At 44.8% G+C, this 71,597-nt stretch overlaps 1 protein-coding gene across 1 annotated transcript; it reads left to right on the forward strand.

Annotated features, from left to right (window-relative positions):
• The first annotated feature begins 1,863 nt into the window (after window positions 1-1,863).
• LOC111161095 (sulfide quinone oxidoreductase) lies at window positions 1,864-51,901 on the forward strand. Its single transcript, XM_022524581.1, has 10 exons — window positions 1,864-2,221; window positions 22,073-22,323; window positions 26,004-26,174; window positions 32,779-32,832; window positions 34,904-35,098; window positions 37,778-37,987; window positions 43,856-44,039; window positions 49,747-49,814; window positions 50,108-50,286; window positions 51,586-51,901. The coding sequence occupies exons 2-10, from the start codon at window positions 22,090-22,092 to the stop codon at window positions 51,641-51,643; spliced, it is 1,353 nt and encodes a 450-aa protein (XP_022380289.1). The 5' UTR covers window positions 1,864-2,221; window positions 22,073-22,089; the 3' UTR covers window positions 51,644-51,901.
• Window positions 51,902-71,597: the final 19,696 nt, after the last annotated feature.

Consider the following 71,597-nt stretch of genomic DNA (forward strand, 5'->3'; position numbering starts at 1 on the left):
TTGAGATCAGAGGAGAGACTTTATAGACCAGGAAATTTGGCCCCCCCCCAAAAAAAAATTTACCTCAAATTGAGTTTGGAACTATGTTTCTGAGAAACACTTGATTGCAGACCCAGTGTTTTTCTTATATTCCAGGAGATTCCTGTGGATGGAGAGTCTGAGCTGCCCTGAGCCACACCCCCACTCTACAGCATTCTAACAGTGAAAGGTTTGGCAGAACCCCTGGTTGCTTTAGGACTGAGTTTTCACTTTCATACCACCTTGCTTATGTGTGTAGAAAACGATCTATACTAATAAGATCTTATATTTGTGGAGCCTATGGTAGACAGCGTCTTTCTTTTTTTTTTCCTGTTTTCCTGCCCAGTATCCCACCCCTTTCCCCACTTGGGGGCACATCCATCATAAGAACACTGGTGGAAGAGGGACGGAACGTGCTCTCACTCTGCTTCAATAGCTGTGGGCTGGTTTTTGACATAGAGTCGTCCAGTGGACACTCCCACTGAGGACTTGAATTCTCATTTCCTTTCTATCTGGGTCACGCGAGTGCAGTGGAAAATTCTTGGTGCCACCAGATGGTATTGTGCTTTCTGGGTTTTGATGCTGCAGAGCTGTCTTGATTCCTGTCCACTTCTCCTGCCACCATTACCGCATCATTTTGGTGCTTCCGTGAACCCCTGTCTTTAATAACCGTTTTCTACATACGGTATCCAGAGCTTGTTTCCTGCTCACAACCAAGAATGCTGATTGAGATAGAGCCCTCTGTAGTTGGTGAAGTCCCTCCATTTACATTAGTTCTTCTGCTCTGAAAAACAGCTTCATCTTCCCACCCTTCAGTGATGTTTGTGCTAGACCCCCATCAAGGCAAGCACACTTTACTACTTTGCAATGCCCACGTGGGTAGGAACCAAGTCTGCTTTGTCCACTGTACAACCAGGGTGCAGGCACAGCACTTGCTGGACACCTAGCAGGCAGGGGACTGGGGAGTATACATCATATGAAAGAATGATTGCAGGAGCGAGTGCACAAACTCTTAGCCCCCTTCCTGGCTGTGTGATGTTACAGTCACTGGTCTTGGAAGAAGAAGGAGGGGTCTTAGGTGAGGCATGACGCCTCCAGCTTTGTTCTTTTTGCTCAAGATTGCTTTAGATACTCTGGGTCTTGTGGTTCCATACACATTTTAGGAGGGTTTGTTTTAGTTCTGTGGGGAAAAATGTCATTGAAATGTTTGGAAAGATTACATTGAACCTACACATTGCTTCGGGTAGTGTGGACATTTTAACATTAATTCTTTCAATCCACAAGCACGAACTGTCTTTCCGTTTGTGTGTTCTTCAACTTCTTTCATCAGTATCTTACAGTTTTCAAGGTCTCAGGCAGTTTAAATTGTAGTAAGACTTTTGGGACACCCTCTATTATAAAGAGGTGCTGCTTGATCTGTTTTGGTGGAGACCCGCTCATCCACACTTTGCAGCCCCCCCTTGAAGAGAGCAGCCAATTGAAAATGTCCAGTCATGAAAGGATGGAAGATGGTGTGAAGGCCAGTGCCGAAGCCAGCTGGCCCCAGCCTGCTCCCAGAGCTAAGAGAGAGGCTCCAGTCTTTACCAAAGCGAGTCGTTGGGCCGCTCTGGGCCAGGGTGGCCTTATCTGTTAAGTGTGCGCAGGGGTCACTGTTTTCCTGGGACGCGCTGGGAACCGGGCAGAAGCACGCCCAGGAGGACCTAATCCAAACTGCCCGACCTTTATCCAGAGCCCGGCCTCCCCTTCGCCCCTCCCAGTTACGCGGCGCCTGCCGGGAGAGGGGGTGGGGCAGGAGGGCGCAGGGGGAAGGGGCGGTGGGAGTAACAGGTGGCCTCCGTGCCCTTCGCTGACTCGCGTGAGGACGCCGGCAGCCCTCCGGAGTGCGCGAGGGGTAGGGGGCAGCGTGCCCGCAGCGTTCCAGGCCGGCTGGACCCGCGTCCCTAGCTCTGTCCTCTGGGCGCACTCAAAACCCGGTGCCGTTTGCACTTGGCCTCGGTCTCGGGCTGGGGCGCCAGGCGGGGCAGCGACAGGACCTTTCCGGACCTTTCCTGCGGGAAGCCCCGCTCTCCCCGCCCCTAGCATCCGCCCGGGGGCCGGGCAGGCAGGCGGGCGGGCGGAGCCCCAGCGGAGGCCGTGAGCCCGGGCAGGGAGCAGCCCCTCTTGCTGCGCCAACACTGTGGCCGGAAGCTCCGCTCGCCCCTGGGTAAGAGGCCATCTCGGGCCGTGGGCCAGGGGAGGGGACCAGGCGGGGACAGATCACCCCGGAGGCTGGTTGGTGGCCCCGCTCTGCCCACGCAGCCTGGACTGTGCGCGGACCGTCGCTTCACGCTCCTTCCCCACCCGCGACGCCCGCAGCTCTTGCTGCCCTTGTCTGGAACTTGGCTGTGGGGACTCGTGCTTCCTTCCCGGAGTGTCGGGTTTCGGGGGCGCGGTGACGCCAACCTGCGAGCGGCGGTTGGAAACCCAAGGATCTGTGGTCTTGGTGCGTGGGAATTTCTTGGCGGCTTGGTATGCGGGAATTGGTGACGCCCTCCACTTGTTGAATATGTCCCTTAGCGCCGTCGCGGCACACAGTGCCCAGTCTCAGGGATTCGAGGTTGACATCAGCCCGCCCCGGAGGCACACTTATCCACCGACGCCGAGCGTCTGACTGAGGCGGACACTCAAAGAATCAGCTTCGGCTGGAACGAGATAGCATTTAGGTCAAGTGCTGAACGGGAATTGGTGGAAAGGAGAGAATCCTCTGGCGGAATTGGGGCTCTTACCGTTTGCTCTTCATCTCGCGGTTAAATATGAAAATCCCAGCCTCGCTTCTTGCTCAAAGACGCAGTGAGAAGAGCTTCTGCACCTGCCTGGGCTTCTTTGCTGTAATGCGGGGTTCTGACCCATTTCTGTACCGTGTAGCCCTTCGGCAGGCCGTTCTGGGGAGAGTAAGGATGCCTTCCCCAAACAATAGTTTTAAAGCTATAAAATAAAAGTATTGTAAAGGGAACTATTTCCAAAGCACTTATCAAATATTAAAAGAATCTATAATGTAGTAATATATGTGCTTTAAAGAAAACCTAATGCATTAAAGATCTAGCAGCAGATCTAGCTACCATAATTTTGGAATAGTAATGAGCATAAACAATATTTCAAGATATAGGCAACACCTGTGATATAAGAAAACACCTGTGGTTTTTATTTTTTTATTTTATTTATTTATTTGACAGACAGAGATCACAAGTAGGCAGAGAGGCAGGCAGAGAGAGAGGGGAAGCAGGTTCCCCACTGAGCAGAGAGCCCGATGCGGGGCTCAATCCCAGGACCCTGGGATCATGACCCCAGCCGAAGGCAGAGGCTTTAACCCACTGAGCCACCCAGGTGCCCCTTGACCTTGGCTTTTGAACTTCTTTCCGCCTTAGCTTTTTCATTGCATGGTGGAGATAATTGTGTCTTCCCATCTGTTTAAGTACTTAGCACCACACCTGGCACAGAGATGTGAAATAAATACCCTTTATTAGTCCCTCACGCTTATGGCCATCATGGTTGGTATGCCCAGCCCTGGTATATGGAAGGTACTCAGTAAACATTTATTGAATGAATGAATAAGCAGGTTGGAGAGGGTTGCTTATGATTACATCTAAAAAACTGAAAATTCACTGAGGAGACAGCTGGTGGTTTGAGATATGACTATTTAAAATTTGGGTGGCTTTTTTTTTTTTTTTTTTTTTTTACAGGCTAAACAAATATATAAACACATCTGGAGCTGAGTGCTTGGGATGTCAGTCAGGGCTGATAGATCGTGTGAGTGGGTCTGTGCAGCTGGTGTTCTGCCCAAGAAAATGATTTTGAGTGTTGTTGGGAAACCCGCATTCCTCTGCAGAACAGTTCTTTTGCATCTTTACTGTGTCTAAACTTGTTAATCCGTATGTTGTAACACAGGAAATGTCTAATAGGAAATGGAGACAGACCCATGATGAGGCACTTCTGGGCATAGATACACATTTCTTTTTCCTCTTTTCTTCTTACCTTTCCCCGCCCTACCACCCACTACATAAGTCTGCCCCTGAAGACTTGGTAAATAGCAGTAGTGGTGGGAAGAATTTGCTATAAGCTGCCCAGACTAGGCCTGAAGCCAACTAATTGCTTCTTTTTCTTGTCTTTTTTTTTATTTAAGATCTTATTTATTTAAGAGAGAGCCCACGAGCAGGGGAAGGTAGAGGGAAAAGATAAGCAGATTCCTAATGCAGTGGGGAGCCCAAGGTGGGGGGCTCCATCCCAGGACCCCAAGATCATGACCTGAGCCAAAGTCTCAAAGCTTAATCGAGCGAGCCACCCCGCTGCTTCCTAACTAGTTGCTTCTTAATTCCCAGCCTTTAAAGTCTATGTAATCCAGTAAATGTGGATGGTAACAGGAAGAAGAAAAGTCAGTCTAGCCAGCCAGCCTTGAGGTTTACTTTGTAAAAGTGCTAAATTGGGGACTGGAAGATTGGGAGAGAACTTTGAAAGGAATAGGAAATTTAGAACGCACTGGGGCTAACTCTGGTGTTATGGACTGAATGTGTCTGCTCAAAATTCCTATGTTGAAGCCCTAACCCCCAGGGCCTTGGCATATGACAGTATTTGGAGATAGAGCCCTTAAAAAAGAAATTAAGATTAAATGAGATCATAGGGTGGGACCTAATCCAATATGACTGATGTTCTTACAAAAGGAAGAGATACCAGGGGCTAGCCTGGTTATACCTTTGGGATTCTGTGCTGCAGTAATTCACAGCTGGGATCAATCTCAGGAGTTAGGAGAATAAGTATTCCCATTTGAGTCCTGCTTGTGAACCTCCCTTTCCCTTTCCCCCCTTCATTTGGAAGATCACATTGTTTCGAAAAGGAAGAGACTTTTGGAGACTCCCAGTCCAATCCTTTATCCAGTGCTGGCACTGCCTGGAATGTGGACCCAGTCTTCTGACTCCCTGACTCCTGACACACCCTCAAACAGAGCTTCACCAGGATGGGGAACTGCGTCATTGGGTTAGACATAGGACAGACACCAGCTTATGCGACTTGGCACACCTGTTACCTAGCCTACCCCTCGTTCTGTTCTAACCATTAAAGGATTTAGTTCGGCGTCTCTTCAGTCATGTTCAAACAACATATATAACTTGTAATTGAAGAGTCTTTTCTCATTGTGTTAAGACCTCACACACTGGATTCCAGGGACTAATATGCCTGATTAATTGGCCAGTCCTTGTTCATAATGAAATTCTACGCTTCAGAGCCTTCTTGTATGGGAGACTGAGCAGGAGGCCCAGCACTCCCGAGCCTGATGAGTAATTTTACTGTGACCATTTATCAGATTCAGCCTAAGCTGACCCTGCTGTGTGACTGGGAGCAAATTAATCCCACATCAGGCCTCCATCTCCAGTGTGTCCTGTTCTACAGTCTGGGGATGGACACACACACATAGGCATATGCAGACGTTGAAAGGAAGCCTGCAGTATACTTGACTAGAGGCCAACTGTGAATGATGGACTTGAAGGGGAGCTAAAGGGTGATTACTCATAAACCAGAACATGTGCGGCCACATTCCCATTGGCTAACTCAAGCAGGGAAGCAAGGCATTCCCCCACCTGCCAACAGCTCAGTCAAAACCTCTAACTTTCCGTTGAAATAAACCAGTTGACAGACTTATTTCTTCCTTGTCTGAAGTCAGAGTGCAAGCATTTTCCTTTTGTAAGTGTAATTTTTATTTTCTGCAAATATATGGCTTGAAATATATTGAAGTTGTCAATTCCTCATTATAAGGCTTTCTTGATTATAAAATGAGTATAGGCAAGGGGAACTGGTCGGAAATTCCTTAGCAGCCAAGGGGACTGCTGTTTTGTGGCCAACTCCTCACTGATGACTCTGTCAGTCACTCTTTAAAGACATTTCTTAACACTTTGTTCTTAAAGAGTTAGGGAACTAATGAGCCCCAGTGTGGCTCTGACCCCTGAGTCATGAGGGAGCAGTACATGATATTTGTTTCCTGGATGACTTTCTCTTGGTCCACAACCAGAGCATTTGCTGCACGGCTTAATACTTAATGTTAAAATATTTAAATATTTGATTTTTATAGCAACTCTGGAGAGTTGTGCTGTGGCCCTGCAGGCCTAAACGAAGATTGCTCCATTTTGTTTATTTGCTAGCAATATAGTAATCCAGTTCCCGAACACACAGGTGGTGACAGCGCTGCCATTACTCAAGGGGACGTGTGCCAAGAGGAAGGGCGCAGCTGACATTGGTCTTCACAGAGCACTGCTCCCTGCCCTTTTCGAGGTGTGGCTTCCTTCTCTCGCACCCTGCTTTGGACCTTGACTCTGCGCTGAGTAATCCAGCACTGTTACGTACAGCCTCTCTTCATTAGAGCCACCCGAGCAAGGTCGTCGCTCATATTCTTCTTCCTCGGTCCCCTATAGCCCGTGTGTCACACACAGTCCGCCCAGCCTGTGTTTCGTATCTGCGCCTTCAGCTCTGTTCGCATTGTCTGTTCCTGGCCCTCTCTGGTGCCTAAGTTTCTGAAGCAGCCACTTAGTGAGGGCTTGTATTCCCGGTCTCTTCTAGTAAAACAGACAGATCATACTATTTCGTGGCGGTCCCCATAGCATCTAGCCTGACGCTCGGCACAGAGCACACACTCGGAAATGCTGAACTCAACCGAATTGCTCCAGTTCATCCTCTGTGCTTCCTGCAGGGGATCTCGGGCATTGAGAACTTCCAAGGGCTCTCACTGCCGTTTGAGGGGGGGGCCATGAATTCAAATGCCGGCCAGGGCGGGGCGGGTGACGCAGAGGAGGAACCAAGACTGGGGGGAGCTGGGGTGAACTGGAACCGGTGACTGCTCAGCTCCAGGCGAGGGTCAGCACGTGAGAATGTGGGCCTGGTGCTCTCAGGCCATGACTCTGGAGTTTTGGGGGGAGGTTAGCTCCGGTCTGTGTGTGGCCTGCAGACTGTTGCTCTGTGACCTGTGACCCCTAGATGGGATTGCAGTCATCTGGGGTTAAGCTCCCAGCCTGAACTTCAGTGCCATATGCTTCTCCAATCTTATTTCTTCCCAGGGGACACCTATCAGCCGCAGGCTGCCCTCCTCCTGTACACAGTTCCATAATGCTCGTTCTAGGTGGTTTTCCCTCGCCTGCCCGATTGCCCTGTTTACTGTTTCATATACTTCCTCTCTCCTCTGCTTCTTGGGTGTCAACTTTGACTTTTCCCCCAGGGTACCCTTCCCACCTCTCACTCAATTCATTCCCTTTCCTCCACGTCATTCTTATCTGAATCTTTATTTGCATTTCTAATATGAGTACCTGATCAGGCCCTTAATCACTCACACCTAGACCACTGCACTCGTCTCCAAAACCGACTTCGGGGACTGGTTTGATTCTCCCCCTATTTAAATTGCTCCCTGAGGGGCGCCTGGGTCGTTTGTCAGTTAGGCATCCAACTCTTGATTTCCGCTCAGGTCGTGATCCCAGGGTTGTGGGACTGAGCCCTGCGGCAGTTTCTGTGATGAGCACGAGTCTGCTTGTCCCCCCCCCCCCCCCCTTCCTCTGCTCCTCCCCCTGCTTGCACGCTCTCAAATAAATAAGTAAATAAATAAAATCTTAAAAAAAAAAATTGCCCCCTGATACCAGGTTCATTTTCTCAAAACTATTCCCTCAATTCTGTTACTTCTCAAAGGTGATTTTTCGGTGGAAAGCCTCAGTTCTCTAGTGTGACCCTTCAGAATTGGGCTATAATATTTCTTCCTTGTTTACTCTTCTACTCCTCTGAACAGCAGCCAAATATGGTTGGTCTTCCATTGCCCAGACAGGTTCTGGGCCTTTCTGCCTTATCAGCCAGGGTCTCTGGGAAACAGTCGGCACATTCAAACATGTTATTAAGAAGGGTTTAATACAATAACTGTTTACAAAGGTGTGGGCAAGGTTAAGAGAAACCAGTGGGAGTGGTGAAGTGATTGTATTGATTCGAGGCCTGAAAAAGCAGAGGGTGTGATTACCAGAACCCTGAGAGGGGCACCTGGGTGGCTCAGTCGGTTTTCAGGCCGTGATCTCAGGGTCCTGGGGTTGAGCCCCACGTAGGGGGTTCCTGCTCAGTGGGGCATCTGCTTCTCCCTCTCCCCCTGCTCATGCTCGCTCTCTCCCTCTTTCTCAAATACATAAAATCTTTTTTTTTTAAATTAATTTCTTTTCAGCATAACAGAATTCATTGTTTATGCACCACACCCAGTGCTCCATGTCATACGTGCCCTCCATAATACCCACCACCTGGCTCCCCCAACCTCCCACCCCCCGCCCCTTCAAAACCCTCAGATTATTTTTCAGAGTCCATAGTCTCTCATGGTTCATCTCCCCTTCCAATTCCCCCCAACTCCCTTCTCCTCTCCCTATGTTCTCCATATTATTTGTTATGCTCCACAAATAAGTGAGACCATATAATAATTGACTCTCTCTGCTTGACTTATTTCACTCAGCATAATCTCTTCCAGTCCCGTCCATGTTGATACAAAAGTTGCGTATTCATCCTTTCTGATGGAGGCATAGTACTCCATCCTTATCCATTCGTCCGTTGAAGGGCATCTTGGTTCTTTCCACAGTTTGGCGACCATGGCCATGGCTGCTATGAACATTGGGGTACAGATGGCCCTTCCTTTCACTACATCTGTATCTTTGGGGTAAATACCCAGTAGTGCAATTGTAGGGTCATAGGATCTTAAAAAAAACAACAAAAAGCCCTGAGGAAAGAGCTGAGCTGTAGCTGAGGGCCTCCCCATAAGAATTAAGGCTTTCGGTGGAGCAGGCCAGTTGATACCAACCTCCCAGGTCAGCTCTCAGGGCTCAGCGCAGGGCAGAGAAGGCTGGAGTGAGATGCGCTCTTTGACTTATTGATTTGTGCTCTTCCCTTCCCTAGCATGCCCACTTGTCAACTCCTGCCTGCTCCTGCTCAGATTCTGTCTGTTTCACCATGTTTTCATAGATTACTTTTTCATCAAAACTCCTAAGGTGTTCTGCCCCTTTTGACTACACTGCACTTTGTTCTGTCCCCAGAGGGTGAGGTGGGAATTGCGCACAGCATTCTCTTACTAGCTCAAGAAGGGACCCATCCTAGAACTTTGTGTTTTTCTCCACACTCGGTAGATTTTTTTGGAATGAATTAACTCCCATCAATCTGTTCATCGTTTAATTCATGTTTCAAAGCAAATATGACTGCTGTGGTCTGAGTGTTTGTGCTCCCTCCAAAATTCATCTTTGAACTCCTATGCCCCAAAAGTTATGGTATTATTTGGTGGGATCTTTGGGAGGTGATGAAGTTACCGGCCTTCATGAATGGGATTATTGCCTATACGAATGAGGGTCCAGGGAGATCCAGAGCCAATTCTAACAGGTGAGGACACGGGAAGGGGGTGGGGGAAGGCCCTCAAACTGATGAGGGAGCAGAAGGCTGGCTGAGGACAAAGCAAAAGTCTGACACCTCGCAATCTCCCCCTCACCCCCACCACTTCTGGGTGGGACACATGTGACTTTATTTAGGAATCTCCCAACTATCTTGATGTTAATGGCTTGCTAAAAGGGAAAGACAACCTTGATCAACTCTGCAAGATCTCCATATACCGGTACCTTGTAGGCCCTCTTTAGCATATGAAAGTTCTGTTGAAACCTCCCTTTCCCATACTTTCTCCCAACCGCACGGTATAGAACCTGCCATCCCTCACAACCCGGGGCAGCAGCTCTTCCTGCCCACGGGTCCTGTCCCTGTGCTTTAATAAACCACCATTTTGCACCAAAGATGTCTCAAGAATTCTTTCTTGATCATTGGCTCTGGATCTCATCCCACCGAACCTCACCTATGTTCTCGAACTTCATCAACATGACTATGCTGGTGCCTTGATCCTGGACTTCCCAGCCTCCAGAACTGTGAGGAATAAATTCCTGTTTATAGGCTACCGTGTTTATGGTATTTTCTAGTAGGCTAGATGGGCTTCGACAATTGCTGAGAACCCTCATTGTGGCAGGCACTGTGCTAGGTGCTGAGACTAACACAGTGAGCATGTCACATGGGGTCCTTGCACAGATAGAACTTACTTTCCAGGGGGAATGGAGTACATGGTGCTCCCTTGTCCCCCTTCCATGATTATACCCCCCTGAAATACCCTGATCTCAGCCATGGCCCAACGTCCAGTCTGGCTCACACTGCTCTAGTCCCTCCAGCTCAAGCCAATTCTATACAATGTGTTTACCTTCCTTGCCTTTCTTGGAACTTTCTTGTGGCCACTCAGTTATTTGCTGGCATTTTGATGCATCTCTTTTCCCAGAGAGATTGAAACCTCTTGGTGCTTTTGGACTCTGGTTCTAGACTCTGGTCATGTCTATCCCCACTGGACTGTTCTGGTCATCCCCTGGGATGGTCAGGATAGCGGGTAGTAGCAGGCAGAAAACTTCTGTAGTCTGCCAAGAGCATAGTACCAAACTTTCTGGCTGTCTCTGAAGGAACAGCTGCCCAAAAATGGGCTACCTTGATTTTCTACACTTCCACCGTCTCTGGGTTAGTGCAAGGAGTGTTAGGGTTGACTTTCAAAAATCTGGGTTTAGGGATGCCTGGGTGGCTCAGTTGGTTAAGCAGCTGCCTTCGGCTCAGGTCATGATCCCAGCGTCCTGGGATCGAGTCCCACATCGGGCTCCTTGCTTGGCAGGGAGCCTGCTTCTCCCTCTGCCTCTGCCTGCCACTCTGTCTGCCTGTGTTCGCTCTCGCTTCTCTATGACAAATAAATAAATAAAATCTTAAAAAAAAAAAACAAAAAACAAAAATCTGGGTTTAGGGGGTGGCTGGGTGGCTAAGTGGGTTAAGCCACTGCCTTCTGCTTAGGTCATGATCTCAGGGTCTTGGGATGGAGCTCTCTGCTCAGCAGGGAGCCTGCTTCCCCCCACCTCTCTGCCTGCTGCTCTGCCTGCTTGTGATCTGTCTCTTTGTCAAATAAATAAATAAAATCTTTTTTAAAAAATTGGGGTTTATATCCAAGCTATTAGATTTAACTAGAATGTACTTAACATCCCTGAACCTCAGTTTCAGCAACAGTAGATTGGAATAACAATACCTAACTAATGCGATTGTTGTGAAGCTTGAGTAAGGTGATGCATCGGTTTCCGACTGCTGCTCTAACAGATTACCATGGACTTAGTGACTTAAAGGATACAGATTTCCGATCCTACAGTACAGTAGTTCAGAAGTCCAGCATGCGTCTCACTAGAAAATCAAAGCACCAGCAGAGCCACGTTCTTTTCAGAAGCTCCAAGGGAAAATCTAGTTTTGTTTTTGTTTTTCCCTTTTTCTTTTCCAGCTTCTAGATGCTGCCCACATCTTTGGCTCATGGACCCCTTCCTCCATCTTCATAGCCAGCAGCTTGATACCTCTCTCACCTTTCTTCCAGAGTCACGCCTGCCCTCTGACCACAGCTGGGAAAGGTTCTTCACTTTCGAGGATCCATCCCATTCATACGAGGGCCCACCTGAATTATGCAGGCTACTTTGCCCATCTCAAGGTCCTTAACTTAATCACACCAGCAAAGTCCCCTTAGCTTGCAATGTAACATACTCATAGGTTCCTGGGAGGGGGATGTCTTCGGGCAGGGGCATTATTCTGCCCGCCACACCGTTCATACTCTGGCTCCCAAAGATTCCTTCTTATCCCATATACAAAAGATCTTCACTCTAAGGTCCCCGAAGAGGTCTCCTATCAGAGTACTGACTAAGGTACAAAATCAAATTTGAGTCTCATCAGCTCCAAAGTCTCTGTTTCATCTTCTGGATAACCTAAATTATGTATAAGCGAGGCCACAGTTGCTGTTGATCCCCTCCTCTCCCCTCCATCTCTCCCCTTTACCCCTCCCTTTCCCTCTTCCCCTTTCCTGGTGTGCTCTCTCTTCCAAATAAATAAAAAATCTTTAAAAAAGAAGTTTTGAAAAATGTTTAAATATTCAAACCATTGACCTGATTTTTGTTATGCTAAGGTGTTGTGTTAAGAACTTTTTTTTTAATCTTACCCACTGATGATGTAAATGTCCACTTAAATTTTCTCCTAGCTTTTTTATGGCTTATTTTAAACACTCCAATATTCAAATTGGATCTTATAATATTTAAAAAAGAATTTCCCCTGAAATTTGCCTCACCTTATTCTTGGCCTACATTAGCATTTGTTGGCAAATCTGCTCTTCTTCCCTTAGCACCTAAAGCTAATAGATCGAGAATGGGAGCAGGAACGGGTTGGGGAAATTTCTGTCCATCCGCACAGGTCCTTGTGTGTAGCAGAGACTCAGTGAATACTGGTAGAAATAGTCTTAGCAGCATGTGGACTTAATGTAACTCTGTTCTTTCCATAAAGATACACTTACACATTTAGCACAGCTAAATATAATTTAATTTGCAGATCTTTTGTGCAGATTTTGGGTTGTGCACATTTAGCCACAGTATGATTGTGACATGTTTAGCATAGGTATAAATATGCACATGTATTTATATCCTGTAGGAAACTCGTTCCTGAAACGCCTTTCTGAGCACCTCTGACTGCTGACACTTCCTATTTACCAAGGTTAAGTGGATAAAAAGGAGGTGAAAACACTTTCCTTGGTGGAGAAGATAGCTCATTTAGGTAGAGCAGGTAATAAGAGTATGACAAAGGAAAGGAAGGTCCAGCCCTCTAGTCTTCCGGAGTAATTATGAAATTAAGAAAATCACATTGTATCTGTTACTTAGTTGTAAAACTTTGGTCCAGTCACCCACATAATTCTAGCATTCCACAGTCTTGTGTAATTAGATTGCTTAAAAAAAATTTTTTTTTTAAGATTTTATTTATTTATTTGACAGACAGAGATCCCAGGTAGGTAGAGAGGAAGGCAGAGAGAAGGGAAGGGAATCAGGCTTCCTGCTGAGCAGAGAGCCCCATGCGGGGCTTGATCCCAGGACCCTGGGATCAGGACCTGAGCCAAAGGCAGAGGCTTTAACCCACTGAGCCACCCAGGTGCCCCTAGATTACTTTTTAAATGCCTGCCACGTGACTGTTGAGTGGAGATGTAAGGAGAAGGAGCAGAGGAAAAAACTGGCTAAATAGGGCGCCTGGGTGGCTCAGTGGGTTAAGCCGCTGCCTTCGGCTCAGGTCATGATCTCGGGGTCCTGGGATCGAGTCCTGCATCGGGCTCTCTGCTCAGCAGGGAGCCTGCTTCCCTCTCTCTCTCTCTCTGCCTGCCTCTGTCTACTGTGATCTCTCTCTGTCAAATAAATAAATAAAAATTAAAAAAAAATTGGCTAAATATACAGAATCTTCCATCATGTCCCGAGAGGACTACGAGGCAGCTTTTATTCAGGGACAGGAGCATGTTTTACCACATCGGGCCACATGGGGAAGCATGGTGGGGGAGGGGGGGAAACGGAGGGGACGACATGGGCAAAGCCTATACTGGAGTTACTGTGAGGCAAGGGGAAGGGGCTGACCAGGTTTGGGGTTGACTAATTTGAATAATTTTAGTGGGCGTTGGAGTATAGGGGCTACCCCATTTGTCTGATGTCTGGCCTGGGGATAATTAGGTCATGGGAATATTGCCTTTTGAAGTGTGAAAGCCAGATGGAGGAAGTGGTTGGAAGTATGGTGGACGGTTTGGTTTACATAACAGAGGTGTGCTCCCAGACAAGTTATTTACTCTCTCTAGGGGTTAGCTAGCCCTGGAGGGACAGTCTCACTAGGATTATCAAGGCTCCCATATGTCAAACAATCATAAAATACAATTAAAAACATTATGGATATAGTAGGACTCAGAACATCTCCAGGAAGGCTTCATGAAGTGTCTAGTCCAGTGCCATTGATAATTCCCACAGAAATCACTGCATCCTTCATTTGCATGTAGATTAAGATGTGATCATATTAAGGAGCCATAGGATTTATGAGACAATGTTTGGCATTTTCTTGAGATCCCAAAATGATACTAATCCAGTCATAGTAACGATTTCCACTTCCTGAGGTTTTTCCGGAGTTGGACTTGCCATTTTATAGGTTACTGTCAGACAGTCGACAGTTAATTCGTGCCCAGACATTTGGTCAGACGGTATCCTGGGGCGGTCTATGAAGATGTCTCTGGAGGAATCTGTAAGGCAGATGGCCCTTCCAGTGTGGGTGGCCTCATCCAATCAGTTGAGGGTCTGAAGAGAACAAAAAGGTTCACCCTCCCGCCAAGAGAGAATCCTTCCTGCCTGACTGCCTTGATCTGGGACGGTAGTTTTCTCCTGCCTACACACTCAAACTGCAACATGAGCTCTTCCTGGGTCTCGAGCCTGCTGACTTTTGGACGAAAACTGCACCATTGGCTCTCCTAGGTCTCCCCCTTGCTGACTGCCGCTCTCGGGACTTGTCAGCCTCTATAGCTGTGCGAGCAAATTCCCAGGAGTATTCTCCGTGTGCCAGGGAAAGTGACGATGTTTGCTTTCCTTTTCTACCTCCCTCTTTACCGTCTCTTCTGGTTGAATCCTGTTTTTATTTTTTAAAATTATTATTTATTTTATTATTTTCTTTCTTTCTTTCTTTCTTTCTTTCTCATTGTCTTTGTGTCCCTTGAGAATATAGCCAGTCTTTCTGCAGCCTTACTTTTTTCGGTTGTAAAGTGAAGATAATGTGTCTACCTCCAGTGCCCAGCACAGTGCCCAGCACATAAAAATCTGCCGTAGGACAGTGAGGAACCAGTTTCACAGGATCTAGGTTCCGATTGTCCAAACAAGCCATGTTATGTTGGGAAGGGGTGGGGCGGGGGGATTAACAAAACTCAGGACTGGTAGAAGGAGAGAGACGTGGGTGGGTGGGCAGAGTGCTTTAAAGGAGTGCTGTGGGCACTAGAGGTGAATTTCTCCAGAAGCACAAGCTTCAGGCCTGGTCTCTTGTCCAGGTCCTCGTGGGGGCAGGGAGTTCTAGCAGGGGTACGGCGCTGTGGGGGTGTGGGGGTGGGGTGGGGTGGGGCAGCCAAGTGGCAACCAGGAAGTATTTCTATGCTTGTATTTCCGGTAAATTGCCTGAGGGAGCTATCAGAAGAGTCATGAATCACCAAGAATCCAGACAGTTATTGTGATTTCTTTTCTCATTCAAAGTTAATAATAACTATGATATCTAATTTTGTGTTTGTAATTTCGGTCCCTACATGTTTAGGCTTTGATGACTGTAAAACCTGGATCTATCCTTGTGTAGAGTCCTGCCTCTCTGGGAGATGGTGGTGGGGCCCCTAGGGGTTGTAGGACTCTTCGTCCCTTCCAGGTCCAGCCCAGCCCAGAAGAGAGGCTGTCCCAGATCTCGAGCTGGGTAATGGTCCTCTGACTTACTAGTTCCTGTGAACGTCTGCATTGGTGCTCCAGGGGCCATTCAGAAAAAGTTGCTGTTCACATAAATGACTCATTGTGGCTCCAGTCTTGCTGCTGACACATTGTGTGACCTTTGGAAGATCACCTTGCCTCTCTGAGCCTTGGTTTGCCCATCTGTAAAGTGGCATCAGTACCTTCAGGGGGGCTCAGGTGTGGGCCCCGTGAGTGGCACAGCTCTGGGCACACAGGAGGGAAGTATGGTTGTAATGGTGTTGCTATTCCTCGCATGTCTGTTATCTTGCTATTACTTGAAATATGCCCACAACTGACCATTTCAGTGACTAAAGAGCTGCCCACTCTAACACATTGTTTTTTGTTATTTCATTTTTTTTTTTTTTTATTGTGGACACTTTCCTACCATGGAGAATGCCCTTATATATCCATAGTTGGCTTCAAATTATTATCAACTCATGGTCAGTCTTGTGTTTTCTAAGCTTCTACCTACTCCACTTGTAGTATTTTCAAGCAAGTTCCAAATCATTTCATTTTTAAGAATCTCAGTATGTATTTCTAAAAGATAAGGGCTCTTCAAAAATTATATTAGTGCTGTTATTGTATCTCACCCCTCCCCAAGAAATGTAATTTTTTTTTTCTTTCAATTTGTAGATTCCCTCCCACCCCTCTCCCAGGGGGCAGAAGTTACTTTAAATTTGAATATCAATACAATTTAGCCAGTAGGCATTTTCCTCCAATCATCTCTTAGGCCCAACACTGTGAGAACTCAGTTGAGGAGTCAGTTTGAATTAAACTCTCCTGGTTAAATTAGTGATGTAACCTCAGGAAAGCCCTCCAACCTTATACTAAATGTCATTTTTTTCATCTTAAAATGGGGATGCTACCATCCCTTTTACAAAGCTATTTTAAGGAGTCCCTGAGAGAAAATAAAGTAGAACTAGTAAATGCTCAGTAAATGTAGCTATTATCATTGTGACAGTTTCTCCCTACTTTTTCCTATCAAATACTATCTTCTGGAAGTAATTTGGTTGAGCTGTAACTAATGACAGCCACAGGGCCGATTTAAGTAAATAAGCCTAGAAAGCCCAATGGGGAGGAGCTAGTGGAGGAGGAGGAGCCTTTCTGGAGTCTCACCACAGGGGCATTAGGGGAAAGCCCCACCTGGGCTGAGGAGACAAGGCTCACTGGTGCCTCAGAGACTGGGACCCGCAGGGATCGAGACCTTCAGGATAGAGCAGCTCAGAGTAAGCCTGGCCCAGGGAAGACGAGGGCGGAGAGGCAGGGTGGGAGGAACAGAGGGGGTGGCCAGAGCTGGAGGCTATTCCTTATCTCTTTTCCGCTTTGATTTTGGAGGTGTTCTACGCAGCTGACAAGGTAAAAGTTGGCTTTGTGGTTACTGAAACCTGAGGCAAGGAGGGCCCTGCCCGGTGTAGTGTAGGCTTGAGGTAAAACAGCTGTGAACCGTACAGAGACCCACTGTTTTCTGCAAGAGCAGAAGTCGCTGAAAGGTTAACTGCAAGTCTGACTGGCCTGGTGGCGCTTTCAGTAAGAGGCCCTGAGTAGGAGCGCCTGGGTGGCTCAGTGGTTAAGCGTCTGCCTTCAGCTCAGGTCATGATCCCAGGGTCCTGGAGTCGAGCCCCGCATCCGGGCCGTGGGGCTCCCTGATCATGGGGATGTTTCCACACAGGCGCTGGGTGCTGCCTTTGCAGGAAGGGCCAGCAGTGGAAAGGTGAGGGGTCCCAAAGACTTGTCTGGCCCCGGGCGGGAGCCAGCTGCCAGTGATGTAAGTAGGAGATGCCTAGGTTATGGTCTTATTTTCAGTCAGCAGGGATTTCATTTGCCAGTTAGACTACAGATAGAACAAAGCATTTATTTATTTACTTACTTACTTACTTACTAAGATTTTATTTATTTGACAGAGATCACAAGTGGGCAGAGAGGCAGGCAGAGAGAGAGGAGGAAGCAGGCTCCCTGCAGAGCAGAGAGCCCGATGCGGGCTCAGTCCCAGGACCCTGAGATTATGACCTGGACCAAAGGCAGAGGCTTTAACCCACTGAGCCACCCAGGTGCCCCTTTTTAAATTTTTTTTTTTTTTTTTTTTGAGCAAAGCATTTATTTTGATACGTTGCAGGAGGCACTTAAGGGATGTAGGATTAACTGAAGAATTTTTATTTAACTTAGAATCATGAAATCAATTAATTATAAAATGTGTTAAATGCACTTGTTAAATGCAAGTTAAATTTGCCTTATTTATTTTTTAAAAGTGTGTGTTTCACCTTGTAAGAAAGTAGAGATAAAGTGGCTGCATTCTTCTGTATCATTGGTAGTTAATTCTTTTTACCCCCTAGGTGTGGGAGGGGCAGAGAGAGAAGGAGAGAATCCTAAGCAGTTTCCACACTTAGCACGGAGATCAGAGGGCTCCATCTCACAACCGGGAGGTCATGACCTGAGCCTGAAATCAAGAGTCCATGCTTAATTGACTGAGCCACCCAGGTGTCCCTCGTTGGTAGTTCTTATTTCTTAACTGAATAAGTAAATGTTTTAGATAATCTTCTTGAGAGACTAAGAAGTCATATTAGATTTATGCTTCCTTGTTATTTGGTTGGCAGAAATACTGTTTCTGCTGACTTCAGCGTCAAGTTTGGTCTTTTCTGTTTGCCTTCTGGTTAAGGTTGTGTGACTGCTGCTTCTTTTTTTGGTTGTTGCTATAGACTTGGTTTAGATAATGCCAGAAATTCTTATCGGTTCCTGCGTAATATTTTCTGACTTCTAATATTCTAACACCAAATGTATGGTTTTTCCAACATTAGCCAGTTCTCTGACACCAAGTGGGTGTCCAACAATTAAATTTTGGCGGTAACTCCCGGAATTATATCAGGTTAAGGGCTCAGCCCCACAAGGCTGCCCCCACTTCAGATGTCATCTATAAATGTGGTCCCAGGTTACCCACACTTCTACCTGGCTGACTACATATTTGGGGGTTCCCATGACCCCCTTTTAGGTTTGGTAATTCACTAGAATGACACACAGAAAACACTACTCATGCTTACCAGTTTATTACAACTTAAATTTTACCAGTTATAAACTTACCATTTTATTACAACATACTTAAAGTTTATTACAACTTGGAAATAGCCACATTGACGAGAGCATAGGTATGGGGGTCGGGGTGGAGGTACAGCGCTTCCCCCTCCTAGCATGTGTCACGAACTCAGAAGCTCTCAGCATCTTCTTCAGGAGTTTTTATTGAAGTCAATCCTCCGGACATTCTGTTTGATGACTGTTACTATTGGAGTTGAGAGGACTTTGTGTTTAAAAATACTGAATCCAGAAACAGGCTATGGGTAGCTGCTGAAATAGAACAGAACTAGTTATCTTGGCTGAATGAGGGAAATATTTGCGTAAACTCTTCCTCTTCCAAGAGAAAAACTGTGGTGTGTTAGGCTGGAAGGGGGACTAGGAGGTTAAATAACCATAGATGGAGCCCCTAGAAACCAGAAACTTAGCCAGGCCTCCTCCTAGATCATTATTGTTTAACCCTCTCCACGGGGGTTTAAGACGTAGCCTCAAGACCGTGAAAAAATGGTTTCCCTTTTCTGGGAAGTGAAGAGTTTTGTGGTGAGTCTGTCATTTTGTGAAAAATAGGGAAAAGGGAGGAAGTGATAGGTATCTGTTCGCCGTAAAATAACTTCTTTCCCAGGGCACCTGGGTCGCTCAGTTGGTTAAGCTTTGAACTCTTTTTTTTTTCTTTAAAGATTTTGTTTATTTATTTAAGAGAGAGAGAGTGCACACGAGTCAGGGGAGGAGCAGAGGGAGGAGAAGCGGACTCCCCAACGGAGCAGGAGCCAGATGTGGGACTCTCGCCCAGGACCCGGGGATTGTGACCTGAGCTGAAGGCAGATGCCTAACCAGCTGAGCCACGAAAGCGCCCAAAGCTTCCGACTCTTGATTTCAGCTCAGGTCACGATCTCATGGTCTTGGGATCAAGCCCCACATCAGTCTCCATGCTCAGTGGGGAGTCTGCTTGAGATTCTCCCTCTCCCTCTCACCACTGGCATGCTTGTGCACTCTCTCTCTCTCTCTCTCTCAAATAAATAAATAAAGCTTTAAAAAAAAAAATCTTCTCTCCCTAGGAGACAGCAACATCCTACATGGTGATTTTCCTCAAATCATTTAAAAAAAATTGATTTTCAAAATGTAAAATCTAGAGTTCCTTAACAAAAACTTGAGAAAAGCATGTACAAAGAAGAAGAAAAATGAATTATAGTTATGCCCAAACATTAATAGTTAGGTGTCAGTACCATAAAAAGGAATGGTGAAATATGGAAAATATATCTGGATTTTTTTTTCATTTAATATTATCACATAGGAAGTGTTTTGCTATTGTTGATAAAGATCACACAGATAGTAGAGTACAGTGGTTTAGAGTAGAGGCTCTGGCACCAAAGTGCCCGGATTCAGTTCACAGCCCACCACTGATGGGCTGTATGACCTTGAAGTCACTGAACTGCTCCCTGGCTCGATTTTATCATCTGTAAAATGGGGATGATAATGGCATCTAACTCAGAGATTGAAGGCTTATGTAATAGACTTCATACATGTTACTTGTTAAAATAAAGATTTTATTGTGACATTAATTTATGTATATAGGTGAGATTTTATAAAGCAGAAAAGCAGAAGAACTCAAAATCACCTATTATCATGTATAACGGTACTTAACCTTTCCCCCGATGTTCTGACATTCAGACTGCTATTCCTGCCCCTTCATACCATGTTAAATTGAAAAAGTCATGAATTAGTGGTGGTTAAAACAGTCTGGGACCGGGGCGCCTGGGTGGCTCAGTGGGTTAAGCCTCTGCCTTTCGCTCAGGTCATGGTCTCAGGGTCCTGGGATCAAGCCCTGCATCAGGCTCTCTGCTCAGCAGGGAGCCTGCTTCCTCCTCTCTCTCTCTGCCTGCTTCTCTGCCTACTTGTGATCTCTGTCTGTCAAATAAATAAATAAAACCTTAAAAAAAAAAACAAAAAACAGTCTGGGACCTGAGCCTTCCCTGGCCAGAGTGGAGCCTGTGGGTTTTCTGTAACCAGGATGAAATCAGAGCCAGTCCACAAACCAGTTAACTGAAGGTTCACCATATTAGGAATGAGTATGTGAGAAGTATCTTTGTAAAGGATTTTTTCCTTCAGCGTTAGAGGTTATTTCCTTAGCTTGGAATCCCAGAAATGGAAATACAGCATCACCAGATGAGAAATGTTGTTTTCTAGAAGGGTTGCACTGATTTTAAACTTGTAGCTACAATTTATGAGCTTGCCCCACTTACTGTAGGCACCCAAATCCTCCACGCCCCTTTCCCCACCTCCCCTTGGACCTCAGAGCAGAGATACTGAGGAAGTTGCTGGGTTTGCCAAAACTCTGCAATAGTTAATTCTAATCAAAATCAGCAATAGTTAATTCTAATCAAAATCAGCACTCACCTCCTCCTCCTTACCACTAGTTAATTCCTCCCTCCTCCAGGGCCTTTCTTACTTCCTTTCACATCCTTTTCCCATCTTGGTTTTGTGTAATCCCCTCATGTAGCCTTCCTCTTCTTTAGTTGGAGGGAAAAATCATGTAATTGAAGTGTTCCCATGATGAAGTTCATGACCTTAGCAACTAGAAGTGTTATCCCCCAGCTGGGTACCCTCATTTTAGTAAAGGGTTCCTGGAGCATTGTTGAACCCAAAGGACGGAACTTGATGGTGAAATTTGGGGCAGTGGAATACCCAGAGAGGATGATATTTTGAGTCTGGGCCCTTCAAGTTACGCAAATAGAGGGTGTGCAAAGTGTGAGACCCATTCTGTGGATGGGGTGAAGCCAGGCCCAGTTCCCGAGAGGCCCTTACTTCCTCTCTGGCAAAGCACTAACTGCTCAGCACAGAAACAGGTGAAGTGGGTCTCTGGGAGGAACCGTGAAGGGAAGATTGTTTATTGAATTGGACATAACAAAAGACTGGTCAGCAGCACGTGCAGATTCTGTACATAAAACATAACTTTACGATACCAGGCAGGGCTCCTTTTATGGCTTTTTTATCTTCTGGTTGAAGTTACCAAGGGTGTGGAGGGCTTTTGCTGACGTGTGGTCAGTGATGTGATTACATTGCATGTCTGCTGGGAAGCAGAGCCAGGAGGCTTCTGAGGGCGGCCAATGCCCCAGTTACCTTGGTCTGAACTCTGAGTTGCAGAAGGTGGGTGTCTTAGGAATTCCCCCAAGGTCTTAGGTGTGCTTTATGGCAAGGAATTGTACAGGTATCTCTCTGTGGACTCCTACATCTTTGAGGGACTAAAAAGTCAAAGAAACAGAGTATGCCTGAGGAAAAATGGGGGGCAGGCAGATAAACCACAGGACGCCCTAGAGTTATGGATGGACAAGGATAAGTATAGGCAAATTATTAGAACTTAAAAGGTGAGGCCTACCTAGTTCAGACAAAGTCCGAGGTGTCCTGAAAGGAGGATGAGAGAAATGGAAAGCTTAGCCCAATGTTAGCTCTCAGTGATGTTCCCAGGAGACTTTTGACTACAGCCAGATGGGAAAATGGTCTTGAGAGCAGATGGTGGGAACCAACTAGAGCTGGTCAGATGCCAGCCTCCCCTTCCTCCCTGAAAGAAAATGCTTTGGTCCCATAGTGGTCCCTCCTTACTCCCAGCCTTATCTGTTCCTTTCTAGCCTGATCCAGCCTGAAGATGACCCCACTGGCCGTGTTGGCATCTGGCCCTCGAGCCCAGCTCTTTGCCTGCTCCCTCAGGCTGGGCACTCAGCAGACTAGCCTCCTTCAGCTGCACACAAGGTCCAGCCTTGCCACCAAGAACCACTATGAAGTGCTGGTGCTGGGTGGGGGCAGTGGTGGGATCAGTATGGCCGCCCGCATGAAGAGGAGAGTGGGTGCGGAGAATGTCGCCATTGTTGAGCCCAGTGAGGTAAGTCTCCCCTTTTTGAATCCCTGTGCCTGCGTGTAGGTATGCGTGTGTGTTAGAGGTTAGGGTGTGGATGGCTGTCAGGCCCTGTTGCTGTCCTGTGTCCACGTTAGTGCTTCTCCTTCTGTGCACAAAGGTTTGGGAGAAGGTGGGGAGAGGGAGAATGGGAGGGGACAGATCTCTAGGCTTTCATGTTCTCTGTATTAGTTTCTTAGGGCTGCCATAACAAATTATCACAAACTGTGTGGCGTAAAACAATAGATTTATTCTTTTTTTTTTTAAAGATTTTATTTATTTATTTGAGAGAGACCCAGCGAGAGAGGGAACACAAGCAGGGGAAGTGGGAGAGGGAGAAGCAGGCCTCCCGCCAAGCAGGGAGCCCGATGTGGGACTCGATCCCAGAACCCTGGGATCATGGCCTGAGCCAAAGGCAGATGCCTAATGACCCAACCACCTAGGTGCCTCAGTAGTTATTCTTTCACAGTTCTGGAGGCTAGAAGTCCAATGCGAAGGTATTAGCAAGGTCATGCTCCCTCTGAAGGCTGTGAAGAGGAGAGGGAATCTGTCCCATACTTTTCTCCTAGCTTTGGTGGTTGTGGACAGTCTTTGGTGTTCCTTGGCTTATAGCTGGCATCACTCCAATCTCTGCCTCTCTCTTCACATGGCCTTCTTTCTGTGTGTCTCTAGTGTCTTCAGTGACCTTCTTATAAGGACACCAGTCCTTGGATTTAGGGCCAACTCTAATGCAGCATGATCTCATCTTAACTTGATTGCATCGGTGAAAACCCTATTTCCAAATAAGATCATATTCACAGGTACTGGTGTGAGGACTTTAGCATATCTTTTGGGGAGAGTCAGTTCAACCCAAAAAGGTCTCCCAGTTCCAAGCTAGTATCCAGAGGGAGATCAGTGGCCATCACACTTTCCTTTCTCTGTTCTAGTATGGAGAACAGGTGATGAGTTGAGTGTCAGGGAGGCCTCTGGGAAAGATGTTAGTGGGATTGAGAAATTGAAGAACCAGGGATTATAAACAGATTATAAAGCAAAAAAAGGTAGAGGTGCCAGGGAGGAAGCTGGGAAGTGCGTGTAAGGCTTTATTTCATGCAAAACATTTTAAGATGATCCAGTAGCTTCATAAAAAATATTCTAGATTTTTTGGTGGTTTGGCTAATGTTTCGTGAGGAGCTGGGTGTACACGAGTTGGCAGCAGTGTCCTTGGGAGGGAAGCAAAATGCATCCAGTGCCTGTTTGATGGGGAGGGCAGGTCAAGAAAAGCTCATTCCTTTTCAAGAAGTCTGCCGAGCCTCCGTGAGGTGTCCCGGGGCGTGCCTGTAGTCTCAGATGGGTATGCTGCTATCTGAGAGGGTGTGTTTTCAACCATTTCCTATTTAAAGTGACTAATTCAGGGTCAGCCTTTTATTTTTTAATTTTAATTTTATTTAAAATTTTTTTTTTTTTTTTTAATTTGACAGAGATCACAAGTAGGCTGAGAGGCAGGCAGAGAGAGAGGAGGAAGCAGGCTCCTTGCTGAGTAGAGAGCCCAATGCGGGCCAATCGCAGGACCCTGGGATCATGACCTGAGAAGAAAGCAGAGGCTTAACCCACTGATCCACCCAGGCACGCCTATTTTTTTAATTTTTAATTTTTTAAAATTAAATTTTTAAAAAGATTTTATTTATTTGTCAGAGAGAGGGAAATAGAGAGCATGAGCAGCAGGGAAGGATAGAGGGAGAGGGAGAAGCATGCTCCTGAGCGAAAGGCAGCTGCTTAACCCACTGAGCCACCAAGGTGCCCCAGTGGTTTTTTTTGTCTGTTTTTTGTTTTTTTGTTTTTGTTTTTAAGATTTTTTATTTGACAGACAGAAATCACAAGTAGGCAGAGAGAGAGGAGGAAGCAGGCTCCCCGCTGAGCAGAGAGCCTGATGCGGGGCTAGATCCCAGGACCTGGGGATCATGACCTGAGCCGAAGGCAGAGGCTTTAACCCACTGAGCCACCCAGGCGCCCCACGCCCCAGTGGACTGAGAGCTCCATCAGGGGCCTGTGGTGTGTTGTAGCTCACCCATGGGCACGTGTCCTACTGGGGCTAGTCTTGGTAACGACAGCTCTCTGAGGCACTGGGCACAGTTCAGGAGGCCGGAGTCATGGCTGTCCTCCCCCGTGAGGAGGTGGAGGATGGAAGTTTTTCAGGGGTGCTATGAGGGGCTTGGGTCTTTGATACTTTCTCTCCTGTGTCTGGTTTAGCGATTGGTAGAGCCACTGCTTGTTTGTAGTCTAAAAAAGAATCTGAGGTTGTGTTTTTATTCCTTTTTCTGTTCAAGATGGATTCGAAATCAGTGAGTTCTCACCACTGGAGACCTCTGCCTTCCTTCTCTTTGAGCACCTCCATTACTGACTGTACGGAGATTGCAAAGGCATTTTTCGTATCCTCTTTAGCATCTCTGTGGCTGGCAATTCTGTCCAGTCAGTTTGAGGCATTTTGCCGTGTTGAGAGTTCCTGATCCCCCAGGCCACTGCGTGAGTGCACCGGGATTCTCAGACACAGTTAGATCAATCTGCCCTTGGCCCATGAGCCTAGAACTGTCAAAACTAGCTTAGTTCAAGTGAGGACCATCTGAAACAAGATAACTCTAGAAAAATAGTGGAAATTTGGCATCGGGGGTAGGATCTGGTGCCTACTATCTTCGGGTATAAAACCCCTGAGACGGGCACTCTAGGTGGCTCAGTGGGTTAAACGTCTTCCTTCAGCTCAGGTCATGATCTCAGGGTCCTGGGATTGAGCCTGGCATCAGGCTCTCTGCTCAGCAGGGAGCCTGCCTCCCCACCCCTCTGCCTACTTGTGATCTCTCTCTCTCTCTCTGTCAAATAAATAAATAAAATCTAGGGACGCCTGGGTGGCTCAGTTGGTTAAGCAGCTGCCTTCGGCTCAGGTCATGATCCCAGCGTCCTGGGATCGAGTCCCACATCGGGCTCCTTGCTCGTCAGGGAGCCTGCTTCTCCCTCTGCCTCTGCCTGCCTTTCTGTCTGCCTGTGCTCGCTCTCTCTCCCTCTCTCTCTCTGACAAATAAATAAATAAAAATCTTTAAAAAAATAAAAATAAATAAAATCTTAAAAAAAAAAAAAATAAAACCCCTGAGAAAGGAGAGGAGAGACTAGGGCCAATAGGGAGTATCTACAGTCCTCCATGGGCTTGGGAAGCACCATTGGAAGTTCAAGAAGTTTTGAGACTCTTCAAAAGTGGTTGTAAACTTCCCAGATTTACCAGAGTCTCCAGATGGTTCTAAGGAACCACATTTAGGCTGCCAGGCTTAATTTTTCTTTATGTCTGTGCACATAAATGTATCCATAATTGTGTGTGTGTGTGTGTGTGTGTGTGTGTGTGTAATATAACATGTATATGTTAAGCATCAAATCAACTTTGAGCAACAAATAATAAAATGGTCACAAAAGATAGTTGATGGATTTTTTGGGATGATCTTGGCAGAATTCTTGTGTTAGGTTAAACTCCCTTTAGAGTTTAACATAATGGGAGACGCCAGTAGGTGGCTCGGGGGAGACTAACCTTCTAAGGCTTTTCTGTGGGGTGCTTCAAGGGGTAGGAAGGATAACTGAGAGTCTAGCTCGTGTACTTTTCACTCTGACCCTTTTCGTCTCAAATCGAAACTGATCTCCAAATACTTTCTCAGAGGCATTTCTACCAGCCAATCTGGACACTGGTGGGCGCTGGAGCCAAGCAGCTATCCGCCTCGGGCCGTCCCACCGCAAGTGTGATACCCTCTGGCGTAGAATGGATCAAAGCTCGAGTGGTTGAGCTGAACCCAGACAAGAACTGTGTCCACACAGACAGTGGCAAGAAGGTAAGCATCAGGGTCTTTTGGCTTTTGTTAGTCAGGGCTCGTGTTCATGGACAGCCATTAGCAAACGGGACTGCCACACGGAGAGCAACATATATATGCATGTGTGTGCATGGGTGTGTGTGTGTGTGTTGATAGTACACGAGGTGGGAAGGGATGTGGTGGGTGAAGAGTGGGCTAGATGGAAGGAGCGAGTGACAAATAAATGAACAACTAAGACACGGATTTGTGGAACTGTTGCTCAGTTGCTTGGTACAGTATCTTGCATCTGAGTGTTTATTCAACAGATACTATCACCATATGTTCAAATAGCAGCACTTCCCTCCTTTTACCTTTGAAACGGCCGCTTCTCGCTGTCCGTTGACCTCGGGAGGAAGACATTTGGAAAATATCCTTTTCTCTTACGCCAGGGGTGCTATGCCGGAGTCGTAAGGGACCATGGCAGTCCCCACGGTGTGAGGGCTAAGGAAGATTTCTGCTCCTGGAGTTTGAGACTCTGAAGTGTCAGTACCACTTAGAAGTCTGCTCCTAAAACCCAGAGATCAAAGCCGCTGTAGGGACGGGAGCAGGATGGTGAGGTGACAGACTCAGAAGTCCTCTGTAGGGTTCTGTCCTCTGATCTGCCCCTGAGCCAAGCACCCTGGTAGGCGTTGTCACAGAACTGTAGAATCTGAGAGTTGTTGGGGATCTGAAAGGTTTCCAAGTCCAATTCCTTCCTCTAAACGGGGACTCATTGGCTGCAGGGAGTTATAACCCTTCCTGGGGTCATGAATCTTTCTGAGCACCCGATAAAAAGCCTTATCTAGAAAATGCATATACATACCAGTTTAAAAAAAAAAGATTTAGAGAGAGAGAGAGAGATCATGCATGCATGTGCGTACACACACTGGGAGAGCAGCAGGGGAAGAGGGACAGAGTCCTGAGCAGACTCCCTACTGAGTGTGGAGTCCACTTGGGGCTCCATCTCAGGATCCTGAGATGATTAAATTTTGCATTAAATTTCATTGAGTTTAGAGAGTCTTTTTTTATAAATATTTTATTTATTTGAGAGAGAGAGAGAGAGAGCGAGCGCATAGTCGGGGTTTCCTTATCCCCTCCAGCCCATCTGTCTGTCTTTCTCTCTCTCTCTCTCTCTGTCTTTTTCTAGATTTTATGTATTGGGACACCTGGGTGGCTCAGTCAGTTAAGCATCTGCCTTTGGCTCAGGTCATGATCCCAGGGTCCTGGGATTGAGCCCCGCATCAGGCTCCCTGCTCAGCTGGAACCTACCTCTCCTTCATCTCCCTGCTCGTGCTCTCTTCTCACTGTATCTCTCTTAAATAAAATCTTAAAGATTTTATTTATTTATTTATTTATTTATTTATTTATTTATTTATTTATTTACTTGAAACAGAAAGGGAGAGCACACAACAAACAGGGGGAACATTGGAGAGAGAAAGAAGCTCCCAGCTGAGTAGGGAACCTGATGCAGGGCTCTATCCCAGGACCCTGAGTTCATGACCTGAGCCAAAGGCAGAGGCTTAACCAATTGAGCCACCCTGGCGTCCGTCCTTCTTTCTTTTCTAAAGTAAGCTCTAGGGGTGCCTGGATGCTTCCTAGTCTTGATCTCAGCTCAGGTCATGATCTTAGGGTTGTGAGATCAAGCCCCAGGTTGGGCTCTGAGCTGAGTGTGGAGCCTGCTTGAGATTCTCTCTCCCTCTGCTGGCCCCCCCACAATGCATGCTCCCTCTCTCTCAAAAAGAAAAAAAAAACTTTTTTAAGTAAGCTCTATGCCCAGTGTGGGTCAAACTCATGACTCAGAGATCAAGAGTTGCATGCTCTGGCTCTGATAGAGCCAGCCCAGTGCCCCTATTAAGTGTCTTCTATAAACAATGCAGTTTTAGACATACATGAGTGAACAAGAACAAACATCCATACTTTTCCTGGTTTTAATTTTAAGCAGGGGAGGGCATACAATAACCAGTAGACATAATAAGTCTACTGTCATATATATATATATATATATATATATATATATATATATATATATATATAAAATAAGTCTACATAATAATTATTAATGAAAAGAAGTAGAGCACAGTAATTGGAAGTGGGCCATTTGTGGGGAGGGATTGGATTTAAAATGGGTTGGTATTGACACGTCCAGGAGTTCTCTGACAACAAGTGATCAGTCTCCATTTTTTAACAGACGGGTCACATGAAAGTTCTGCCTCAGCAGAGCCAGAACCCACCCTTTCTGTAGCCTCTTTCATATTCTGTTGGGCCCCCATGGCGTTTTGGGGCTTAATGCCTTTTTTGTTCTTTGCTTTGTCCTGTATGTAATGTGGCCAAGAGTATCATTCAGTTTCTGTGGAGGAATCCTTCAACTGTTTGAAGGTGGCTCTTCTTGTCTGGGTAAATCTAGTCTTCAGGTAGATTTGTGCCCTGACCCCACTTTGCTCAGCACTTTCTCCTGTCCTCCAGCAGCGTCTCCGCAGCCCTCGCCATTCTCTCTGTCCTGCTGTGGACATAATCTGTGGACATCAGTGCCCCATGAAAGAGATTGCCCAGAAGAGGAGGCAGGTTTACAGAACAGCCCAGAACAGAGTGACACTATTCTCTCCCACAACTGGATATAGCCTAAATTAGCATTTGCCTTTTTACCAACCATTAGCACAGTGCTGATTCATGCTGGGCTTGAGGTCACTTCAGACTTCTGGTTTTTTCTTCACATGACCCAGTGTCAGGTCACACTTTCTCCATCAATATCTAATATATGGATATATGTAATGGATTAGAATATATATAATAGGTAAGGATATATATAATAGATTGAGATATACATATATATAAAATTTATATATATATGTAAAACTTACAAATGATGTCTCCCTGTTGATGGACTTATTTTCTCCAGAATCTCCAGGAGATCAGACAGTATTAAACAGAAGGCTGAGGTTCGGGGCTCATTTCCTTTGCCAGTCCACTGGTCCTGGGTCCAGGATACCTGTCTCTGACCACGTATATCACCTCTTTGGTATAGCAGTGCTTGCCTCCTTGATTAGACCCCTTCACATTCCACGTAGAGCTTAGAGCCCTCTGTGGTTGGGTTCATGCGCATCTCAAGAACCATAAACTTGTATTATCTCTTGAGAAAGAGAGGCACTGGTAGGTGTTCTCACTTCTGAACTTGCTTAGACATCTAGGGCTCAGACTGTTAGGAAAGTTGCAATGTCTTGTTTTAGGGCTAGAGAAGAAGTTGGTGTAAACTGGCAGTACTTTCTTCCAAGGTTTTATTAAGCAAAAGTCTCCTATAGCCAGATCTCAGAAATCTGCATATAACAACTCATGGGGGATGTCATCCTGTTGGTTTTATTGATCTTCCCAACTTGCCTGGATCTTGTGGATTTATAATTCTGTCATCCAGTTAGTTTTTTTTTTTTCCTAGCCATTATCCATGATGGCTTCATTTAGGTTCAAGGTTTTAATTTGATAACATGTCCCTAGAGAGCTTTTTCTAGCTTGCAAAAATTAATCAACATTGTTTAGTAAATATGTTTTGCTAACATTTTACCAAAATTATTCCATTATTAGTTTATACATTAGTATTTCTTCAAGATTGAGTTGAAGTCTTTGCTGAAATTCAGACGCAGTATGTCTCTGACTCTTCCCTGATGCAGGGGTCTGTTTGTCTGGAATGTGTCCTGTAGGCTGTGTGGACTGGCCCTTGTCCTTCTCCAGACCTAACCTGGTTCTGGTTCCTTCTCCCTCTCTCTCATAGTTTCTGCTCCAGCACATTTCCCTCTCATTTTCTCAAAAGTCTCGGGTTCCTTCTTCCCCAGGCCATTTGCACATGCTGAGTTTAATCTCTTTTCCTAACTAACTCCTACTCATCTCTACCTTAGATATACCCCTTCAGGAAAGCTTTTCCTGACCTACTTGATTAGGTCAGATTCCCCCTTGACCTGCTATCACAGCATTCTGTGATGTAGTAGTTATTTCTATGATTATCTGATAATCCCTATCTCACCCACTAGACTGAGTTCTTGGAGGGGTGGGAACAGTATCTTTCTGGTTCAATGTTGTATGTCCAGGACCTAGCACAGTATGTCACATAGGAGATGCTCAGTAAATATTTGTGAGCAAATTGTGTCTCAGTTTCTTTACCTGTATAAAATGGGACTAATAAGGAGTGCCTGGGTGGCTCAGTTGCTTAAGCATCTGATTCTTGATTTTGGCTCAGATCATGATCTCAGGGTCATGAGATCGAGCCCTGCACTGGGCTCTGCACTGAGTGCAGAGCCTGCTTGTCCCTCTCCCTCTGCTCCTCCTCCCTCCCTCTCTCTCTCCTCTATTTCTCTCTCTAAAATGAATAAATAAAATCTAAAAAAAAAAAAAAATGGTTATAATACCACCTACCTCATTGAGTTGTTTTGAAGACTAAACGAATTAAAACATGTGAAAGACTGAGAACAGTCTCCTGCAGAGTGAATGCTCAAGAGATGTTACTCTTATTATTTTTTTAAAGAACACAGGAGAAAAAAAAGAAAAAGGAAATACTTATTAGGTATCCACTGTGTGCTGGCCTAGTTCTTGACCCCTGACTGACTGAGAGCAGTTTGCAGTCTGTGAACCTATTTGGTGCTCTTTTTCCAAATCACCAGGAGACATTTATTTAGTAGATGAGTCTGGAATTTCACCATGGAGAAAATCCTGTTTATGAGATTGTTAGTATCAGAGTTTACCGCCCCCACTTCCTGTAGAAGATGAGAATAGGTGCCTGTATTGAGCCTTCTGGCAATGTCTGCACTGTTGCCTATAATTGCTCAAAAGTCTTGTCTACAAGTTTTTGTAGTTCCTTAGAATTTAAATCATCTGGCCTGGAAACTTGAATTTGCTCAGAAGGCTTAAGGCTTTCTTTTTGTTCTTTGTTCTCTTAGGGTTTATTCTCCCTTAATGATTTTTTTTCCATAATATTAAGCTTGTCTGTTACCAGTCCTTAAAAATAATCAATATTATACTGTAATTAAACAATCAGGGCACATACAAACCAAAGGATTTTCTTGTTGACCGTGTTCATGTTTTGCCTGTAGATCATCACCCCTAGATCCCATGTTCCATCTGACCTCACTGACCTTGAAGATTCAGCATAGCTCAGTCAGGTAGTTAATGGGCCTGGTACACTGCTAAGGAACAAGGAATTTTCAGGGTACAGCGCTCTGTGGATAGGCACATCATACAGAGGAAGATGTGTATGTTATTGTGTGCTTTGATAAATTACATATTTCACAAACAACTGAAATCATCCGTCCATCCAAAGTGACTGAGTTCCTCACTTTAATTTCAGGAATATTGAATAAGACATAACCTTTATCATCTGGGGTATTCAGTGTAGTGAGGGAAGATATTATTCTTATATAATGCAGCCAGTTCTATAAAGCATCATCTACACTAAGGAAGCTCCCAGAAGGGGCCAGCGGGGAGGGGAATTGAATCGTTGGGAGGCCTCACTGTGGAGGTGACCTTGGAGCTGAGTCTCCTGGATCCCAGGGCAGGACCTCTGCAGAAACTTGCCGCCCTTGGCTCCTCAGCCTGAGCTGAGCACTCTCAGGTCTTAGAGTCCCCTCTCTTCAACTGTGACCTCCCCGTCTTGCTGCTCTGCTTCTCCTTTGAGTATAAGAATTCATTACAACCCATTTCGCCTTTGCTGGGCTCCTGACTTCCATCACGATCCTTCTCCACCTCCAGTTTTCTAGGCAAGTCCTGTTTCTTTATATCCCTCTTGCTTACACTTTCTGGCCTCAACTTTCTTCCTCTTGATCTTAAACTCACATCTCCCGTCATGATACTTGTGGATACTTTTGCCTTTGGCATGGGTGATCACAGTATATTAATTAATTAATTAAAAGGTTTTATTTATTTATTTAAAAGATTTTATTTATTTGACAGAGAGAGAGAGCGCACGTGCACAAGCATGGTGGGGGTGGCAGGAAGTGGGAGAGGGAGAAGCAGACTCTCCGCTGAGCAGGGAGCTCAACGTGGGACTCGATCCCAGGACCCCAGGATCATGACCTGAGCCGAAGGCAGGCGCTTAACCGACTGAGCCACCCAGATGCCTCACAATACCCATATTTAAAGAGGGGATTTTAAATCACATCCTTTTCCATGACCCTCAAAATAGCAGTTTCTCATGTACAATATCGATCCGATCCGTATGGCAGGTCAGATTTGCCGGGGATTCACAGTTGACTCCACACATTTTAAAACTGATTGTCTTTTAAGATTAGGAAGTGCTTCTCTCACCCGTCAGGGTGAGGAGGTGTTAACAGAAGCACCACACAAACAGTCTGCTTCTTTGTATCCCTCTTCACTGTGTAAAAACACCGGAGTCTCAAGCCCTCTGGGGGCCAGGCAGGCTATTCAATGCTTGTGAAGCACTGAGGTGTGAGAAACAGACTGGCAGACATGATGGCAGATAGGAGCGTGACTCCCTCCCTGTGCCCTGCCCATCACCCACAGCCTCAAGGCGTCCACAGTAGAAAATGGAGGCATGGGGCTGGGGCTAAGTTACCCCTTGGGCTGCCACTTCTGGGATCCTGGTCTAAAATACTATTGTTTTGTGTTGCAGATTTCCTACAAATACCTTATTATTGCTCTCGGGATTCAGCTGGACTATGAGAAGGTACGATTTTAAACTACCTCTGTGTAGCACTGGCCTTCTTATGCCAAGTTCAAATGCTGCATTTAGTTGCTTTATATTCATTTTGGCAGGAAAGGGTGCTAAGGGATCCTCTTTTAGCTTTTCTTTTCACAGCGGTCTTTTTATGGTTTTTTAAAAAATCTTTAAGATTTTGTCAACAATGTCAACGATGATGATATGTTTTAGCTTTAAGCTTTAATCCAAGTTTAGCATGTCCATACCCTAATGGCAATTCTTGTAAAACAGCAGGCTTTTCCAGACTCACAAGAAAACCACCTTGCTTTGTAGAACTGAGTTGCCTCTTTCTCCCTTCAGTTCCACGGGGTGTCTGCACCATGATGTCCTGCTCCCTGGCCTGGTCAGCCAAAGGGGGAGTCAGATCGCCTCTCTTTCTCTGACTGTCCCTGTCTCCTCTGCTCCAGAGTTCCTGGGGAAGCAACTTGACTTGGATGAGGGGTCATAAAGTGCCCTTTGTGACCAGTCTTCTAAAACGAACTTGGTTACCGCTTTATGGCACCTTTTTCCTTAACAACCTCTTCAAACTAGAGACAAGTAATGAAGGAGATAAGAGATCAGCTGTTTATTTATCCCTTGGATAGTGCATTTTGCTTTAGGAACCAGGAGGTATGGAGGGCGCAAGAGGGGACCCTGAGGCAGTGGTCCAGAGTCTCAGCATCTGGTTCTGTGTGGGTCTCTCAACCTCGCTCTTTTTCAGTTCCCTCATCTGTGTCTAGGATCCAGGATGATTTCCCCATCTGCCTCAGAGGCCTGCAGCGAACAATTATCCACTGTTAGCATGCGCTGAGACTTCAGAAACATTAAAATATGAGGAGATTCTATAAAAATAATAATAGTGAGAATTATTGCTATTGAAACTGCTGCTATTACTACTACTTAAACTGTAGCAGGAGATAATGGTCAATAATCGGAGGAATAGCCGCTTTTCACACTGAGCCTCGTGGAGGAGATCCTAGCACTGTTTCCTTGACAGCTGAGGGGTGCGTGTTGCATGGTTGCCCTACAGTCTGGAGAACAGCCTGGGAGGTCCTGAAGGACTAGCCCATCCTCATCACTGGTTTTTGATGGTTCTCTGTGCTCTTGCTGGAAGTACTGGTGCTCGATACTCAGCCATCTTCACAGCAGTCTATGAACCTTCTAACAGCCAAGTCAAGTGTCCAGTTAATCTCACTGGCAGGAACACAGACACTTTGTGGGGCACTTACCGCGTGGGTGCCATTTTTTCTAAGCACTTTCTGTGTGTGGTCTCATATCCTTCTGCCAACAGCCCTCTGGAGCAGTTACTTTTACACCCATTTTACAGATGATGAACATAAACTCGGTGTACATTAGAACCAACCAGAGAGCCAGACAGAATTCTGGGCTTGCCTCTGAGTTTCTGAATTACTAGGTCTGGGTGGGGACTGATCATTTGCATTTCTAGCAAGTTCCCAGGAACTGCCCTTGAGATCCACTGGCTTAGGGATATTTGGTATTTACCCAGGGTCATAACACTTGTAAGTAGAAGAGCTGGGACTCAAGCCAGATCAGTGTGGTTCCCAAGTCCATGTTTTTAATGGCCAGCCTTTACTGCCTTTGCCAAGAGTTTGATTTGGTACAACCTGATAAAGGGTAGTTTAAGTTTGTGATTATTGACAATATGGCCCTTGGTTCTGCCTGTCGTTCTTCCCAGTAAGGCAACTGATTTCTCCAAAAAGGAAGCGTGGCTGGCTTCTTGTCCTCACCTTGATGGTGGGAAGAGATACGTTCAAACCACACTCCCAAGGCCAGCGAGGCAAAGGCCTTCCCGTGGGCTGAGTCCATTCTGCAATTCGGCTCCTGACTCCAGGCACCACAGTCCTGATCTTAGCAGGTCCCTCGCCCTCCTGCCTACTTCAGTGTGTGTGAATCCTGGGAGCTCATGATTGCACTGAAATATTGGTTATTGAAATGGCAGAGAACGAAGGTGCTAAAAAAGAGTTTTGCGCTTAGAAAATTTATACCTGTGAATTTGCAGTTTTGTTAAGAAATAATTGTTTTGTGTGCTTTCTTGCAGATCAAAGGCTTACCTGAAGGTTTTGACCATCCCAAAATAGGGTCCAATTATTCAGTGAAGACTGTGGAGAAGACATGGAAAGCTCTGCAGGACTTCAAGGAGGGCAATGCCATCTTTACCTTCCCAAATACCCCTGTAAAATGTGCTGGAGCACCCCAAAAGATCATGTATTTGTCAGAAGCCTATTTCCGGAAGGTATGCTTCCTCCCCAGGGATAGAGACAGGGAGGGCAGACGGTGCTGATCCAGTAATGCCAGAATTCCATTTTATCCATGTCAAAATATCTTTTTTATTTATAAATTTTTATTATGTATCCACCAAATTATATAATTGGGAGTTTATAAAATAGAAAAAAGGGAGTCACTATAATCCAATTACTTTAATATAGCTGCTGTTATCAATTTGACAAGTCCTTCTATTTTTTCCCTATACATTCTTTTTTTGAGAGAGAGAGAGAGAGAGAGAGAGAGAGCGCACGCAAGCATGGAGGGGGGAGGGGCAGATGGAGAGGGAGAGAGAGAGAATCTTAAGCAGGCTACATGCCCAGAGTTGAGCCCAATGAAGGGCTTGATCTCAGGACCCTGCAAGAGTTGGAGCCTTAAGTGACTGAGCTACTCAGGTGCCCCAATTTTTTTTTTACGTGCTTTTTTTTTTTTTTTAAGATTTTATTTACTTGACAGAGAGAGAGACCACAAGTAGGCAGAGAGAGAGGAAGGGAAGCAGGCTCCCTGCTGAGCAGAGAGCCCGATGCGGGGCTCGATCCCAGGACCCTGGGATCATGACCTGAGCTGAAGGCAGAGGCCTTAACCCACTGAGCCACCCAGGCGCCCCTTTTTAACATGCTTTTAATCATGCCATACAAATTTTGATGTGCTACTTGTTATTAAATAATCTTTGTAACATAATTTTAATGTGTATATAGACATCTACTGGGGAGATACATTAGAGATTGTTTAAATTTTTCCATGTAGCTGAACAATTGGTTGTTCACATAACAATATCCTCAGGGCGCCTGGGTGGCTCAGTGGGTTAAGTGGCTGCCTTTCAGCTCAGGTCATGATCCCAGGACCCTGGGGTCGAGCCCTGCATCCGGCTCCCTGCTTAGTGGAGAGCCTGCTTCTCCCTCTCCCTTTGCCTGCTGCTCTGCCTACTTGTGCTCTCTCTCTGTCTCTCTTTCAAATAAATAAATAAATAAATCTTAAAAAAAAAAAAAAGAAAGAAAGAAACAGTATCCTCCATTGCTCCCACTCAGGTTCAAGGTTATGAATATTTTTTTGCTCTTGATAAACATCTTAGAAAACACAGTAGGCAAAATGCCAATTCTAAAGGCAAAAAAAAAAAAAAAAAAAAGTTGACCTAGAACTTCAGACTTTGGTGGAAAGAGTTCTTTGGGTGGGGACACTCCACATGCCTCCAGCATGTCTGAGCCCTTGTTGGCAGTTTGAGTCCATCTGGCCCAAAGCAGCGGGAAGCTGCTCTCAGCCTCCTACTGAGGTGTGGGTTGTCACATTTGGTTTATTGCAGTGTGGTTTGACCTGAGGCAATGGCAGGATTCAGAGCAGCCTGCGGTTCTGTAAAGGGGCAGGTGAGAGAAGGGGAGGGGTATCTGGGACAGAAGAGCCTCCTGAATGCAATGCTTGGAACCCACCCTGGGAAGCCTTCACCTGAGTTATGCAAACCTGTGCCAACCACCCCGGGGAATTAAGGAACAGTTCGAGTCATTGTTTCTGTTTCTAAGAAATGTCATTCTGGGTCATGAGAATTACCGGATGGCACAGGCTTTTGAGGTTTCTACCCATCTGACTTCTTTCCAATAGTGTGACCCAGGGGTGCCTGGGTGGCTTAGTCCATTAGGCATCTGACTCTGGATTTTCGCTCAGGTCATGATTGCAGGGTCATGATCTCAGGGTCATGAGATCAAGCCCAGTGTTGAGCTTCACATCGGACTCCGTGTTTGGCGTGGAGTCTGGTTGAGATTCTCTCTCTCCCTCTCCCCTGTGCCTCCCCAACCTCTTTCTTTCTCTCAAGATGAACAGACAAACAAATAGTGTGCTCCAGATGAACAAATCCCAAAAGGAGCTGAACAAAGAAAAAGAGAGACTAGCTGTTTCTTTCCACCTGGACTTCTCTTTGCAAACTCTTTTCTATCAAGTCTTAGATGGCCAAGAGGAAGTTTCTCTTTCAGGCGCTGTGAGATCTTAGGTATTTGGGAAAATACCAGCCTCTAAACATATGAACAATACAAGCATGTATGAGCCAATGGGATGGGAACTTTGGTCACTGCTGTTCCCGCAGCACCTAGAACAGTACCAGCCACCTCTAGGACCTCATTAAATACTGACTGAGTGGATGAACAAATGAGTATATCAATAAACAATTCAGCTTGTCTTTCCCTGGACTTGACTTCATCTCTGGCCTTCACATGGACGGCACCCTTGACTCAAATATGCACTCCTGTGTCACTGACAGAAAATAAGGAGATAGTGAATTGGTTCACACCTTGCCTCACCAGTGTATAGTGATGGAGAAAGCTGGTGAGCTCTCTTCTGAGGGTTTTAATTCTTTTAATTCTTGTCTAGGTGTTTTTTGTTTGTTTGTTTTGTTTTGTTTTTAAGATTTTTTACTTATTTATTCGACAGACAGAGATCACAGGTAGGCAGAGAGGGAAGGGGAAGCAGGCTCCCCGCTGAGCAGAGAACCCATTGCGGGGCTCGATTCCAGGACCCTGGGATCATGACCTGAGCTAAAGGCAGAAGCTTTAACCAACTGAGCCCACCAGGCGACCTTCTTGTCTAGGCTTAAAAAAAAAAAAAAAAAAAAAGGCCGGAGTAATGCTTTGATGTTGGTTGTTTCTGTTCTTTCCATTTTTTCCAGACAGGGAAGCGATCCAAGGCCAATATCATTTTCAACACTTCTCTTGGAACCATTTTTGGGGTTAAGAAGTACGCAGCTGCCCTGCAGGAGATCATCCAGGAGAGGAACCTCACCGTTAACTACAAGCAAAACCTCATCGAAGTTCGAGCTGATAGACAGGAGGCTGTTTTTGAAAATCTGGACAAACCTGGAGAGACCCAAGTGATCTCAGTGAGTGGGGGAGTGAAGCTTGTCAGCTCCACGTACCTCTGGATGCCGGTGACACTGTACCTCCCACCTCCCAGTTGCCATCCTTGTGCGGGGGGAGGCTGGTTATAATGAGCGCACCAGGGCAGCAGGAGGGGAGGAGGTGGATCAGAATGGATGGGAAGGAGAAAGGGGTAAGAGGTGGTGTCCCTGGTTGCTGAGGAGCGTTTACCTACTGGTATCAGGTGCCTTTTGATCCTGTTTTGTATCTCCATTCTTCTTCCCCTGAGTCACTTGAAGTAGCCAAAAATATTTGATGACTTCAGGTCTTGCCTAGAGTTCAGGAAGGGCTTCCTTCAATGGAGGATTTGGTGATTGTCTTGTTTTACGGAGAAACAGCCCTGCCTGTGGGTTGTTCACAACGGATGAGGGTGTCTTTAAACATCTTTCACCTGTGCACAAGAGGAGGCACTTCAGAATCCTTGCAGGATCTTGTGGAGCCATGCGCTGATGTGGAAAGATGGAGCCTCTGCGTATGGGCTTGGATTCCGTGTTTGTGTTCCTTCTTCCGTGTCGCGGAAATAGTCCTTCTGCAGAGGCATATGAGGCTGAAGAGCAAGATATAAAGGCATCTGGAGAAGCATGCGTGGGAGAATCACTTGTTACAGCACGCTGGCAAGAGCCATTAGCAATGAGAAAACGGCTCACAGTGACATTTTATTCATTCCGCAGCTTTAGAGGAATGAAGGGTTCCATTAAAAAAAGGAATTTTGAAGTGAGCCAACGACGAATCTTCTAAACATCAGAACTTCACATTTTAAGCTTTTTAGTGCAGGCTTGTTCTAAAATATATTGCACACATCTTTCTTAAGTGGTGTGTATTGACTCTCATTTAAGATGTTACTGATGACTCAAGGTCATAATTTTAAACTTTTATTTGCAAATAATCTTAAACTTAGAGAAGCTGCAAACATAAAACCAGGACAAAGAAAACTGTGTGCTGCGTAGCCTTTACCTAGATTCGTTTATTATTGGGTTTTGCCCTATTGGCTTTATCATTTGACCTCTCTCTCTCCTAATATACTATAATATAATAATATAATATAATATAATATAATATATTTTCAAAGCCTCTAAAGGTGATTATATACTTCATATAGCATGGCCCTTTACCCAAATACTTTACTGTAAATCTTTTAAGAGCGCCCTATTCTTTTACATAACCACAGTACAGTTATCAATTCAGGTAACTTAGCATGGGCACAATATTTTAGTCTATCGTTTATATTCGGTTTTGTTGATTGACCTTGTAGCATTTATAGTGTTTTTATCCCTCCAGGGCAGAACCCAGTCCACAGGCAGGTACTGCCTGTAATTGGGATGTCTCTTGAGCATCCTTTGATCTGGAACATTTCCATGGCCTTCCTTGGTTGATATTTTGAAATAATACAGACCGCCTCCCACGGCTTCATTTTTTAGTAGAGTGCTCCTCATTTTGGGTTTGCTTATGTTTTCTTGTGATCAGTTTCTGGCTGTGCATTTTAGACTGAAGTACTACTGTATAAGCGATGTCATGTCTTTCTAGGGTATCACGTTTGAGAGCACACAGTGGTCAACTGCCCCTCATTGATGATGTTCATTTGGATCAACAGTCAAGAGATGGCCCAATTTCTCTATTGTTTATTTTTTTTAAAGATTTTATTTATTTATTTGTCAGGGACAGAGGGAGAGAGAGCGAGTGAGCACAGGCAGAGAGGCAGGCAGAGGCAGAGGGAGAAGCAGGCTCCCTGCAGAGCAAGGAGCCCGATGTGGGACTCGATCCCAGGACCCTGGGATCATGACCCGAGCCGAAGGCAGCCACTTAACCCACTGAGCCACCCAGGCGTCCCTCTACTGTTTAATTATTATTCATTTTACCCTCTTGCTACTAATAAGAAGTTTGTGGGGAGGGACACCTGGGTGGCTCAGTGGGTTAAGCCTCTGCCTTCAGCTCAGGTCATGGTCTTGGGGTCCTGGGATCGAGCCCTGCATCGGGCTCCCTGCTCAGCGGGGAGCCTGCTTCCTCCTCACTCTCTGCCTGCCTCTCCACCTACTTGTGATCTCTGTCAAAAAAATAAATAAAATCTTAAAGAAAAGAAAGTTTGTGGGGAAACACCTTAAGGTCAAGCAAGCACAGTACTCCCTCCTCATTAAGTTTCCCACTGGATTTACCATCCACTGATCATTTTTGCCTAATCCAGTCTTCACTATGACAGTTGGAAAATGGTGTTTTTTTCCAATTAAGCATTTTCTCTACCTTTAACAGTAGGCTGTTAGTATTCTGTCTGCAAAAGCCTTCCCTTCTCTCTTAATTCATTAGTTATTGGTATGAACTCATGAATTTTGTTTTTACCCCCAATGGTTTATAATTCCTTACTGTCCATAATTATTTTGGTGCTCACATTGTCCAGATTTGGTCAGTAGAAGCCCTTTCATGATGGCGATGGCCTTGGACTTGTTGCTGCCGTATTTTTGAGCACTTTCTTGCTTTCTGGTGTCCCAGGATGTCCCAGGCTCATCGGATACCTGCTTGCTACAGCTCAGGGTCCTAATTTTGAATAGCTTTTTTCCTTTTCTTTAAAGATTTTATTTATTTATTTGAGAGGAAGAGAGAGAGAATGAGAGAGACAAAGCATGAGAGGAGAGAGGTCAGTGGGAGGAGCAGACTCCCTGCTGAGCAGGGAGCCCGATGTGCGACTCCATCCCGGGACTCCAGTATTGTGAGCTGAGCCGTAGGCAGTCGCTTAACCAACTGAGCCACCCAGGCGCCCCTTTGAATAGCTTTTTATATAGTTATGCTCCTAGGGCCTACTGGGGCTAGTTATCCCCTCCTAAAAGGGTCTCAGACAACTCTGTTATTTGATTTTGTATGTGTCCTTTTTTTAGCTTTCCAGTTTTCTTTTTTCCTGGCTATCAGGCAGTTTTAAATGACTTCAGAAGGTCCTTCCAGCTTCAGCTCCTCTAAGCTGCTGCTGCTCGTTCTTTATTGACTGGAAAATGAGATAGCCAAACTTGTTCAATTCTGTGTAAAGTAAAGTGAATGGGCTACAAGTCAGGGCCCCCAGCATAGTTATATGAGCAAAGTGTATGCCTTTGAGTGCATGAACTTAATTTTGTTATTTGGTGGTTTTTACTCCAGTTCTCAGCTGTGCTCTTGATAGTTGAAGTTGTGGATGGGGACTTGGATAAATAAATGGTTCTTCTTCTTCTTCTTCTTTTTTTTTTTTTTTTTTTAAGATTTTATTTATTTATTTGACAGACGGAGATCACAAGTAGGCAGAGCAGCAGGCAGAGAGAGGGGGAAGCAGGCTCCCTGCTGAGCAGAGAGCCCGATGCTGGGCTCAGTCCCAGGACCCTGGGATCATGACCTGAGCCGAAGGCAGGGGCTTTAACCCACTGAGCCACCCAGGTGCCCCTAAATGGTTATTCTTCTAAAGGGTTTATAAAGAAGAAGGATATTTGGTCCCATTTGAGTGATAGGATTTCAGGTCAGATTTTCTTTCCAAACCCAACACCACTCTTAAACTAGGGATTTCAAAAAATCTGCTAAAAGATGTTGAAGTAGTGCTCCCAGCCCTGACTGCACATGGAAATTACTTGGGGAGCTTTTAAATTGTTCTGATGGCTAAGTCTAACCCCCACAGATTTTAATTAATTAGTTTGGGGTGTGTGAAATGATGATTGGGAGTTTCAAAATTTCCTCTGATAATTCTCATGTACAAGCAGGATTGAGAATCACCACTGTAAAGAATTAAAAAAAAAAAGAAAAAGAAAGCCTATAGCCTAAATTGTTCAATGGTCAGTGATAATGTATTTCTTTATAGATAAGCAAATGGAAGGTGAAATGGCTTGTCCATATAATGACATTCTGTTTTTCATTTTTTTTTTTTTTAAGATTTTATTATTTGTCGGAGAGAGAGAGAGAGAGAGAGAGTGAGCACACGCAGGCAGAAGGAGAAGCAGGTTTCCTGTTGAGCAGGGAGCCCAGTGCGGGGCTCCACGCGGGGCTCTTTGTGGGGTGAAGGCAGACGTTTAACAACTGAACCACCCAGGCGCCCCCTGTTTTTCATTCTACACAAACCCGTTACTTCAGGCCAGAGCTTCTAAGACCTACAGGTTTCGTGTGTCAGAATCTCTATTTTTGTTTGAGATTTTGTTAGAGTGTGGAGTCCTGGGCCTCACTCAGACCTGCTGCACTGGGCTCTGGGGGTGGTGGGCCCCAGGAACCTGCATTTCCCACAAGCCTCCCAAATGCTGCTTCTCAACATGAAAGTTTCAGAACCGCTATTCTGAATAGATTATTTTCTGGTAATGAAGGAGAACCAAGTTCCTCGTTATACACGGTTTGTGTATATATAGTGGAAATAACGTATGAAGGACAAGCTACGGCTAAATGCCAATGTTAATTTTCAATACATCTGTAAAGCAGACCTTAGTATATCTTTTGTAGGATTTTAGCTCAAATAAAACTTCATGCCTTTATAATGATTATATGGAAACATTTACTTTCCTTCTAGCAAAGATGTATGGAACTCATGTGTACTTGTGAAATTTAAGCACATTGATGCCAATGGATTGAGATAACTCTGGTAAAATTTCTCCCTCGGCTAAAAAAAAAAAAAAAAGTAGTTCTGGTTAACTATAGAAAAACAGACCCAGCCTTAGTAATTCGGTGGATGAGGCTGTGGCCCATTTCATACATTATCCTGCAGTCATGTGCTCTGTTTCCATGGTCATTAGGAGAGCCAGGCTCAGGGGCCTGTGCCAATAAAGAACCACCCAAGATCCCCTTGCAGAGGAGCACTGGCCATTTACAGCACGGTTCTGCCTTAGAGCTAATTACACTTCTAACCACCTGAGAGTGGGAATAAAGACAAGCCACCTCCTTAACTCCTTCTGCTGTCCATGATTGCCACCCACCAACGAGGGCATGGACCTCCTTACAGAAGCCAGGACCTATGGACAGTCACAAAGCTGGGATTGTCTGAAGAGGCTAAAGTTTGCACCTTAATGAAATGTTTTGAGACTCTTAAATCAGGTTGAAATCACTCGATAGAGTTTATAAATAATAATAATAAAAAGACTGAAAAGGATAAACTACAGAAATATTATATAAACAAACAAAAAGGTATTACATAAATTAAAAAAACTAAATGAGCCATCTGAATTATCACGGGTTAGAGCAGTGCTGCCAAGGGTCAGGTTGACATAGGATTTTTTTGAGGGGGGGGAAAAAATCCACCCTGTCCCCTACACTGTTCAGTAAACCCTTCACTGAATCAGATGCCTCTGTCCTCCAAAATGCTAGCGAATATTCTCACCACCCTTTATTTCACCTTAAATTGGCATTCTGCTGGTTTCCTTTATGGATTTTGGGAGTCCACCAGTATTTGGGAAGGGTGCTCCCTTACCAGCTCTGCACACTGTTTTTACAGGTTTTGGGAACTCTGAGCACCTTTTTGCAAAATAAAACCGAAGTACCAGACTTTGCAAGTAGACAGCCAAGGATCAGGGAGAGAGCAACTGAGAACCACCACCACCTTTTTTTTTAGGAATAACGGACACATCGGGGTTAGTGAGGTTCATTCCGGTGTTTCTGATTCCCCCATCCCTCCTGCCCAGAAGGATCATGTCAGCTTTCTACGGGGAGACCACATTAGGCAAGAGAATGGTTAGTTGTTTTATTAGGACACTGCCTGGGAGCGTTTAAGACCTTGGAGAAGGTGTGGATTAGTGCAAACGTGAAGTAGGTAGTGCACGGTTCAGTGTCTGGGTAAGGGAGGTCGGGGATAACTTTCAAGGCTGGAGAAATACTGGAAAAAACACCAACGTGGATGCTTTCCTTCTTTGTAGTATGAAATGCTTCATGTAACACCACCCATGAGTTCGCCAGATGTCCTCAAGACGAGTCCTGTGGTGGATGCTGCTGGCTGGGTGGACGTCGATAAAGAAACTCTTCAACACAAGAAATACCCCAATGTCTTCGGCATCGGGGACTGCACCAACCTTCCCACGTCAAAGACCGCAGCCGCAGTGGGTAAGAGAATGAGCTAGGTTTCTTACTCTCTCAGAATGATGTCACCCTGAAGTCACTGTCATCACAAAAACCAAAGCTTGGCACAAATGGCATTTCATTAATAATGAACCTTCCATGGCCTAGAAATGACTTCAGCCTCCCTGACACAGAAGCAGATTGTCTGTGAACTTAGCATTCTATGAGGAAGAAAGAGCCACCTGACCTCATCTGCCTTTGTTTGGGTCCGAGAAGTGGTTTGCCGGGCAGGGGGCATTTGGGAGAGAGTACCATTTTTTCTAGATCTCTGGAATTCCATTACTTCTCATCCCGCCACACTCTCTGCTTGGCCTCTTTTTTGCCTGTGACACAAGGCAGGTTGGCTATTTTTCTTTAGCTTGAAACACTGTAAAGCTGGGGAAGTGTTTGTTTCCACAGAAAACACATGCAAGTCAATGAAAGCTTGCAGACCAGAAAATTTTTCTCGTAGGACAAACACAGTGGAGCGTGCCATCATTGGTGCACGATCAAGGCCTCAGCCTGGAAAACTAAATTCTTTCCCTCCATGTTCTATGCTAGCAGTGATGAGGAGAATTGGCTTTTAGATGCTGTCCTCTCTAGACAAGAACTGTCTTCTCCGGGTGCTGTAAAACACAGACATTCCCGCGGCTGGGATGAGAGTATTTTGTGTGAATTGCACACCCGTGGAACAGGTTGGCTGTTACTTTCACTACTGCAACCCACGAAGGGCTTTCTGGGAAACCCGCTCAATGTCTTTATCATTATTAATAATCATTGCCCCCCCAACTTTTGATTTCAAAAATCTCAAACCGTGAAAAATTGGGAAGTACAATGAATATTCCGATAGCCTTTAGATATTAACCAACGTCATCTTTTGTAACATTGTCTTGATTACTCTATGTACATTTTTTTGGCGAGTCATCTGAAAGTGGGTTTTGATGTAGTAATACCTCACCCTCAAGTACATCAACCTATATCTCTTTAAGAACAGGACTTTCTCTTCTATATCCATAAGACCATCTGCTGCCCATGGACCCTGCCGATCTGGACTAAAACTAAGACTCAAAAAACATGAGTTCATTAAATTCATTGTTGCCCCTGTTGTTAAGATATAGGCGGGAGGTATAAGCAATTGCAAAATAAAAAGGGGGGTACTTAACTTACTGTTTCTAATAAAAGGAAGGGGGGGGCTCTGCATAACCTTAGGAGAGAAATACTGTTTCTGGGTAAATCACACTGGAGTCATTAAAACAGTCTATCAGCCGTTAAAAACAGGGGTATAGAACTGGCTAAAAAGTCAAAGATTTGACTAGTCTCCAAAGAAAAGGGGGGAATGTAAGGACCTACTTAGCAAGAGGCTTTCATTAAAGTTAAACTGTCCCTGCTCCCCTTCCCCCAGGGGATTCACTTAAAAACAAGTCCCGGAAACCAGCTCCAGGTAACAAAGTCCAGATACAAGGGTGGGTCAGGCCAGGTGGAGACATCGGATCAGTGGCGGGGGGAATGCATACACTCTCCCTGGTTACCAAGGAGTGGGGGCCCCGCCCTTTGGGAGCCTTTTGGGCGCCAATCCCAACCAAGGTGATAGGCTGGGTCAAATGTTTACTAGGGTAAATTGTAACTCAGTTGATCATCTGTGCGTGGCCAGGCCCGACCGCATGGCCTTTGCCCTTAAAAGCTAGACTGTGAAACAGAGAAGGGTCGCCCTCTCTTGTAAAAGGTGCGTCCCTGAACGTTCGGTTAGATTCTTGATGCTTGGCGTGAAATAAAGCTTTGCTTGACCTTCGCTTTAAAAAAAAAAAAAAAAAGAACAAGGACTTTCTCTTCTATATCCATAAGACATGATCATGTCGAAGGACTCGAACATTGTATTGTCTCATATGTAATCATCTCATATCCAGTTCAGATTTCTCCAGTTTTCATAAAAATGGCCTTTATTACCCCCATGTCATCCCCCTTAAATCCATGAGCCAGTTAAGGGCTATACACTGCATTGGATGTCCTGTCTTTTTGGTTTCCTTTAATCTAGAATAGACCTTCTGACTTTCTTTTTTCACTTTTATGACACTGGCTTTTTGAAGAGTCGAGATTGGTTGTCTTATAGAACATCCCATAATTTAGAATTGTCTGGTGGTCTTCTTAAAATTAGATTCAGGTGATCCATTTTGGCAAGACCCTCCACACGTGAGACTGTGTTCCTCCTGCTGCCTCCCCTTAGGGGCCCGCCATGTTAGCTTATCTTATCCTTGGTGAAGCTAGATTTTATCACTGGGTGAAGGGGTGCTTGTCAATTCTCTCTACTATAAAGATATCTTTTCTCTTTGTGATTTACAGGCAGACTGTGTGACGATACTCTCAATTTACATTTCTCTTAATGTAATCTGCTGAATTTACGTGTGGAGAATGCCTGGGGTACACGTGGGGCACAGATTACCCAGTGTGTGGCCTACTTCAGACACATTCCATTCACTGTTCTGAAGAGATAATATTAAGTACGATTACACAAAAAGTTATGAGTGGAAAATTTGCTGCTTCTGTGTTCCCCCTAACCACTTAGAGAGTGTCACCATTGTTTTTACATCTGTTTTTTTTTTTCCAGTCTGTATGCTTTTGTATGGTTGCTCCCGAATTCATTTAATGAGTTTACTCTTTAATTTATATTTATGTTGTTTCCAGGCAATTTGCATTTCAAACAGCTTGAATGTTTTCATTCATTCATGTTAAATGCATATATATATATATATATGTCACTTCACATTTTAGCGATGAAATGACTGCAGTCCCAGTGTTCCCTAAGTGGATCCACATAGCTTAGTAGATTCCCTTCCCCGGGTGTCCTAAGTAGCCCTAGCAAGGCTTTCACTTGTTCCATAACCCATCCTTGGCTTACTTGCCACCCAGCCAGGTATCGAACCTCATTCCAGACCACTGTGCTACTCTGAGTGAGACCCCATGTTGCCACATTGAATCTAGCTTCCCCGTCGCTCAGGCCTCTTTCTCTGAAGATTGTCCCTTCATTACCCATACCACAGTGTGGGTATTTATCACAGTGTGATATTTAACAAAAGTTAACAGAAGGTTTGGGAATAACAGAAGGGGATTATAATAAAGGGAAAACCTACAACTCACATACACTTTCATGCACACACACCTTAAACCTGGATACCAGACACTTCACAGTGTGACTGCTTTCTGGGTCCCAGCCTCTCTGCAGGTGGTACCTTGCTGGGCCCTGTTTCTCCTCATCTGGTGGCCTGGATGCCCTGGTGCAGAGGCCTCCTTGGGTCTTCTCAGTAAAGATTCCAAACTCTTTGTGGCCTTCAAAAGGGAACAGAGTTTTCCAAAATGGAAATAGGATCTTTAGATATGTTAAAACAATGAGGACAGCCAGTTTATATATTAGAGAGAGAAAGAGAGAGAGAGAGAGAGAGAGAGAGAGAGAGTGCAAGCAGGGGGAGGGGCAGAGGGAGAGAGAGAACGTCAAGCAAACGCCTCACTGAGCACAGAGCATGACATGGGGCTCCATCTCACGACCTTGAGATCATCACCTGAGCTGAAATCAAGAGTCAGATGCTTGGGGCACATGGGTGGCTCAGTTGCTAAGCATCTGCCTTTGGTTCAGGTCATGATCGCAGGGTCCTGGGATCAAGCCCCACATTGGGCTCCCTGCTCCGTGGAGAGCCTGTTTATCCCTCTTCCTCTGACTGCCCACCCCCCACCATGCTCGCTATCGTTCTCAAATAAATAAATAAAATCTTAAAAAAAAAAAAAAAGATTCAGATGCTTAACCGATTGATCCACCCAGACACCCTAGCCAGTTTATATTTTTAAGCAGAATTATTTACTCCTCATTTTTTTGAACTTCCACATTTTGGAAAAACATTTATTTCTCTTTTGATTTGGGCATCAGCAAACTATACTCTGCTGGACAGGTGCAACGTGCTGCCTGTTTCTGTAGGAATGATTTCTGCCGTTTAACATTTATAATCAGTTTGATGATAGGGAGCACGGAGGGTCAGAAAAAGAATTCCATTCTTCTCACTAGTAGACCTGTATTACAAAAAACTTATTTTTATATTTTGGATTTTGTTAATAATTTTTTGTCTTGTTTTCTCTCTTGTTATATAATATCTTTGATATTTGCCTCTTGTCCTCTGGGCCCACAAGGTGTAAAGTTTTCCTTTATTGTATTTTTTTAGAGAAGGAGTGGGGGACGGAGGGAGAGGGAGAGAGAAAATCCTAAGCAGGCTCCATGCCCAGCATGGAGCCCGATGAGGGGGGCTCCATCTCATGACCCTGAGATCATGACCTGAGCCAAAATCAAGAGTTGGACACTTAACCGACTGAGCCACACAGGCACCCCTATAAAATTCTCCTTTACAGAAAAAGTTTGTTGACTCCTGGCTTTGGGGATTGCAAAACAACTGCTTTAATGAACATTTTACAGCATAAACATAACCCATCTTTCCTCAAAAGTAAATCTAGTTTTCTAACTCTAGAGACACAAACTGCCTTATATTTTTAAAAGGGCAGTTTGATTATTCAACATTGAACACAGACTGGGATTAGAGGATATTAGAGGTGTAAAAATGCTATTGTGTTTATACTTTTAAAAGTTCCTCATTTTTGGGTGCGTGGGTGGCTCAGTCGGTTAAGCCACTGCCTTCAGCTCGGGACATGATCCCAGAGTCCTGGGATTGAGTCCCATATCCGGCTCCCCCACTTGGCGGGGAGTCTGCTTCTTTCTCCCTCTCCCTCTGTCTGCCGCTCCCCCTGCTTGTGCTTTCTCGCTCTCACTGTCAAATAAATAAAATCTTTTATTTTTTATTTTTTTAGATTTTATTTATTTTTTTATTTGACAGGTAGAGATCACAAGAGAGGCAGGCAGAGAGAGGGGAGGGGGGAAGCAAGCTCCCTGCTGAGCAGAGAGCCCGATGCGGGGCTCGATCCCAGGACTCTGAGATCATGACCTGAGCCGAAGGCAGCGGCTTAACCCACTGAGCCACCCTGGTGCCCCAATAAATAAAATCTTTAAAAAAAATAATAAAATTTCCTCATTTTTCAGAGATATACACAGAAATATTTATGGGTGAATTGATGTGATTGTTTGCTCTGAAAATACTCCAGAAAAAAACAGTAGCATCTGATAGAATAGATGGAACAAGAATTGTAGAGTTTGAATATTTTCATAATAGAAAAGGCAGTCTCCCACTCTTGCCATCAAAAACCAAGAACATCCGTCTACCTGTCTGACTGTCTACATCTGGTCCAGCCTCTGCCAGGGCATTCCAGGACAAAGGAAAACTCACTGTTTGGCCCAATTGAATATCATCTGAGGCCATCTGAACAAGGACAGAGGGACATCCGAATAGGCTAGGGGATTCTGGACACAGGGGCCAAGTTCACAACCATTGACCCCTAGGAGAAGGGGACCTGGGTTTGGGGTAGGGCCATTGTTACAGTTCTCTTGTTCAGATAGGACTGGCTTTTGAGTTTCAAACTTACAGAGGCATCTGTGTGGGCCTTTGATGAATTAAAGAACCCCTTCTGGTAGCCAGAACTTTGAGTGGTAAGGTGAGCCATGTTCCAGTTAAAAATCTAGAGGGATAGAGAATAGAGGCTTCTTAACTTGTTGGTATTTGTCTGCAACTTAGTTTTCTTAGAAAACCTAGATGCTTAAATTTTTCTGACTTTTCCATTTCTCTCCTAGCTGCCCAGTCAGGAATACTTGACAGAACAATTTCTCTGATTATGAAGAATCAAAAACCAATGAAAAAGGTTTGTATGCCTTATAAGAAGCCCTAGCTCAATTAACATCTCTTCTGTGTGAAAGCAGTGTTTTCCCACAATTCTGCCACTTTCTTAATTGGTTTCTTTCATACGGGCACTTTAATTTTTGCCTTTAGTATGTATTTTTGTTAGGTAATTTACATTTTTCACTGTACGAAAAATGAAAATATACAAAAAAGGAAGAAAATTGCCACTCTCTAGAATAAATAATAAATTCTCAAGTATTTCTGTCATCCCATGAAAAAAGTCACTTTCCAACTTGGTCTCACATGCAAATTTAGTACGATGGCTACACCTCGTGTCCACTGGTGACTGGCTACAACCGTGTGATTCTTGCGGAGTTCGACTACAATGCTCAGCCGCTGGAAACCTTCCCCTTTGACCAGAGCAGAGAGCGACTTACCATGTACCTCATGAAGGCCAACCTGATGCCTTTCCTGTATTGGAATATGATGCTGAGGTAAGGTCATCCTCTAGGGTAGAGACACATCTCACCGACTTGTGCAGGGTGGTTGTTTCAAGGAGGACTTCAAGCTGTGGGAGCCATCAGGACCCAGAGCAGAACTGGAAGATGGCGTCTGCTTTGTTGTGTTTTCTCCTGGATGAGTGATGGCGGCCTAGGGTCTGCTCATTTCAGACATAGTTGGTGGGAAAGAGGCCGCTCCGGGGGAGAGAAAGGAATCATTCCACATTTGCCAGCCACAGGGGGAGGCAGCCTCTTCCCTTCTTCATTAGTGGCAGTGACCAAATCTTCTGTTTTCCATGCCCTGTCTCTCTCTTGGTGCTAGATTAATAGTAATAGTAATAATAGTAGTAGTAGAGTAGTAGTAGTAGTAGTAGTAAATCACTTCCATGTGTCAAATACTTTTTCATCTGCCACCTTTGGTTTTTATTGTATTCTAGGAAAAAGAAAACCTAGTGATTAAGAGCATAGCTTTGGAGTCAGACTTGTGTCTGAGTCCTGCTTCTTCCATTCACTAGCTGAGTGTCCTAGGGAAAGTTGCTTAAACACTCTGTTTAAGTTTCTTTATGTTTTCTTTTTTATGTTTAAGTTTCTTATCTACAAAATGAAAGGAACATTGCCACCTCACAGGATGAGGATTAATGAGATGACACATAGACAGCTACATAGTAGGCATTCAATAAATAAATAGAATAATAAAAATTAATAGTTCTTCTTTGTCCCAAAAGTGACAATCTCATTTCACTTGTCCAAACCCTTAAGAGATGGTTAAATCAGGATATGTACACCAGTGGTTTTCAACCAGGGGTGATTTTGCCCCTGAGGGGACATTTGGCAATATTGGGAGACGTATTTGATTGTCACAACTGGAGGGGATGCTTAGGAGCGTCTAGTGAGCAGAGGCCAGAGATGTTGCTAATCATCCTAAAATGCACAAGACAGACCCATAGCAAAGAAATATCTGGTCCAAAATGTAAGCAGGGCCAAGGTTGAGAAACCCTGACCTATACTTAATTTACGAGCAAACGAGCATAGAAAGGATTGCAGTTCGTCTGCAGCAAAGACTTCATACCAGTTTGCTGAATTGAGTCTGCGTGTCCTGGCTCTGCGTTAAAGCCAGGATCCAAAGTAGGTTGTCTCCTTCTGGTCATGGGATCTTTCTACTTCACTAGACAAATGTTGCTTTCTGTGTGGAGAAGTGCGCTTCCGGAGCAAGCGCCTCCCTTTCAACTTCCTGCTGCTGAAGTCTCCCTCATCTTTTCTGATGCAAATAATCCTCTCCGTCATTTCTTCCAGGGGTTACTGGGGAGGACCAGCTTTTCTAAGGAAGGTGTTCCATCTGGGTATGAGTTAAGGACGGCTCAACCCTTGCTCTCCTTGGATGGCTTCTGAACCCAAATCACAGTCGCTGATTGACCAAGAGCAGCAGGAAGAACTTAAAACCTAACCCTGTGCAAAGACTTAATTGCTGGATCATGGTGACCAAATGCCTCCCTTTTTAGTGCCTCTGGATAGCCACCATGTGGTCTGCCCCGGATGAGTTTGATGCTTTGGAAATATTCAAATGAGAGGATAGATTTCTATTTTTTAAATAAAAGCTTGCCATTGATTGAGATTCCGTGAGACAGTTTTATCTTGACTGGTGGGATGAAAAGTTATAGCCGTTGGGAGCCAGAGTTGGTGGCGGAAGCTTACCTGTTGCCTACTTACAAGTGTCCCACGGACAGCTGGTGCAATTTCCCCAGAGCCTGTTTGGATTCACAGAAAAGTCACTCCAGGGAAAATACTATTTCAAACGGTGTGTGTGAGACAGCCCTGAACACGTGATGCATAGACCTCCTCTTCAGGGGCCTGGTGGCTGCTGCCTCTTACAACCATTCAGAGTTCAAACCTGAACGGTCACCTAGTTTAGGTAACAATGTTACTTACCTAGGATTGCTAAGTCTTTCTGATTTCCTGGAGTTCTGCTGATGACTGGAGAAACTGCTCAGGCACTCAGTCATTCATTCAACAAATATTTACAAAGCACGCTCTACCTGCCATGCATGATTTTGGCCCAGGAGACGCAGCGATGAACAGAGGGTGCTCTGCCCAGACTTCTGAGGTTTATGGGATAGTTTCCTCCTCTTTTCCTGGGATGTGGGAGGGCTTGCTGGATGAGACCTTGGTTGGTTCGGAAAGCAGACTTTCTTCATGGCCCCCGTTCCAGGAGGGTACAGGGCACCACTCCAGCAGTGGACCTCTGGTTATAGGAGTGGAAGGAAGATGTTTTCTGTGGTAGCCACATATCTGGCTTGTCTGCAGTATTCCTCTCTAACATCTGTTATCCTAGCAGAGCTATTAACAGTGCCCCCTTTTATTCCAAAATGTCCTGTTTGGACAATATATTGACCATTCTCACAGGTGTGCTCACTGCCTCCCACCCCACCTCAGGTCTGGAAAGGGAGAGCAAAGAAGCTCATCACCTCCTGCACATTCACACTGTGCTTGTGAAGCAGGCAGGGGCAGGATTATTCTGCCTTTTACTTTGACTCCCTCCTGAGGTGGCTGCAGGCTGGTTCCTGGTGGGGTGGTGCCCATTCCGGCAGGCATGTGAAATCAGGGAGAGCTGGGTGCTGGTCACCTCCCATGACCTTCCTCTGCAAGATCCAAGAGGGCCTGGAAAGAGCCAGCCATTACTTTCTCCCTGGATGTGGACAAAAGTGCTGGTGAAGACGGTTTCTGCATTTTTAGGGATGGGCTGGGATTCTTGGAATGGCTGAGGACGCCATTGGCTTGAGGTCAAGTCAATTTGAAACCCTTTGCAGGGTGAACCAGAGAGCCTCCTGCGTCCACTTATGATCATGCATTCTGAATGAAGCTCCAAGCGTCAGGGAATTGCTTCTGGATTTGCATGATGCCGGGCAGAATTTATTGCCAACGCTGGAGGGGGCAGTAACCACTGTTGGCCAGAATTCCAGAAAAGCTTGGTCTTTGAAACCTTATCTCCTTAACCACAAATGTAGGGTTGGCCAAGGGAGAGACCTTCCCTTGGGACTGCCTCCAGTTACTGGATCAGGTAGTGGAAGAGGGGGTAAGACCTGGAAGAGAGGTGAGGGTGGGTGGTTTCTCCAGTGGTGGGGTATCTGTCGGAGTGAGGTTACAGGTCCTGCCCTGTGCGGAGATCTGTCTCACTCAGAGGCTGATGCCTTCAGAATACCGAAGGGACACCAGGCTGGAACTATTGATTTGAGCAATCTCTCCTTGGTCCCCTCCCCTTGTCCCAGGAGCTTCTTCCCGGGAGTTGAAATTCCTACTTTGGCATTAGCCCTGGGCGAGCTATGGGTGTAATAACAGAGCTGGGATGGCAGCTAAGGGACCACTGGGGTCCAGGGAGGGAAGTAGCATTTGTCATCAAGGGGGACATGGTTTCAGATTTAGTAGATTTTTTTGCCGTTAAAAACATTTTTAGTGTTTTTTCTTATGTCAAACTTTAAAAAAAAAGGTTTAATTTATTTGAGAGAGAGTAAGAGCAAGCTTGAGCGAGAGAACACAAAGGGAGAGGGAGAAGCAGATTCTCCGCTGAGCGGGGAGCCCGATGATGTGGGACTCGATCCCAGGACCCTGAGATCATGACCTGAGCTGAAGGCAGAGGCTTAACCCACTGAGCCACCGTGTCTGACTCTTGTAGAAAATGTAGAGAACAGAGATAATAAAAAAATAAAAATGACTCCAAATCCATCCCCCAGTTATAGCAACTAATAAGTCTTGGTGTCTTTTTCTCTGTTGACCTAACTATCACATGTCAACTTTTTGAAAACAAAACAAAAATCACACTGCAAGTACTATTTCTTTTTTAAGATTTTATTTATTTATTTGACAGACAGAGAGCACAAGTAGGCAGAGCAGCAGGCAGAGAGAGAAGAGGAAGCAGGCTCCCCGCTGAGTGGAAAGCCCGATGTGGGGCTCGATCCCAGGACTCTGGGATCATGACCTGAGCCGAAGGCAGAGGCTTTAACCCACTGAGCCACCCAGGTGCCCCTGCAAGTACTATTTGTATTTTATACTTCCTATGTGTTGAAGACCCAGAGGTTGGTTGTAGAGAGTAGATTGGCGAGTAATTAGTTATATGAGGAGCACAGATTGTGTTGGCTAAGAGAATTGCTAATTAATTAACGTAACACATGTATGTCTCATACCTAGTAGAGAATTGGGGTATAGTCAGTATTAGATACTTTCCTCGCATAATCCTGCAACAATCCTACAAACAAAATTATCAAAGATGTGGAATTTTTTTCTTTTTAGGGAAGGTAGCTTTTGTAATCCAACATTTAAGAGTAGCTTCTCTGATTGTTTTAATGCACTGGATAACTCCAGGCTGATTTTGAAGCAAAGTCCCTTGTTCACACCCTAAGACCCCACTTGGAGCTTTCAGTCAGGATGAACTCATTGTGATCATCTCAGGCAAGGAAGGAACAAGAGGAATGCTTTGGATAACCTGAAGTGTTTGTTATTTATTTATTTAAAGATTTTATTTATTTGAGAGAGAGAGACAGGGAGAGAGAGTGAGCAGTGGGGTTGGGGAGAGGCAGAGGGAGCAGCAGATTCCCTGCCGAGCAGGGAGCCTGATGTAGGAGTGCATCTGAGGACCCTGAGATCATGACAGGAGCTGAAGGCAGCTGCTAAACGGACTGAGCTACCAGGCACCCCAAGCTGAAGCTTTTTTTTTTTTTTTTTTAAATTAAAGATTTTACTTATCTGAGAGAGAGCAAGAGCAGGAGGTGGAGGAGCAGAGGAGGAAGCAGGCTCCCCACTGAGCAGGGAGCCCGATATGGGGCTTGACCCGGACCCTGGGATCATGACCTGAGCTGAAGGCAGATGCTTAACCGACTGAGCCACCCAGGTGCCCCCCAAGCTGAAGCTCTTTGAGTGGATTAATGAAAACCAGGTCTCTAGTTAGGTTAACTGCCAAGTAGCTGAGGAGAATGCTTGTCTGTAATAAGCAGGAGAAAGTCAAGGTTAATACTTTGCCACAGAGAGGTAGAAAGATCACAAGAGACAGTTGAGAAAGATGGATGGTGAAATACTGGACAGTTTTCTCCCTCAATATTGATTTTTAAATTAACTTCCTTGGAGTAGAGCACACGTCAAAAACCCTAAATTAAGTGATAGCTTCCCATATTTGCCCGTAGGAGAACCGCGACTGCAACCCTCAGGTACAATTTGGGGCCCTGTCTAGGCCAACAGGGGGCAGAAGCTGCAGACAGGCAGGACCTGCGGTTGCTGTGCTGGTACCCGCTCGCTGGCTTCACATCTTGAAGGGTAGCCCAAAGGAACACAGGACTTGGAACTGCAGACCTGGATTCCGGTCCTGGCTCTCCCACTCACTAGCGTCTCAGCATTCAGCTCAGGCTTTTTAACCATCACCTTGGGGCCTGAAGAGTGGGTGGTAACACCTACTTCACAGCATTGAGGTAAGCAAATGAATCAAGGTGTAGCTTTCAGCAGTTCAGCACAGAGACTGAAGGTTATGTTGTTAACTATGGTCGCTGAACAAAGCACTCAAACACAACGTCCCCTTAGACTAGGAATGCTTGCCTGCCTGGGAGAAAGGGGGTCATGACAGGGGACTTCAACATCCTTGTCCTAACTGGAAGCCAGGTGGATTGTGTGACTCAATAGTATATCTCTCTGCCTCATTTCAACAGACTTTCAGAGTTGGGAAGTTCCTGGTGATACAGATTAGCCAATGCACAGTCGTAGCTAAGAGCCCAGATTGGGATTGAGCCTGAGTCTCACTGAGCTGTGTGATCTAGGGGAAATTCTCCAGGCCCTGTTCTCTTGCCTATAAAGTTGGGACTGTAGTAGTATTTACCTTCCTGGGTTATTGTGAGGACTCTTACCTAGTGCTCAGCAAATAGTAAGCACTGCTCTAGGTGTAAGCTGTTAATTGCCTCAAGTCAATAAAAAAGTGGACTGGCTGCTTCCTAGTGATTTGTAATGAGATATCCCATAGAAACAGATGGTTGCCTTTACAGGAGGGGTCCTGTGGGCAGCTGCTCTGACCTAAGTTGTGTTGAGTCCGGCTAGTTTAGATCTTAGAAGGCCCTTTGTATTCAGTCTCTCTTGATCTCGATCAACCTCTCTCTCCAGGGATTTAATAACTGTGAGAATTCATTATTAATCACTCCCACAAACAGTTTGGAAGTATCTAATATATACAAGACCCTGGGGATTCAGAGATGAAAGTCTTTGTCCTAAGTGAGCTCTGTTTAGTTACTTACGTCAAGTGCCAAGATAGATGTCCCATTTGTATGTGCTCATAGAATTCAGAATGTGCCACTGACTTATACTAGTCATTCAGGGAAAATGTCCAGAAAAAGGTAAAGTCCCTGTACTAGTTAAGACTCATCTGTTTGCAAGTGACAGAAATCTAACCCAAATAGGCCTAAGCAAAAAAGGAGAACTTAATGGCTCATGTAACTAGGAAATCCAAGGATAGACTTCAGGCTTGGCTAGATCTAGGAGTCAAATAATATAGTCAAGGTACTTCTCTTTCCATCTCCCAATTCTTTTTCCCTGAGTCAATCTTCTATGACAGACAAGCTTTCTCAGTGTGGCTAGGAATGAGAACTATATGCATGTCCTCCCAGCCTCACTTTCCTAGAGGGAAAAGAGGAACTTTGCTTTTTAAATATCCATGAACCATTTCTGGGGAAGGATTATGAACTATCACATAATAAACAAATGTGTTTCCACCATCATTCAGATAGGGGATTTATCTTCTTCTGTGCTGTATTAATAGTACCTAGAAGAGTATGATCTAGAACGGCACATACAACAGTATGATATAGAACAGCACAAAGTAAGTTCTTAGTAAATATTTGCTAAGTAACTGAACTAACCAGCTATATTTTGGCCATGTGTGCACTCCACGTCTAGGGGAGCAGGATTGCTATCAACAGGAAATTGGTAGAAAAATATTTTGAGCACCCCAAACCATTAGTACCTCTATGATCCTGAAACATGGGCGAGACTTTCCTAGGAGAAGAGTGGAAGCTTCCCAGGCATAGGGAACAAATGTGTAAAGGGATGGGTGTGGGAAAATGAGGGAACTATAGATAATTTGATATGGATAGAATATTGGACCATAGGAAGAAAGTGTAGAAAATGGGCTTATAGAGGATCTTGGGTTGGGATATTTTTTTTTCTTTTTCTTTTTTTGGGCTATTTTTTGAAATTGAGGTATGATTGACATATAATACCATATTAGTTCAGGTGTATAATATAATGATTTGATATTTGTATATATTGCAGAATGATCACCGCAATATATGTAGTTAACATCTTGTCAGCATACATAGTTACAGAAATTTTTGTGTGTGTGATGAGAACTTTAAAGATTTACTTTCTTAGTAACTTTCACATATACAATAGGGTAGTATTAACTACAGTCACTATGCTGTACATTACATCCCCATGACTTATTTACTTCATAACTGGAAGTTTGTACCTTTGGACCCCCTCTACCCATTTCACCCACTTCCCACTCTCGACCTCTGGTGACCATCCCTCTGCTCTTTGTATCTATGAGCTTGTTTATTGGTTTTTGGTTTGTTTTCATTTTAGATTCCACACATAAGTGAGATCATATGGTATTTGTCTTTCTCTGTCTGTTCTCACCTAACATAATGCCCTCAAGGTCTATCTGTGTTGTCACAAATGGCAAGATTTTATTCTTTTTGGTGTTTTGATAATATTCCATTGTGTGTGTGTATATGTGTGTGTGTGTGTACATGATCTTATCAATTCATCTATCAATGGACAATTAGGCGGCTTCCATAGCTTGGTGATTGTAAATGATGTTGCAATAAACATAAAGTGCATATATATTTTTTGAATTAGTGTTTTTGTTTTCTTGGAGCTAGAAACCCCATAGTGGAATTGCTGGATCATGTGGTATTTCTATTTTCAATTTTTTGAGGAGCCACCATACTGTTTTCCACAGTGGCTGCACCAATTTACATTCCCACGAATAATGCACAATGCCTCCCTTTGCTCTACATCCTCACCGACACTTGCTACTGTCTTTTGATACTAGACATTCTGGCTAGTGTGAGATAATACCGCATCTTGGTTTTAATCTGCATTTCCCTGATGATGATTAGCTAGGTTGAGCATCTTTTCATGTGTCTGCTGGATATTTGTATGTCTTCTTTAAAAGAATGTTTATTCAGATCCTCTGTCCATTTCCACTTATTTGTTTTGCAACAAATTGTAACATTTGTTACATTGTAACATTTATTTGTTACTTATTTAAGTCTTTCATTTATTTAAGTAATCTCTACACCCCATGTGGGACTCAAACTCACAACCCCGAGATCAAGAGCTGCACGCCCTCCTGACTGAGCCAGCCAGGTGCAGTGTGCAGTGTCCCCCTCCCCCTGCCATTAAAAAATTTTTTTTTCTCTTTTTGTTGCTATTGAGTTGTGTGAGTTCTTTATGTATCTTGGATATAACTCCTTATCATATGTATGATTTGCAATTATCTTCTCCCATTCAGTAGGATGCCTCTTCATTTTGTGGATGGTTTCCTTTGCTGTACAGAAGCTTTTTAGTCTGTTGTCCCACTTGTTATTTTTGCTTCTGTTGCCTTTGCTTTTCACGTCAAATACAAAAAAATCACACCAGCACTGATGTCAAGGAGCTTACTGCCTATGTTTTCTTCTAGTTTTACGGTTTCAGGTCTAACACTGAAGTCTTTCATCCATTTTTGAGTTCATTTTTGTATTCTTTTGCCTCATGGCTGTACAGTTTTCCCAATACCAGTTAGTGAAGAGACTGTCCTTTCCCCCATTGTATATTCTTGGCTCCTTTGTTATAATTTAACTAACCATATGTGTATAGGTTTATTTCTGGGCTATTTTGTTCCATTGGTGTCTCCTTTTACGCCAATGGCATCCTGTTTGGATTACATTAGCTTTTTTTAAAATATTGTGTGAAATCAGTGACCTTACAATGCCCCCAGCTTTGTTCTTTCTTCTCAAGATTGCTTTGGTTATTCAGGGTGTTTTTTGTGTTTCCATACAAACTTTAGGATTGTTTGTTGTAGTTCTGTGAAAGGGCTGGGATTTATGTTGCTTTCTGTTCCTCCAGTTCCATCTTTACCTTCTGCGCCCTGTCCTCTGCCCTGGGAGACGGAAGGCATCGGCAGTGTGGAGACTGTCTCCTGCTGTCCAGTGTCTGGTTGTTGGCAACAACAGTGGAGGTTGTTGGTAGAGATGAGAGAGAGGGACGAGAGCTCCAGGTGGGGCTGGCCCCTTCTCTGTGGAATGTCTTGGCCCCATGATGAGGTATTAACAGAAATTGAGAGTAAGAGTTTTTAAACTTTTATAGCAATTTGGCAGATATATTTTATATCTGTTGAATCTAATAATAAAAAATTGAGCTTGTATTTTATGTTTTCAAATATCACTTTTTCTTCTAATAAAATTTGATTGTATTTTATGAAAGTACTAGTCTGAGAAGAGTTAGATTTAAAAAAAAAAAATCAAATGACATGAAAACAAAAACTCCAAACCTGGTCTTTCTGCACGACTCTTTTTGGGTTCCAGTGACCACTCCTGCACCGTCCCTATGGGCCTAATGGTGGAAATAGCCCCAAGATACAAACCCTGTGCCTGTGGCTCCCCTAATCCAAGCCCCCTGTGTAAATAAATAAGCCTATCATGAATGATCCTAACTTGGCTTGTCATCTGCTCCTTATGGGGGACCCTGACTGACACAAAGTTAACTTTTTTTTTTTTTAAGATTTTATTTATTTGAGAGAGAGATGGGGGAGAGAGAGCATCAGAAAGGAAAAGGCAGAGAGAGTGGGAGAAGCACACTCCTTGATGAGCAGCAAGCCGGACATGGGTCTTGATCCCAGGATCCCAGGATTATGACCTGAGCCAAAGGCAGACATTTAACAGACTGAGCCACTCAGGTGTGCCCCTGACAAAGGATGCAGAGACATTGGAGTTTACACAGGAATGCCTGGGAATTGTAGCAGCATGAGTGATGTATGGATTGAGAAGGCTCCAGATGGAGTGACCAAAGCTAGGGCCAGCAAGCTTCAGTAAGAGATGATGATGGCTTGAATTAAGGCACTAAAGAAGGAGGGTAGGGGAAAATTCATGGATATTTAGGAAATTGTATCAGGCAAAGAGAGACCACTGTATAACTAGTTCAGGCAGAAAGAAACTGAAGATTACAGAGGTCAGCAAACTTGGATATGTGAGCCAAATCCAGTCTACTGTTTGTTTTTATAAATAAAGTTTTATTGGAACACAGGCATCGCTGTTTCTGTATTGCTTAGGGCTGCTTTTGCCCTACAATGGAAGAGTGGAGCAGTTGTGAGAGAGATTGCATGCGGCCCTCAAAGCCTAGAATATTTACTATGTGGCTCTTCATAGAAAGCTTGCTGACTCCTGGAACATTGGGAAACAAACATCATGGAAAACTGCTGTTCGTTTTCAGGAGGTCAGGAGGCTGAGACATGGCAGCAAATACTGGCTCCATGGCTCTCAGTTGTCTGACACATCAAAGTTGGTGGTTGCCTGCAGATCTATGCAAGCCTCACGTCTACAAACACACAGGCCACTACTGCCAGAGCGGGGAAGGTTCTTCTCTTCTGCTTTTCAGTCTGGTGCAAGTCTTGCTGGCAGACTCTTAGTGAAACTGGTTGTCTTTTCCCAGGTTTCCTCCTTAATACAGGGGTAAGTATAAAAGGGAGAGGGCACACAAGCCCAGAGCTTTGGGATGACTACCAAGGGGCAAGGGATATGGAGCCCAGGATGACTCCCAGGCTTGGGTGACTGTGATGGATGGTATTGCCACCATGGAGAGGGAGAAGAGCTGAAGAGAAGATTCTGGACAGGAAGGGAGGCACTGCCAGGAGGATAGATTCCCAAACCCCTGCCAACTGTGGAGTTGATGCCATCTGCCCTAGTGGGATTTTACTCAGATCGCTTCATTCAGTGATTTTCCTGGAATACTTTTGATATTAAAAAAATCGATATTGCGGGGACGCCTGGGTGGCTCAGTTGGTTAAGCAGCTGCCTTCGGCTCAGGTCATGATCCCAGCATCCTGGGATCGAGTCCCGCATCGGGCTCCTTGCTCGGCAGGGAGCCTGCTTCTTCCTCTGCCTCTGCCTGCCATTCTGTCTGCCTGTGCTCGCTCTCTCTCCCTCTCTCTCTGACAAATAAATAAAATCTTAAAAAAAAAAAAATCGATATTGCAGAGAGGGAGGGAGGGAGGGAGGGAAAAAATTGATATTGCAAACCGGGGATTAATGGATCTTCCCACAGCTGATGAATATCCAGCTTTCAGGCGAAAGCAGTTATAAATCTTCCTTTTGGTAGATTTATGGGGGATCTTCTAGGACTTGGAAGATGTTGGCAATCTCTTTGGCCCAAGGACCCTGTTGGCCTGCAAAGTACAGCGAATGGCAGAGGGAGGCCTGAAGCAAAGCAAAGGAGTGAGAAGAACAGACTGGATGAAGAAGTCGTGAGGCCAAGGATGGAGAGGAGAGAGAGTGGTGCACTTGGGAATGGGTCTCATTAAAAAGAGGAGAGATCAGGGTGCCTGGGTGGCTCAGTTGGTTAAGCCACTGCCTCTGGCTCAGGTCATGATCCCGGAATCCTGGGATCGAGTCCTGCAAAGGGCTCCCAGCTCTTCAGGGTGTCTACTTCTCCCTCTGACCTTCTCCCCTCTCATGTTCTCTCTCTCTCTCTCAAGTCTCTTTAAAAAAAAAAAGGTGGGGGCAAGATCATCAATCCCCATATGGGATGATGGGAGGATGTGTGGAGGAGGTGTTGGGACAACTGCTGACCAGCCTTACCCCTCTGCTCCCACCTTGTTTACAATCTCCGTGGTCAGCTAGGGCTGTTCCTCCCAGAATCAACGCCTTACTGTTGATTGGGGACCATACTTTGAAATTTAACAAGATTGTGGTAGAAAATTCTCCTTACCCTCCTCCTTCCTTATCTGAGCAAATGGAAGCAATGAGACTCAAGGACCTCATTGTGTGCCATTTCGCTCCAGCAAAGCTGATTTTATTAGCTTACTTTCTCCAAATTGGTACCAGTCCAGCTTGTAAATACATCCTTACATCCTACTAATTCACCTTAGGTTTGACTAATTAGTGGCTGTCTTCTAAATGAGGAATGCCTTCTAATGGTTTTTTTTTTTTTTTAAATGTATATTCTTGTACTGGGTCTTTTTTTTTTTTTTTAAGATTTTATTTATTTATTTGACAGACAGAGATCACAAGTAGGCAGAGAGGCAGGCAGAGAGAGAAGGAAGGAGGCTCCCTGCCGAGCAGACAGCCCGACGCGGGGCTCGATCCCAGGACCCTGGGATCATGACCTGAGCCGAAGGCAGAGGCCTTAACCCACTGAGCCACCCAGGCGCCCCCCTTCTAATGGTTTTATGTGCAAATACAATACTGTATGCTTACTGCTTAAACATCAGTAATTGTAAAAACCTAGTAATTTGAATGGTTATGGTTAAGATGAAAGTTTTGAATCCAGTTTTTAAGTCTAGAAATGGGCTGTCATCTGTGACTAGGAACTATGTGTTCATTGTCAAAAGGCCTGAAAGATTTTCAAGATCATGTAACAAATGAGAAGCAGAACAGGGATCTACCTCAGTCTGTTTTCGGTATCTCGGAAAAATTGATATCAGGATTACACTGGAAGGCTTCTTAGGGTTCAGCCTTATCATATTTCTGCTCAGGACTCAAAGAAAAAGAAGAAATGCCTCAGTACAAATCCTCTCATTTTCCAAGAAGCAAAAACCGCAATTTATTGGCTTGTATATCTAGAAGTCTGAGAAGGAGATCAGGCATGGCCAGATCCAGAGGCTCAAAGTCCCCCCTCTCTTGTTTTCAGTTTGATTTTCTTTGTGCTGGTTTCTTCCTCAAGTACTCCACCTTTGGAGGATGTAGTCATCCCAGGCAGAGGCAGGCTTACCTTGTCCTTAAAGCAATAGTCCCTCTTTTCTGACTGGAAATGGGAAAAATCTGGGAAGAATTTGATGATCCCAACTGGGCTTGTGACTTTTTTTGGAACCAATCATGTGCCCACTCTTGGGGAAGAGGATTGTGTCAGGTCTATGTGAGCCATAGGGACTGAGAATGCGTGTGGGAAGGGAGTGATTCTCCCCTGAGATGCTAGAGGTGAAAACCTAGCTTTAATACAAGGATAACAAGGCGGATACATCCTGTTTTCTACTCCACCACCAATATTAATCTATTTATGCATTCATTCTGCAAATACGGATGTACGAGGCCTGGCCAGCTGCGAGGGTCTTCAGGTGAGTGAGATGGGTTCCGGCCTCTAAGGGAGAGTGAGTTCTTTGCAAGGGTTCTCTTGGTCACTTGCAAAACACCCTCCAGACTAGGAAGGGGCAACTGCACCTTCTCCAGGAAGTCCGCTGACACCAGGGGTTCCTGCTGGCACCTGCCGACCATGGCCCTTTTCAGCTTCGTGGGGCTCCTCAGTGGGCTCTGTGAGAACCACGAAGGAGCAGCAGGTGGAGAGCGCGAGGGAAAGAGGAGAGCGCGTGGGAGAGGGGAGAGCGCTCGTCGCTCTCTTCTCCGGACCCGGCTGTGGCGCCCCCTGCAGGACGCCTGGAGCACCTGCGCCGCGGACACCTGCTGGTCTCCGCCGGCGTCGTTCCTTCCGGATCCCGTAACAAAGCGGGCCTGGGAACGCTTGGTTTGAAGCTAGGCCAAGCTGTGTCTGCTTACCACCTGCACCTGATTATCTGGCCGCCCGGTGAGCGCTGAGTAAAGGAGCCCAAGCCCCGCGTCACGGGAAGGCCCCGCGCGACTCCCCAGCCCCCCGGCCCAGCACCCGGCCCGCCTCAGGGTCGGCGTCGCGCTCCCTCGCCTCACCGTTTCCTGCTCCGGTGAGTTTGCTCAGCCGCAGTCACGGCCCCAGTCCTCATCGAAATCATATCGACTGCTACAATTTTGAGTGCTTCGAGGTAGACACTCGGCTAGGCGCTGTGCATCCAATTTCTTGTTTAATCTTCACAGTCGCCCTTCGGGAGGGCGTTTCACCCGTGTGTTACAGACGACTGAGGCTTACAGAGAAGCTAGCGGCTCTCGTGGTTAGGCAGCGACAGGGTCAGGCTAGAGCCACAAGAGGGCGCTCCTCATTTTCTACGTTCTAGAGGTCTCGCTTTTCCTGGGGGAACCCACATTGTATTTTGACTCCTGTAGAAACCCATGTAAACACCGTCTGTCTGTCTGTCTGTATGTATACGCACGCACGTGCGCATGCATTCATGTATGTATATGTGTGTATGTTTGTGGGTATGTGTGTGTGTGCATGTATATTTGTATGTGTGTATGGGTATGAGTGTGCGCATGCATGTTTATGTGTGCACGTGTATGCATGTATGTGTATATGTGTGTATTGGGTGTGCGTGCGTGTGCATGCATGCATGTATATGTATGTGTGCATGTGTGTATTGTGTGTTTATATGTATATATGTATTGTATAACACTATTATATGTTTATATGTATGCATGTATGTACTGGAGGGACTGGGCAGCATTAGGAAGCGGGCTGCAGGTATTATGAGCACATTTCTGGAACTGAAAATTATGCTACATCTGTTGTGACAGGAGGCAGAATTTTTGAATTAGGCATTGTGTACGATTTGGGAAGTTGGTCATCAGTACCATATGGGGTGATGCTGTAAAGCTACCAGAGGCCTTTGTGAGTTTTGGCTGCTAGGCCACATCGTGTGTGTATGCCTGCAAGCTTACACACTTTTCTAGATCTTCCTGTCAGGTTAGTCCTGGGTTCTCTTGCGTTGGTAACATTCAGGGTTAAAGTCTGGAGCAGCTGCTTTCCTCTGCCTAAGGTAGTCTAATGACACCAGTCTTCCTTGCTGCCAACCCCCAACCCCACAATTTCCTCTTGCTCTCAAGTCTTGGTCTGACTGATGGTTCGCCATGTCTAAGTAGCACTTACTCTTTTTTAAAAAAAATTTGTATGTAAATATCTGTTTTGCACACCTTCTGCTTTGATCAATGATAACACAAAGGAATATACAGATGTATACAATCTGCCCTTAAAAATATTTCTTTTTGTTTTTAAAGATTTTATTTATTTATTTGTCAGAGAGAGAGAGAGTAAGCACAGGCAGACGGAGAGGCAGAGGGAGAAGCAGGCTCCCTGCTGAGCAAGGAGCCCGATGTGGGACTCGATCCCAGGACGCTGGGATCATGACCTGAGCCGAAGGCAGCCGCTTAACCAACTGAGCCACCCAGGCGTCCCTGCCCTTAAAAATATTTCTTAATTAGTTTTTTTATTGAAATATGGTTGACACATAATGTTACATTAGTGTCAGGTGTTTAACATAGTGATCTGACAACTCTGTACACTTATGCAAGTGTAGCTACCATCTGTTTCATTAAATTACCATTATTAAAGTAGCATTATTAAAATTATTAGACATTATCAAAATACCATTGATTATATTCTTTATGATACCTTTTATCCCTGTGACTTAATCATTATATAAATGGAAACCTGTACCTCACACCCTCCCCTCACCCCCTTTGCCTATCCCTCCCTCAGCACTCTTTTCTCTGGCAACCACCAGTTTGTTCTCTGAATTTATGGGTCTATTTCTGCATTGTTTGTTCATTTGTTTTGTTTTTTAGATTCCATGTAAGTGGAGTCATATGGTATTTTCCTGTCTCTGTTGGAGTTATTTCACTTAGCATAATATCCTCTAGGTCTAGAGGGAAATCCTTCCAGTGGGCAGATTTGTGATCAGTACCCTTGTTTGTCCCTTCTGTATGGTGGCTGAGGTAGTTTATGTGGACTCCTAGGCAGCCGTAAATAATTTGGTTAGGAGACTGGATGGAACAGGTGTGGCAGATCCGAGACCAGGATTCTGGAGAAGCATATGATTGAACCACAAGAGTGAGCACAAAGCATGTAGATCTTTATGTTGACCATTAGTACCCAGTGGAAGAGTCAGTCTGCAACCATGTACACGAAATGACTCATCTGGTAGATGTCTGTCAGCTTATGCCCTTGGTCACCCCAGTGCTCACACAGTGGGTCCGTGGGTGGTGGAGCTGTAACAGCAGGGACAGAGGCTCTGCAGGGATTGCCTCTGACTGAAGCTGGTCCAGTTACTGTCACTGCTGAATATCTGATGTGTTGGTGGCAGAGCCCAAAAATGAACTCTTAATATGGCACCACTAGTTAAGGAATCTAACTAGATTTGCTGGCAAGTTGAGGCTATCAGGCCTTTTTTATGCTACGGGTCCATCCTTTACGGAAGTGATCCCTTCAGATACCAGTTTTCCTTTCTGTGCTCTGTTGGTATCATCAAAGGTGTCTGCTTCTGACAAGGGATCCCATGTAACAGCTTTTCATACCAGGGGCCTCTTTTTTACAGTGAAGGAGGTGTGATAGTCAGCGTTTGAGCCAGAATCACCTGGGCCTACCATATGCCATATTGCATAGGAGCCAAACAGAAGGTTGGAATGGCCTCTGGTGCCTTTTACCTCTCAGCTGGAATCAGCTGGCCACAGATGTCAGCTCTGACATTGAGATAGGGCCTCAAAGGCACCCGGGGACTCTGGATGCTTATGTTTCCATAGAGGAGGCCATGGGCTAGAGGCCAGATGAGTAGGAGCACAGTTTTGGGAGGGTGTGTTCAGTGGGACACTAGCTATCTAGAAGCAGGGGCAAGGGAGGAGCTGCAGAAGATGGTGGCAGACAACTAAACAAAACCCAGAGATAGGTCTCTACATCGGCTGTCTGTGGTTCTGACCAATGCCTCTGAGGGAAGATGTGGGAGTCTGTACTTTAAAACCCCCTAGAGGTGAGCTGGGTGCTCATGCAGGCTTGGGAACCATGTAAAGGTGGAAAGAGGCTCAAACACGGAGCAGAAAGAGGCAGATGTAAGTCCTGGCTTCACCGTTTGCCCACGGTGACCTCCCTTCATAAAGAGGTACCGGCTTACTCATATATACTCTTTTCTCATTTGTAAAATTGGGCTTTTGATATCAGATGGGATAGCAGTGTGTGAACCATTATTAAGTGAGTTAATAGATATAAGGCACATAAAGCAGTGTCTGAGAAGCACCAGAGTGCTATGAAAGCATCAGCTACTGGGGTGCCTGGGGGGCTCAGTTACTTAAGTGTCTGCCTTTGGCTCAGGTCATGATCCTCAGGGTCTTGGGATCGAGCCCCATGTTGGGCTCTCTGCTCAGTGGGGAGTCTGCTTCTTCCTCTCCCTCTGTGCTCTCTCTCTTAAATAAATAAAGTCTTAAAAAATAAAAAACATCAGCTATTTTTAATGTGGACAGAATAGGGACTGAAGAGGGCCAAAGACAGACCTGAATTTTCCCTATCAGTGCTTCCAGAATCCAGCAGTGGAGGCCAGGGCTCGCCTTCTTTTCTTTCTCTTCCTCCTACTTTTTATTTGGAAATAATTTCAAACTGACCTGCCAACATAAAATAGTGCAAGTAGCACCCATATCCCCTTTGCTCAGATTCACCTTTCAGGACCCTTTGCTCCTGTTTGTCATTTGTGTTCTTGATCGTTTTTCTCTCTGTAAATATGTGGAGTATTTATATGGACACATTTATATACATGTACATACATTTATATATGTATATATGTATGTATACATATATGTTATACATATGCATGTATATGTATACATATATACATATATACATGTGTGTATGCATATCATATGTGCATGCATGTGTACATTTTTCTGAACAGTTTATGGAAGTTACGTGCATCATGGCCTTTAGCTCTAAATACTGCATTATACTCAATACTAAACTACAATACTAAATCTACCAAATACTGCAATAGGGGTAGTCTCTTGTCTTACAGTACAGTTATCAACCTCACAAAGTTTCATTGATACAGTGTTTTACCTAATCTGTTGTTCATATTCCAGTTTTATTAGTTGATGTAATGAGGTCCTCCAGAACACTGTCCCCTCTAGTATAGGCTCCAGGGTCATGCCAGGGATTACATGTAGTTGTCATGTCCCCTTAGCTTTCTTTAACCTGGAACATGTCCCTAGCCTTTGTTTGTCTTTTATAACATCAACCTTTCCCCCCCGGTTTTATTGAGATATAATTGGCATGGAACATGGTGTAAGTCTTAGATGTACAAAGTGTCGATCTGTTACACCTATAGATTATGAAATGATGACCACCCTAGCATTGGCTAATACCTGCATTGTGTCTATAATCACCATTTCATTTTGGGGGGAGAAGATTTACGAGCTAATGTCTTTGCCACTTTTGAGTATATGATACAATATTATTAACTGTAATCACTACGCTGTGCAGTAGATTCCCAGAACTTACTCATCTTCTAACTGGTGCAGAGGTAGAAAGCATATATTGAGGGTCATCAAGACCATGGGCAGGCATGTTAAGGTCAGGCTGGACCAGCTCCAGAGTGAGTACACAGTCACATCATTTTCCTTTGGGTCCTAAAAGACACCTCTGTTGTCCGCAGAGTATTAGGTTGTGGTTGTATATACAAGAGCGTGTAAGTTATGCATATAATCTTGCTTCTCTCTGGGAAGGTAAACCATCATTTTAATTATTATTTATTTAGCCCAACTCTGAGGTCTCTGAACTGCCATTTCTTCCTAATAATAACTATAATAATAGTATAAAAAACCAGCAACAATAATGATAATTGCCTGTCTCCCTGGGGTACTGTGAAGATAAAATGAGATAATGAACTAAAAAATGCTTTGTAATCTAAAAAGAACCATCATTATACTGTGTGTGGCTCAATACCTATCATTAGCAATGTGTTTTTGGGTGGGCCGCCCTCTTGTAAGTTGAAGAGAGAGTTTATGTGATATTATTATTTTGGACAGAGTTTGTAGACACAGACTTAACATTTTCCCCCTCTTTTTTGGGGGGGACACAACTAACTTGTAATGAGAATCTACCATAGGCCAGGTGCTTTCTATATACCATCTTATTATAATTAAAAATAAACCTTGTTATTATATAGAATCATTGTTCTTGCTCTTTTTTATCTGAAGTATTTAAGAGCAAGCTGTAGATATGAAACCTCTGCACCTCTAAATACTACACTGGGTCTTTCCCCCAAATAGTAATTTCCTTAGTAACTACCCTACAATCCAGTCCTCCAAGTGAAAAAAAAAAAAAAAAGAAAAGTCAACACTAATACATTTCCATCCAAGTTTTCCCAGCTGTCCCAACGATGTCATTTTTTCCCTTTCTGGTCTAGGATCGAGCCCAGGCTCACACGTATTTAGTTGTCATGGCTCTTTAGTCTCCTTCAGCTTGGAATGGTTCCTCAGTATTTCCCTGTGTTGCATGACGTAGAAAGATTTACAGAGTAGTGACCTTTCCATTCCAAAGGCTGACCTTCAGTCTGGGTCTGGCTGCTATGTTCCCATGAGCAGACTCGTGCCATACATTCTCGGCAGGAATTACACAGACAGGATGCTGTGGTCTTGGGGCATCAGACCAGTGAGCAGCTCATGGTCACTCTTCCTATTAATATCTGATGGGATTTATCCTAACCACCTTGTCAAGTTGGTTTCTGACAGATTTCTCCACCGATAAAGCCACCGTTTCCCCCCCATTGTGATTAGTAAATATTTTGTGGGGAGATATTCTGAAATTACATCAGTATCCTGTTACTCATTAAATCTCTACTCATCCACCTTAGCAACTACTAATAACTTACGCCATGATGGTTGCCAAATGGTGATTGTCTATTTCCATCATTCCATTTCCATTTATTAGTTGGCATTCTATCGTAAGAAAGAACTTTCTCTTCTTCCCCACTTATTTATTTACCCATTTTTATCTTTAAGTTTTCATGAACTTGCATTTTATTCAATAGGCTGTAAACCATCACTATCACTTATTTTAAAGTTTCAAATATCCAAGTTTGGCTAATGGGACCCCCTTCCAGCTGTCTCTTTAGTCTTTTTGACATATCCTCATTAACCTACATGCACTTCCTTATTTCTGACACAGCAGAATATTCCAGATTCATCTTGGACTTGTACTCATTTATTTATTGATATCTTTAAGGTCTTATAGATTCTTACTTTATTCAATGGTTGTAACCCATCACTACCCCATTATTTATTTCACAGTAACTGCTCCTTTCACCTCTAATCTGTCTCCCTTTAGAGTCATCCAATACTTTCACCAGATCAATCTTCTAAAATCTTAGCTTAGCCTACTGTCATTATCTTTTGAACAACTGGCAGCTTTGAAGAAGCAGAAAAAAAAAATCGAAGTTTCCCACCTGGCATTCAAGACACCCCATACTCCATCCTCATCATCCCTGGTATCTAATTTCCCATGATCTTCCTTATTTGCTTCTCAGTGGGTGTCCTAAGCACCTCCCCTCCTCCTATTCTTTCCCCCACTCCTTCCCCCCTCCCTTCCTACCTTCCATATTTATCTAGAAGCTACAATGTGCCAGGTGTGGTACTGAGAATACGGAGTGAATAAAACAAAGTTCTTGTCATTGTGTAGCTTATCATGGAGACAGAAAGTAATCACAGGTATACATATACACAGGTGATAATAAATGTTGTGAGAACAAAGCAGGATACTGAGATAGAGTGGATTTTGTGTGAGGGAAGGTGTATTTCTCCCTGCGGGTGTGTGTGCAGCCTGAGTGCTATTTTATGTAGAGCTCATCTAGTACTGACTTTGCTTGTGTCGTTCCTTCTGTTTCACATGCTATCTCCTGTTGACATTTGAGCTTGAATTTGAAGAAATGAGATTTTTTTTTCCCATCTGCATGAAGTTTTCCCAAACACAGTGACCTTTCCTCTTCTGAGCAAATAAAACTTGGTAGAAAACATGGATCTGTATATTAGAGGATGTTATATTAAATTGATAAAATTAGGCTCAGCAGTATAAATGGCACAAGTTTTTGAGGTTAAAAGCTAATCTTGTCTGTATATTTGTTTTTCCCTCTTCTATCTTCTCTCTCCCTGTACCATTAGGAGATGCTTAATCAGTTTAAATTAAACACAAATAAAATAATCAGCAAAAATGGACTCAAAAGAGGGGAAGGATGGTGAGACTTTCAGGAGTTAATGGGTAGGTGACTGTAGCAGCCCTTTCCAGAATGCTGAGCTGTGATCACATCCAGTTCTAGCTTTTGTTGGTTTGAAGACTCGGAGTCTCTTCTACTAGGGTTTTATTTTCTAAATTTCAGAGATGGCAGATGATTGACTAAATGTTTCACATCAGATTTC

Source organism: Enhydra lutris, unplaced genomic scaffold, assembly GCF_002288905.1.
Source record: "Enhydra lutris kenyoni isolate GAN:26980312 unplaced genomic scaffold, ASM228890v2 scaffoldscaffold4, whole genome shotgun sequence".
Taxonomy (NCBI): Eukaryota; Metazoa; Chordata; class Mammalia; order Carnivora; family Mustelidae; genus Enhydra; species Enhydra lutris.

Excerpts from the sequence above, each read along its gene's own strand:
- LOC111161095 (XM_022524581.1), top strand. The coding sequence starts at position 22,090 with ATGACCCCACTGGCCGTGTTGGCATCTGGCCCTCGAGCCCAGCTCTTT. Across the intron at positions 44,040-49,746 it reads AAAGACCGCAGCCGCAGTGG|CTGCCCAGTCAGGAATACTT; the intron begins GTAAGAGAATGA and ends TTTCTCTCCTAG. Across the intron at positions 50,287-51,585 it reads TATTGGAATATGATGCTGAG|GGGTTACTGGGGAGGACCAG; the intron begins GTAAGGTCATCC and ends CATTTCTTCCAG.